We start from the raw sequence: 72,089 nt of genomic DNA, 5'->3' as shown, positions 1-72,089 counted from the left end.
AAGTTTGCATTAGTTAATTGATAACGCTCACATGAAAAAGATAACTCCACACAACAAACAAGTACTAAGAGTGATACAGTACATTTTACATTCACTAGAAATAGTTACAACGTTAAATATGCTAAACGGAATTATTAGATATTACAATATTACTGGATAACCCTGGTTACGATAATTAATAAATGCCAGGTAAATCACGCGTCCCTTTCTCTAATTTGTTTAACCCTCAAGTTGTAAGGTGGGACTCGCTGTGGGGTAAGCAGTTCAAGTTTAAATCAGTCTGTAGGAGCATAAATTGAAAGTTCCATAACTTTGACAACAGCCCACGAGATAGCCAAAACAGAAATTGCCCCCTAGCAAAGGTAATCCTGTAGTCAATGAAAGTATAACTAGGTCTGTTCTTGCTTTGACAACCAGGAAATTTGAGACCTTGGTAAATATGGAAAATTCGTTTTATTTTTGCGTATGCATCCAGGTTCCAGGATATATTAGCAAGACAACCTGTCTGCACCAGTGATTCTTTGGTGGGTGAAGGATGTATTCTTGGACTGGGGATCCTGGAGGTTCCACTCTTTCGCACCAGTTATGTCAGCACAATTTGGACAGAATTGTTTGAGCCAGTACAAAATATCAGGAAATTTTGTGAGTTATAGCCAAAGCAATCCATGTTTCAGTTTCTGCAATCTTTTAGATTATTCCAAGATCAGTTAGCCAAATCAGGCTCCATCCACAAAACTAATCATGCCCTCAGTTCAAAATTGCACATTGCTGCCAATTATTCTGGTTTAATAGTGATAGTTCTAATTCTTTTGAAGCAAGGGCACTAGTAGGTATATTTTTAAAGATTTCCATACCAAATTAGCAACAATACTGTGGCAGATGATGATTTTCTTAGGCCAGTATGTTGAGGAACCAACAAAGGAACATGTTATCCTAGATTTAGCATTATGTAGTGTGAAGGGGTTAATTCATACTCTTGTTGTGTTTTGGGAACAGTGACCATAACATGATAGAATTCTTCATTGGGATGAAAAGTGTGAAGTTTCACCTGAAACTAGGATCCTAAATACAAACAAAGTAAACTATATAGGTATGAAATGTGAGGTGGCTAAGATAGATTAGGAAACTTCATTTAAAGGCATGACAATGGATAGGCAATGGCTAATATTTGAGGGAAAAAATGTATACATTGCAACAGTTATAAATTCCTTTCTGGTACAAAAAGACAACAAAAAAGCAGCCCAACTATGATTTATAAATACTATAAATTATGGATCGCATTAAATCCAAAGAGGAGTCATATAAAGTTGCTAGAAAAGGTAGCAAGCCTAAGGATTGGGAGTTCAGGAGGATTAAGAGATTGATTCAGAGGGGAAAAGAGAGTATGAGAGTAAATTTGCAAGTAACATAAAAGTAGACTGCTTATACAGGTAAATAAAAAGAAAAAGGTTAGTGAAGGTAAATGTAGGTCCCTTACAGTCCATGATAACTCCAAGGGTGGAATCAGAGTGAGCAGGACAGCACCATGCAAAGGCCCATTGACCTTTTTCTGGTCTTGGGGCAAGCGCAGCCAAAAAATCCCACCCAGGAATCAGCTGTAAAGGATCAATGCTTTCTTGCACAACACAAGGTCAAGCAAATCCACAAGCCTATGGTAAACACAAACAGGTCCCAACCAGAACGATACAATAATGGACCCACTCAGTGGCCTGCTTTATACAGGGCTCAGTATATGAGCACCACTTGATGAGTTGATTACCAATCCCCATGGAGTTCAGATTCAGTGGGTTCTACAGGGAGGTCAATCAGTGATGCCCCATGCAAGGCCTGGGGTTATCACACAGTCCAAATTGGGAGAACTTATAATAGAGAACAAGAGCAATAAAACAACTATTTTGAATAAGGAAAATTACAGCATAGGAACAGGCCCTTTAGCCCTCCAAAATGTTGCTTTTACGTAGTCATTTACAGCCGATGAAGCAGTTTCAGTGTGTACTCTTGTAATTTAGGACTATTAATAATAAATTAGTTTTCTTAGTTGCAAAGAAAAATAAATGGTTGCATTCTGTTACACTTCCTGATTGCACTGTTTAATGGAAGATTAACCCAACTCATTCATTTTCAAGAGCACTTTGGATGTAATTTCATGGTTGTGTCCAAAGTGGAAGTTCTACCCAAGTGCTTTATTAACCTGATGTTGATTTGATTTTTTCCTTTTCTCAGTCCCTCGGCTGCTGGAGCTTGCTTGCTTCGTGAGTATTTAATGCTTCCATTTTTACCTGCTGTACCTCCTACTTCTGCAGCTAGTCACACAATCTGAATCTCATAACAGTATTAATTCTTCACATTGCCTCTTGTTTTATTACCTTTTCTGCCAATTAACTTTATAGTCTTTTTTATTTTCTCATACATTGTGTCTCCTTTTTCTGACCCTCTTCTGTCTTCCTGTTTGTTTTTCTGTGCTGTTCAGCTACAATTTCCACTTCATATGAAGGATTTATCTATTATCTTCAGCTATGTCGACCAAGTCTTTCCAACATATTTTGTTTTTGTTTCAGATCTTCAGCAAATAATTATTTCCACAGCACGCAAATTGTCAAGTGGTCAGTAGGAGTAGGCTGCATAAAATTGTAGAATAGAACTCATGAAATCTTGAGGTTGAAGAACAATTAGTACAAAGCCTACTAAAAAGTCAGAAAGAAAAGAAAACTTTAGCTAAGCAGTAGAGTTAAGGCAACATAACAGTGGAATATTTAAGATGGTTAGCAGGCAGAAAACATTTATAAAAACAGGATGGCACTGAATGAAATGAAAGCCACTAAAACAAGTACACGCCTGTATTAGATTTAAACTGGGCAGCATCCAAATAGAACAATATGAAAATTACATAGCACACGACCACAGGATCAAGAAACTTCTGAAAGGCTAGATGTGAATTAGATAGGTTTCCTTAATGAAAGAACAACTCAAAAGGTCATAAATGTAAATGATTTAGTGTTCAATGTAAGCCCAGACAGATCTACCCTATGCCTTAAAAAAACAGGAAAACTAATGATAAGGATATGTGATTAACTGTAATGTGCATATTAATTTGTGCAGCCAAAGTTATTTATGTTATACAAGAGAAACAGAAAATGCTGGAAAGTCTTAGCAGATCCGACAGCATCTGTAGAGAACATGCTATGCATTATGTTATGCATTGAATGTAAAGTTTACATTGCACCACACGATAGTAAGATGCAACTGATTCTAATTCATTCATATGAATCTTCAAGTGGAGCATCGTTTATCTAAACGTTAAATTAAAAGATGATGGCATATGCGAAGTAAACTTGAAAACTTATATTCACGGTAAATCTTGGATTTTATAGGAAAACCTAAGATTCTAAAGAAATTAACTCAGTCTAATAACAGCTGAAAAGCTATTCCAGTAGTCGGGGTAATTGTAGATTTAAATTATAATCTATGAAGTGTCTTGTGACACGACAAGGTTCCTGCGTGACAGTATTGTAAATTTTTAAAGACTTTGGGCTAAATTTTCTGGCCCTTCCCACCAACAAGATATTTTGCCCCTGCTTTAGGAGACCTTCCCCCCACCCCCCCAACCTACTCCACAGCAGGTTCCCTGGTGGCAGGTCAGGCAAGACACACAAAACGGTGTACACATTTATGGAACCAGGAGATCCTTCTGGCAGCCAATGGTGAACCACCTCCACGCTCAGAAAACACACAGTATTTGGGGTGTACAGAAAATCCACCCTATGTTTTAAAAATAAATTAAATTGAAACTGGCTCCTCAGGGCTTCCAGACAGTCTTGATGATTTAAACCATCCTGTCTCTCAAGAGGATAAAGAGGAGAGGTACTTTTTCTGATATTGACTCACTGTGTTTTCAGCCAGGAGATAAACAAAACTCTATCAACACTGTGATTGTAAAAATGCAAATTTGGCCACCTTACAAAATGACAGGTGGAAGAAAACTTCAAACTATTAACTAAATTATCATATCCATTATTTGTGACCACGACTTTAGATAGATGTGCATAATGAAGTGACCAACTTGGCTTCCTAATAAAGATGTGGAGAGTCTGCAGAAGGATCTAGATAGGCTGGGCGAATGGGCCAGGAAATGGCAAATGGAATTTAATGTTGGCAAGTGTGAGGTGGTCCACTTTGGTAGGAAGAATGGTAGGAAGGACTATTACTTACGTGGCGAAAAACTGCAGCAGGCGACGGTGCAGAGGGACCTCGGGGTCCTTGTGCATGAGTCGCAAAAACCCAGCCTGCAAGTGCAGCAGGTGGTCAGGAAGGCGAATGGGATGCTGGCCTTCATAGCGAGGGGGATTGAATATAAAAGTAGGGAGGTCTTGCTGCAGCTGTATAGGGCATTGGTGAGGCCGCAGCTGGAGTACTGTGTGCAGTTTTGGGCGCCGCACCTGCGCAAGGATATTTTGGCCCTGGAGGGAGTGCAGAGGAGGTTTACTAGGCTGATACCGGAGTTGAGGGGGTTGAGCTATGAGGAGAGGCTGAATAAACTAGGCTTGTACTCGTTAGAGTTTAGAAGAATGAGGGGAGATCTCATTGAGACGTATAAGATGATGAATGGGATGGATAGGATAGAGGTGGAAAGACTCTTCCCGCTCAAAAAAGACAGTAGGACTAGGGGGCACAGCCTCAAGATAAAGGGGGGGCGGTTCAGAACGGAGTTGAGGAGGAACTTCTTCACTCAAAGGGTGGTGAATCTCTGGAATTCTCTGCCCGTTGAAGTGGTGGAGGCTGCCTCGCTAAATATTTTTAAGAAGCGGGTTGATGGGTTTTTGATAAGAGAGGGGATTAAGGGTTATGGGGAGAGGGCGGGAAAGTGGAACTGAGCCACGACAGATCAGCCATGATCTTATTGAATGGCGGGGCAGGCTCGAAGGGCCAGATGGCCTACTCCTGCTCCTATTTCTTATGTTCTTATGTAACAGAAATTTCAAATTGCTTTTTAGAGACATCTTCAGAGTTCTAGACAGAATTTCATTAGTGAGAGAGAGGTAAAGCTATTAACCACTGCAGGGAATTATGCAGCAAGGTGACTACTACAAAATCTTGAAAGAGAAATTAAACCTTTCTCTATTTCAGCCTGTTCCAACTTCAAGCCTACCTGTGAAAACAATCTCTTAGCAGATCAACTCCAGGAACCATCGCAACTACTGAGAAATCTCTGCATTTTCAAGACCTTCACTTCAGCTAAAGTAATAACTTGATTATGAAACAACAGGCCTGCACTGAATTGAGGCTGAGTAAATTCCATTTTAGTAGTTGCTGTTTTAATTTCAACTGCATCTGGTTTTATGTGTTTGATAGTGTGGGGTGAGTTGTGTGAATGAAACCACATGTTAACCTTCAGAACAATTAGTGTGTGAGGAAAAAACTAACATACATTTTTAAATTACGAAAACGTGCTGCTGGGTTATTTAAATTGACTCGTTTGGCAGGACTTTCCTGTCCCACCTGCCACAGGAATTGTTGGGGGTGGGGGTGGACCATGCAAAGGTCCGTTGGCTTGACCTTGGGCAGGACTTTCCAGTCTTGGGGCAAGTGCAGCCAGAAAATCCTGCCAAATGTCTCCGAGAGTAAGAAAATACACACATCCATGTACAAAGACATTTGATCACAGGCCATATAAGCTAGCAACTTAAACATTGTCTGTAGCACATGGCATGAAAGAAGTGAAGAGCACCAAGCTATGAAGAACATTAACTAATGCTCTGATTATAGTGAAAAATAACAGCTATCAAATAGACAAAGGGTATGATCTTACCAGTCATTCACACCACATTCCCACTGCAGTGAGGTCTGAGAGTTTGGTGCCCAGTCAAATCCTTATTCACTGTAGGGGGATGGGGAAGATCTGCTGGCGTGAACAATGGTAACATTCATGCCAAAGGGTTAAAAGTGGGAAAAATATTAAGTAAAATAAATAAAGTTTATTTATTAGTCACAAATAAGGCTTAATTAACACTGCAATGAAGTTACTGTGAAATTCCGCTAGTCACCACAGCCCAGCGCCTGTTCAGGTCAATGCACCTAACCAGCATATTTTTCAGAATGTGGGAGGAAACCAGAACAGCCAGAGGAAACCCATGCAGACATAGGGAAAATGTGCAAACTCCAGACAGACAGTGACCCAAGCTGGGAATCAAACCCAGGTCCCTGGCACTATGAAGCAGCAGTGCTAACCACTGTACCACCGTGCCGCCCTAATAGCTGGAAATCATGCACAAAAATAGAAAAGGTTAGAAATGTTCTGTGAGTGTGCCACACAGTGACTGTGCCATTCCTTTAACCATTGCTATCTACTTTAATTTTCCTTTATCTTCACTGTTCTCCTACATTCTTCTTTATCAAATACTTTGCAATTCCCTTTCAAATTATAACATAATATTTGCTTCAATAGTCACCTATACTAAACTATTCTATACGCTGTTAATCTTTTTATGAAATAATGTAATCTAAATCACTCCTTCGTTCTTCAGATCTTGAGTACATGTCTTCAACTTGTTCACCAATGGAAACAACTTTTCACTATTTACTCTTTAAACATTTTTATAATTTAGGGTCTAATTTAATCTTTCCTACTCCAATGAAAAAGTAGCAAATTTTTCTAAGCATTTTTCTTTAATGTAATCTCTGATGCCTGGTTTTATTTTAATGAATCTTCATTCCATGGAATAATATTTCTTCACTGGGATGCAGAAAATACATTTGATAATCCAGCTGTTGTGCACCAATGTCTTATACAGATTCAATCTCACTTTCATACTACATGGATGTCAGTCTTGTCTCAGAATCAGACAGTTGTAGATTCCTACTCTAGAGGCACTTAAACTGACACTCCAGTGCAGTACAGGGGGAATGTGGTGCACTTGGAGATGGGATTTTTCAAATGAGACATTAAACTAAGTATGATAACTCTGCCTTCTTAGGATGTAAGGATTCAATGGCATTATTTTGAAATAAAATAGGAAATTCTCCCCAGTTTCCAAGAGATCATTGCTAATCCCTACATTTTTACAAGCTCCTGCTTTTAGTTCTATACCATCTACCATTTCTTTTGTTGACTAATGTTAGCATGCTTGCCTTCATAAATTGGGGTATATACAGTAAAATTGGCAAATTGTGTTGCAGCTGTACAGAACTTTAGTTAAGTCACATTTGGAATATTGGCACAATTTTGGTTGTTACACTACCAGAAGGATGTGGAGACTTTGGAGAGGGTACAGAAAATGTTTATCAGGATGTTGCCTGTTTTGGAGTGTGGACAGAGAAAGAATGACTACAACAATGATTTCAACAACAATAATGGCAATATTAGCTTTAAAAAGCAATGGTGACTGAGACTGAGCATGCAAGGATTTTTGGTGAAGATATAATTCAGAACAATTGCAGGCTGCAGAGTTACTGTGAGCCATGACCTGGACTGGGAGCTGTGGTCTGAAGCTTCCTGTGTTGACCAAATATGGAGAGTTGTTTAGCTGGAGCTAGACTTTATGGCATTGAGTTTTATGGGTTAAAGCGATGTGAGCTCATGCTATCTGAACCAAGCATTATGGAGTCACTATGGATTCCAGCTGCTGTTCAAGCAATATGATTGGTTTCTGGTTATATCATTTTCTTGGTGCCAGAAAACTTTCTGGAAAGTTGAAAAAAATTGTGGATAAAAGAACTGTTCCAGTCCTTCATCCCTAGCTATAATTCTGGAGATCAACCATCACAAGAAATGTGCCTTGAACAACATCAGAGAAGGACCATGGGGATAGATTCCACAGCAGGAATAGATCTTCATTCTAAACCAGGTGGTATCTATTTTCAGTTAAAGAATTAGAGTTAATCTTCAGTTAAAGAGCTGATGTTCAAAGAAGAGTTAAAGTTAAGAGTTAATGCTCGTTTAGAGTAAGAGTTCGGTAAAAGAGTTAATGTGTTGCAATTACTGCAAGTTTTGAGTTTGGTACTTAAAGTGTTAAATAAAAGGGCAGGTTGCTAAATGAAAGAGTTGACTCCTGTCCTTATTTGTCACATTAAACTCTAATGCTTGGAAAGGGTTTAAATTAGTAGCAGAGTAACAGGAGCTATGAGGAGAGATTGGACAAACTTGGTTCATTTTCACATGAACATTATAGAAGTTTACAAAATGATGAGAGGCATAAATAGAATGGGTAGTCAGAATATTTTTTCCTAGCATAGAAATGTCAATTACTGGGGACATATGTTTAAGGTAAAAGGGGGAAAGTTTAAAAGGAGATGTGAGAGAGAAGTTTTTTTTTGCTCAGAAGGTGGTAAGTGCTTGGATGGTGCTGCCAAAGGAGATAGTAGAAGCAGATACAATAGCAATGTTTGAGGCATCTTGACAGAAACATGAATAGGTAAGGAATAGAGGGATACAACTGTGGTCTTTGTTTTAGAAACATGTTGTATGTTAGCACAGGCTTAATGGACCAAAAGGGCCTGTTCTTGTGCTGTTCTTTAATTACACAAATAGAACACTCCCTTTAGCGGGAGGTACATGTCTTTGTCTTAAATACATCCTTGAACACCATTCACACTGAGTCTCACAACACCCACTTTCAAAAATCAAACCTTCTTGATTAGATTAATTTAATCTGACCCAATCTCCTGAAGAGCAGCCTTCAGGTCACCAAGTTAAAGTCCAACAAGTTTAGTTGAAATCATGAGCTTTTGGAGCTCTATTTCTTCATCACTTTAAGTTAGTTCTGAAGGTAGTGAGAATAGAACTGTGTAGTTGTAAAAATAATCCTTATCTGCATTTTTTAATATACAACATTTGAAGGTCAAATTGTTTTTACAGATGTTATCTGAAGGTAAGTTGAAAAGGACATTGGGGAATGAGCTAAATAGTTACTTGTGCAAAAATATTATTATTAATTAACTAAAGAGATGGTCCAATTTAGTGAAGTAGGAAATGCATTTAGGGAAGCCATCCGATAATGCATACCAACTGGTCATCTGAAATATTCCATCACTTTGTTCATGGGTAATTAAAGGGTAGATTGTGCCACTCCACAATCAAGCAGAAAATACGACACGGGAGCAGGGAATGGAGCAGTTAGATGAAGTGAGGAAATGTAACAGGATTTAATGGAACTGGGGGAGCCATGGGAAATCTGGGATGTGATTGCTGTTATCTAGCAAGTGAGAATGACAAGGTGTTGGGCCAGGAATGGAGGCTTTCTTCAAGTTAAGGCAAGAAAGAGGTTTATTAGGTTTCAGAAGACAATGTTCTGCCAAGGATGGGAGTGGTTCTGAAGTTTAAATGTTGGGCATCTTTTCACAACCTTGGGAAATCAATTAAGGAATTCAAAAAAAAAAAATCTATACCTTGAGTGATGGAATTGCTACCACGGAATAGTTGAATGAATATTATATTATTAAGGGGATATGGATAAGGATATGAGGGAGAAGGGATTTTTAGTGGGTTTTGCTGATAGACTTGTGAGGAAGTCTCAATTGTATATACATTATTTAAGTGACTTGTTTCTGTACTGTATATATGTGGGATTCCTGAGGAAATCTACCTTTTTTTCAAAGCCGTGTCCTTAATATAAAATATGGGCCTAGACAGTTTTTAAAAGTTAAGCTGTTAGATTTCATTATGAACGGTTTTTCTGATAACTATTTTGCTTACTGCTGGTTCTTAAATTCATATTTACTTACAGACTGGGTAACTTTCTGAACTGCTTGTAACATGCTTCTCTTTTTACTAACTGTGTAGTGTCACAAGAGATCTGGTAGTAATATATCTTAAAACTATACCAGTGAATGATAATACGATACATCAAAAAACACTCCTGAAACCTGGGAGCTTTTGAAGTGCAACTTAGAACTAATGAATACATTCCAATCAACAAAGTAGTGTCATCAACTAGCCATTAAACGCTAAGTGATCACAGGCTGTGTAGCTATTAGGCTTTGTGGTCGTCTAGAGGTAGACCATGTTAATCATAGCTTTACCTTGACAACAGATTAGTCATTTGCGTAATGCATTTCTATCAGTGTAAAATTTAGAAAAAAATTATGTATTCTTTAATGCCTTGGAAGATTCATTAGTATAATGTTGACAATACACATCTATTTAAAATCATTGAGGTATGAATCAGTATGTCGTCATAGCAATCCAACATTACAGAACACAAGAATTTCAGGCTGTGTTTGGGACCTGTTACCTGAACATGAATTGAACTCTCACTAACCACAGCCTCAACACCACCCTAAACAGCAATTACAATCTGATAATCTCATTAACCAATGAGACTTTCTGCCCTTTAAAGGAATACAGGTGCACCTTACCAAACGTTTTACATCATACAGTATAAGACACCCTCTAGATAAATGTGCTCTTTCCTATATACAGTAAGCAACACTATAGAAGATCCACTAGAAATATATTAAAAATGCCCTGCAGCTCACAATCTTAATAATGAGGTGCCTCTGAATCGTTATCTGAAATTGGCTGCATTTATGTAGCATTTCCAATGTAAAGAAATATACACTTCACAAATAGACCTAAGGTAAATGCACAATGAACCAAGAGGTGGCAGAGTGAGAAGGTTTGGTTTGATTTGATTTATTACTGTCACATGTATTACTACACAATGAAAAGTATTGTTTCTTGCATCTTATACAGAGAAAGCATACCATTCATAGAGAAGGAAAGGAGTGCAGAATGTAATGTTACTGTCATAGCTAGGGTTTAGAGAAAGATCAACATTGTGTGAGGTAAGTCCATTCAAAAGTCTGATGGCAGCAGGGAAGAAGCTGTTCTTGAGTCAGTTGGTATGTCATCTCAGGCTTTTGTATCATTTTCCTGAAGGAAGAAGGCGGAGGAGAGTATGTCTGGGGCGCATGGAGTCCTTAATTACGCTGGCTGCTTTTCCGAGGCAGCAGATAGTGTAGAGGTCACTGAAATCTTCAATGAATCAGGAAGAGGCAGAGCAAGAAGGTCACTGAAATCTTGGTCCATGAGAGAGATCTTGGGAAAATTTCCAAAAGGTAAAAGGAAGAAGTGGGGATATTTTCTGCATGGCTTTGAGGGAGGCACCTCAAAGCCATGCAACAATGTTGATACAAATGATGGGTTTGCGCGTGATAGCCGAGTCAGAGAAGCTGAGTGTTCAGGAAGGGATATAGGGCTGGAGGATCACAGAGATAGATAGAGTTGGCCAAGGTAATGGAGAAAAATACAAAAGGATGAAAATTTATAATTAATACTTGGAGAAAAGGAAAATATTGTAGGACTGGAAAGATGGGCAAATGGGAGATGACATGAGTTTTGAAAAAAATTGACTGAATAAGGGTGAAAGACCAACGATGAGATTTTGTGTTGTAGAAATTATAAAAGCATTTTTTTAAGGGTTTTAGTGGTGATCCATTTTGCAGCAGTCTGGATGAACCTTTATAAGATAAATTATTAATAGTAAAGGATATTGGGATTGCAGGTCTGATTCACAAAAGATTGGATGGAGAGAGAAATGGAAGTTACGAAAAAGGAACAGTGTTTGTAGTGGGCGCCAAAGACAAAGGCGGGAGCTGGAAACTGTGATTCATCCAAGAATAAAAGTGAACTGCCCCCTTCCCACCCCATCCCTGCTGTAAAGGTTGTGCCACCCTTTAAACATTATCGCAGCCCATCTAAGAAAATATATCCTGAAGATTTAAAATTTGTGTGGGAGGCAATGGGGAAACCATTTCAGACACTCATCTTTAGTACATGGCTCAAGAATCTCCTGTGTGAGACTCTGGGCAGAACACAATGGATGAATGAAATACTTCAGGGGCTTTTCGTCTTAATCTTGTTTTTATTGAAAAAAAAACGTAATAGACGTGTTTGAGTGAAGGAAGCTTGTTTGTAGGTCACCTTGATACCATAGAAACAGCAATAAATTCAGTCTGCAGTAACAAAACGGCTGCAGAATTATGTTGTGTGTTTCCCTGCAGCAATTAATAGCAAATGCGCTAGTGGTAATTTACCAAAAAACGCTGGACTCTGGGGTGGTTTCCACAGATTGGAAAACAGCAAATGGGATGCCACTCTTTAAAAAAGGAGGCAGACAAAAGATGGGTAACTGTAGGCTGATTAGCTTAACTTCTATAGTAGGGAAAATGCTTGAATCTGTCATCAAGGAAGAAATAGAGAGACATCTAGACATAAGTTGTCCCATTGGAAAGATGCAGCATGGGTTCATGAAGGCAAGGTCATGTTCAACTAATTTGGTGGAATTCTTTGAGAACATTACATGTGCAGTGGACAATGGGGAACCTGTGGATGTGGTGTATCTGGATTTCCAGAAGGTATTTGACAAGGTGCCACACCAAAGACTGCTACATAAGATAATGTTATGGGTAACGTATTAGCATGGATAGAGGATCGGTTATCTAACAGAAAACAAAGAGTGGGGGTAAATGGGTGTTTTTCTGATTGGTGATCAACGACTAGTTGTGTGCCTCAGGGATCAGAATTGGGACCACAATTGTTTGACTTACACAGATGATTGGAGTTGGGCACCAAGCATAGTGTCATAATTCGCAGATGACAGTAAGATAAGTGGCAGAGTAAAGTGTGCAGAGGATGCTAAAAGTGTGCAAAGGGATATAGATAGTCTAAGGGTGAGGGTCTGGCAGATGGAGTAGAGTGGTAAATGTGAGCTCATACATTTTGGTAGGAATAACAGCAAAATGGACTATTATTTAAATGGTAAAATATTGCAACATGCTGCTGTGAGAGGGACCTGGGTGTCCTTGTGCAAGAATCACAAGGAGTTGGTTTGCAGGTGCAGCAGATAATTAAGAAGGCAAATTTAAATTTTGTCCTTCATTGCTAGAGGGATGGAGTTTTAAAAACAGTGAGTTTAAGTTGCAGCTGTATAAGGTGCTGGTGAGGCCACACCTAAAGTATTGTGTACAGTTTTGGTCTCTTTACTTGAGAAAAGATATACTGGCACTGGAGGGCGTGCAGAGGAGATTCAATTGGTTGATTTTGGAGTTGAGAGGGTTGGCGTATGAGGAGACGGGCTATACTCATTGGAATTCAGAAGGCTGAGGGGCGATCTTTTAGGAACAGATAAGATTATGAAGGAAATAGATAAGATAGAAGCAGGGAAGTTGTTTCCACTGGAGGGTGAAACTAGAACTAGATGGCATGGCCTCAAAATAAGGAGAAGCAGATTTAGGACTGAGTTGTTGAGGAGGAACTTCTTCATGTAAAGGGTTATGAATCTGTGGAATTCCCTGTCCAGTGAAGCAGTTGAGGCTACCTCATTGAATGTTTTTAAGACAAGGATAGATTAATGTTTGAACAGTAAAGGAATTAAGGGTCATGGTGAGCAGGCAAGTAAGTGGAGTTAAGTCCATAAAAAGATCAATCATGATCTTATTGAATGGCGGACCAGACTCGGGGCAAAATGGCCTACTCCTGCTCCTAGTTTTTATGTTCTTATTAATTGGAACTGCAAGTTCACTACTATATTGAATACTATTGAGAGAAGCTCCTTTGTCCTGCACTGCTGATAGAAAGATTGTAAAAAGTTATTGATCTCATATAGCATAATTCTTTGGGAATAAATATTGACAGGACTTGCAATGCAGTCCCACCATATCTCTGACAGGAGTCCAGTGTAGAGAAAGTCAGATCCTGGACTTCCTGTTGGCCCTAGAATCTCCAAACAAGGCCATCATCACAGACATTGGTTAGGTTGGGAGCCCTCAGGCTAAGGGACTTGCAATGAAATCAACCTAGCACAGCACAGAGAAAGAGCAAGTGTATTGATTTGCCAATTGGCAGAAGAGGGGCCTCACCTGGGGCTTCAGACCAGGACATTACCTGAATGCATGAAGATACTTTCATACCCACGTTTTCCTCTGCCTGTTTCAAAATAGGGCAATTACTTCACTATGAAGATGATTCCAAAGGATTAGGCACCTCCCTTCAGGTGACTCATGACAAGATTACAGATTGTAGAAACCAGGAATTGTAATCAATTAAATTATTGACTTAGAAACAGCGCAAGTGGGGGTTTTGGAGTCAGATTATCCTTCTAGGATGTTATAGAGACACTGGTTTTGAAGATTCTACCTCTGAGAACACAATGTGTTGCTGAGATAGAAGTCCAAAGGAGTGAAAGAGGAAATTTGCTTTCTAAAAAAAAAAGCAGTTCAGGAGTAATAATAAAAATTGAGTTTAAAAGAATGCCGAATAAAAAAAATTACTGAAATGGAAATAAACCATTATGAATACTGATATTAGGCAGAGACATTGGGAAAACAAAGTTATGTTTTTGGATTGATATCAGTTATGGCCATCTTTTCACAATCTCCTTAAAAATCTGAATTATTTTGAATGAAGCCTTTGATGGGTGTGGGGGATGGACCTGAAAAGGAGGCCCTCCCCCATCCTTGCCAGTGAGTGGGCAGAGCTACTACTGCCTCTGTTGCATTCACTTCTGTTGTGATTATCCCTTTAAGGGCAAAAAAGCAGTGTAAGGGGCAGGTGGCTTGTATGACCAATCAGGATGAGTGCCTTCTTAGGCAAAGGGACACTTTGGGAGCTGGCCACAGCCGTGAGACTGCTGCACCTTTCTTATTCATAAATACCTTTTGTTTTCACAAATGGAGTCTCTAAAAGCGCATCTTTACAACTGCCAGACCCAATCCAATGATCAATTACTAATCAAGCCTGTCTCAAATGTGACCTGACTACAGAAGTAAATAGGATTAGGGTTGTGATGAATTGTGCATAGGACAACCAAGCTTTTAAACAGAGCCTGGGGCCTGTGTTTCACCCTGGAAGTTGCACTGTTAACAGGTGACTTGGTGTTTGATCTTTTAGTGCTGGCAGATGGAGAAAAGGTTGCCCTTAACCAAGGCCTTCCCCTACCAGGCTGTTGAGAACTGCAGTTGGAAGAGCTCCTCATCAGGGTCAATTGTCAGTAGCATCAGTAACACTTAAGTAATCAACGTGAAGACAATCATTTCAGACCTAAATATCAGTTGTAACAGTTCCCTACACAATAATTATATCCCACTTATCAAGTTCAACTGGCATTCTGTGACTCAGGAGCAACCACATGCAGACCTGGTTAACTTGTGGAGAATATCTGACTACCAAGAGGTACTTAGTGCATGCCCTACACAAGAATCAACTGGGATTATTGCTCTGAACCTTTAGGAGATCAGTGCCAAGTAGTTTGCTTACTAGAGGAGTTCTGTACTTGCAATTAGAGCACTGGTGGTGGCATGTTGCTGTTCACTTTGGGAGTCTGAGTTGCTGAGACAACGTACATTTTTACTTGCATGATGTTGTTTAGAGCTGTGGACAGTGGCAGCTTCAACTTTCCAACCAAGTTGACCAGGAATTTCTTCTGCTCTTACCACTTGCCATGCCTTGTATTGAAAGTGTTTGCAGGTTGACACTCAACCTGTTTGTTAAAGCACTGGCCAAGTATTATCCCTGATTATCTCTGCAGATGTCAGGCTAGCTAGTAAACCAAGCTGGAGTCAACAGTCTCCAATTGGCTTCAATATTAGGCAAATTTATTCTCAAGTGCTTTCTTGCAAGGATGTGGCCTTGGTATTACTAGAAAAGGACTGTTAGTTTTCCTAATCACTGATTGGAACCACAAGATATCAAATAATTTATTAACTTTGATTTATAATGATTATGAAGTTACTGATTCATTACTTTCAACTTGGGATGATAAAGATTGTATCCCCCATGATGTGGGAGAATGGGAGAGAATGCTTCTACATTGTTTTGATACCCGTGTGGTTTGTGCAGTGCCAGTGTATTTATAGGGGCATAAGAATGTAGGACTTTGGAAGTGGGGCAGGCCATTTGGCCCTCTGAACCTGCTCCGCCATTTGATAAAATCATGGTCCAACTGGTTATGGTCTCAACTCCACTTTCCTGTCTGCCTCCCATAACCCTTGACGGCTTTGTCAACTAAAAATCTATCTAACTCAGCCTTAAATAAATTCAATGGCCCAGCCTCCACTGTTCTTGGAGGAAGAGAATTCCAAATACCAACAACCTTCTGAGAGAAATCAATTCTCCTCATCTTTATCTTAAAGGAGAAATCTCTTATCCTTCAACCACTTCCCCTAGCTCTACTTTCCCCTACAAGAAGAAGCTTCCTCCAAGTATCCACCCTATCAAATCCCCTCGGGAACTTAATCAGGTTACCTCATTCTTCTAAACTCCAATGGGTATTTATTTTATGCACTTGTGGGATATTGGTGTCACTGGCTAGCTAGTGTTTATTGCCCATCCCTAGTTTCCCTTGGAGAGCAGTTAACAGTCAACCACATTGTTGTGGTTCTGGAGTCATACGTACGCCAGACCAGGTAAGGATAGCAGAAGATTTCCTTCCTTAAAGGACGTTAGTGAATCAGATGGGTCAATGGTCAATCATCAATGGTTTCATGGTCATCAGTAGATTATTAATTCTAGATATAGGCTCACCCTATTCAACCATTTTTCCACAGGATAAACCCATCATCCCAGGTATGAATTGAGTAAACCTTCTTTGAGCTGCTTCTAATGCAAGTTTATCCTTTTCCAAGTAAGAAAACCATAAATGTACACAGTAGTCCAGATATCTCACCAAGGCCCTACTCAGCTGTGGGAAGTCTGGTATATAATGGTCCTGACTGGTCAGCTACAATCACAGCCTAAAGCTTACTGACAATAAAAGCCAATAGGTTTATCCAACTGGCACTGAATATGGGTTAATCTGTCTTTTTCTATTTTTAAATCTCTAAACTCTAAGTCCTAAGCCCAAGCTGAGCATCTCTCAGATCAGTTAGCCCAGGTTTCAGCCAATGCATCTGGGTTGTGTTTAAGTTTACAATAAAGGCATAGCTGCTAATGCAGATGTTTACCTCTGGATCAGAAGCAAATATTACATACAAGTATTTTAAATTAGATTTAAAAATATCAACCGTGCTGAAGGTGAGAGTTGACCTAAACAATCAACATGTAAAGTCTTACAAAGCAGTATTTTTCGTGGGATAATTATAATATTCTGCTCTGTGTATGAAGGTATGTTAGACTAATATAAACACTACTGGGAAATAGTTTATTTTTTGAGTGCAGCTCTTTTGGAGGCACAGAAATGCTGGTGTAACTGTGAGGCTACTATTTATATATATATATATATATATACGGGTCCATGTGCATAAAAAGTTGAAGAAGGGGCCTGGGGGTCCATGTGCACAGAAGGTTGAAGTTGATAGGGCAGGATGAGAAAGCATTTAATAAGGCATCACCAAGTTCTATAATTGTCGCCAATATTCTATGTAAAAAGGCCTTTTGTCCTCTGTAATCTTATATTTATACTGAATAGATGGAAATATGTAGAAGATACAACATGGAAGCACATCATATAACCCAACCTGTCTGTATTTCCCCTCTGCACAAGCAGATAAATACTAACTACATTTACATGCCCGGTTTCGAATTCCTTTGCCTTGATGCACCATCCAATCTGATTGTTGATTTTTTTTTCCAATTGATTTCTGAATTCAACCAACCCAAATAAGCATGGAAAAATAATATTGATTGCAAGTCCACAATGAAAAATGGGTGCGTCAGAATTATTGTAACTTGTAGTTCATAGCTCAATATGGGATTTAGATGACTGTTACCTTTTGTCTTAGAAATGTTTGAATGATAGTTACAGGCAATTTATTTGAAAAAAAATTGCACATCACCTATTTTGAAGTTCATAAGTATACAAGCTTGTTATGAATTGAATTTAGCAATGCATGCCACACCAGGTCAACATCGATTTTTATCCCTTTTGAATGGTCTGGAAGCAATTGTAGAAGAGAGAGTTTTCTGTTATATCATGTGTTTCACAGCTATACACTCTAAACTGATCTTAGATACATCTTACCTTCCTCTTATGGGACTGAGGTCTATTATTGACAAGTCATAGTAAACTATGAAATGAAAATATTAAAGGGAAGTTAGCCACTGTTGAGATTTGCAAACTTTTTACTCAATGTGCCAGAGATCACAGATGATCATGCTAACTTTAAAAGGATGTAGGAAAATTACAATTGATTTGCATTGAACTATGAACTCAATATTGCAACAATTCTGATGCAACTATTTTTCATTGTAGACTTGCAATCAAAAGTCATTGTTTCATCCTGATTTGGGTGTGTTTAATATAGAAATCACTGAAGATTGCAGCAATGCTACACAGCAGATGTTATCTAAATGCAGAGTGATGATGAAAATATTTTGCAATCTTCAGTTTGTGGAAACAAATTTGATAGAAGTTTTTGTTAGCAAGTAAATTATGAGACTGTTTGTGTTCATTGTGGCTCATAGAATAAAAAGTATTGGCCAGATGCTGCGTGTTGTCAAAGGAAAGGCGACTTTAGAAAGTACTTCACACCTTTAGAAAGTACTTTCTAACGATGTAGAAAGAGCTTTACATCTTGAGCTTGAATTGCCTGCCAGGAAGTTTCCCTAGCTGTTAAAGAATCTGCTAAGTAACTTGTTTCCACATGTCACATAGCATGTTGACACTGCGCCAGGGACCTGGGTTCAATTCCAGCCCTGGGTTACTGTTTGAGGTTTGCACATTCTCCTGTGTCTAGGTTTCCTTCGGGTACTCCGGTTTCCTCCCATGGTCCAAAGATGTGTGGGTTAAGTTGATTGGCAATGCTAAATTGACCCTGGTGTCAGGGGATTAATAGGATAAATATGTGGGGTTACAGGAATAGGGCCTGGATGGGATTGTGGTTTGTGCAGACTTGATGGTCTTAATGGCTTCTTCTGCACTGTAGTGATTCTACGTCCGTCCTTGGCCTTCTGCAATGCTCCAGTGAAATCCCGTGCAAGCTGGAGGAGCAGCATCTCATCCTCTGGTTGGGCACATTGCAACCCTCAGGACTCGACATTGAACTCATGAACTTTAGATTTTGACCTTTTCTCCTCCATCTTGAATTCCCCCTTTTCATTTTTAAAAAATATTCCATACAATTATTGCCTAAATGTAAAACACCATTCCCCCCACCACTGCCATCCCCCAACTGCCTTGATACCAGGCCATCTGTCTTTTGTTCTTAAAGTTGCTACTTTTTGTTGCAGTTTCTACGTTTTCCCTCCTTTTAGCTCTGACAGAGTCTATGGAATCAAGACGTTAACTCTGTTTCTCTCCTGATAGATGCTGAGTTTTTCTAGTGTCCTCTGTTCCTGTAAAGTAACTTGTTATTAAAATTATGAGTGCTGACTGTTTGGGTCTCTTTAGAGAATAAATAAATGTTTATGGGCCGGTGCATTGGTCCAAAGACACTTGACAAAACCTTCAAAGCTAATTATTCATCATTTCAAAACCACAGGTTTTGAACTAATAAATAAAAGGAAAATTATTCATAATTATGGCTACAAGAAATAGAATTGGATTTCTTCTAATTAGATGAAGAATTGAATTTCTGCCTACTGATTCAACATCTTTTGGATGATGCAGATGTTTTCGAAGTTTTCTGATTCTGCTTTAGTTGTGTTAAAATATCACAGACTAACAACCAGAATTCCCATTGACAGATGGGATCAGAGAATCCTGCCGCTAGCAAACAATGCGCCATCTCTGCCATTGGGAAAGGTGCAGATGGGAGGCTGGAAAATCTTGCCCGACATACGTGAGAATCAAAAATCTGAGGCCTACATGTGAAGTGGGAAAAGCTCTGAGGAACATTTTGCCATAATGAGCTACCTAACATTTTGCTTAGTGTACTGTACAGGTCAAGAACATTAAAAAAATGTACAGTTTGAGGGGAAAAAAAAGCTGTGCCATTAAAAAAAATACAGGGGAAAGGGAGTGGGGGTGGGGATCAAGATGGGCTGGGAGGGGGTTGGGGCTAGGCCTGGACACATCCAAAGGGTGTTCGTAGGGCAGCAATGCAGGGGTTGTCCACTGGTTTCTGGAGTGAATCACACTCTCTGCAGTTCACAGGATGTGTGCGATTCACTTTGGAACTCCCGATTGAGAAAACCAGCGAGATTTACTCCAGTTTTTACACGAATTCGACACTTAGAATATTTTTGGGAGAATTGCTCCGGTAGTTTGCTTGGAATTGAAAGCAGCAGAGAAAGAACTCCAAAAAAGTGATAAAGAAAAGGAAGAATAGAACATGAACATAAACTAGCAAAAAACTCTCCTTTCCTTCTCTGAACAGTATGTCTTGTCTGTATAGCATGCAAGAAACAACACATTTCACTGTATATTAATATGTGACAATAATAAACCAAATCAAAAAACAAAAATTGGAGTGCACAAGCTTCTATAAGTATGTAAGGAAATGTTTGATCAATGTGTCCATTACAGGCAGAGTCTGGAGAATTTACTATGGAGGAATATAGAAATGGCGGAGAAGCTACATGATCTTTGTGTCTGTCTTCACTGAGGATTGGATGAATGGAACGTCAAATGTGACAATCACATGAGTTCCTGCAAGCTTTGAACAAATGTTTTCGGTCTCTAGGTATCACATTATTAAGGATGATAGATTCCCAATGTTTGACGCTGAACTGCAGCAAAGTGCTCTCCAGTAATGCGATAACATTGGGGTGCAGCTGCAGGCCATGAGAGGGTCTGATAGTGAATAGAGACATGGAAGTGAGTGTTTGCACTTCTCACCTGTTTCTCTACTACTCAGTCAGTATCTGACTTCCTGGCTGGAATATTACCGCCTATCCTCCTTGAGCGAAAATCCCGCCCATTAATGTCTTGCCTCTCAATGGCCAAGCAGGTTGAGACAAGCAGATGGAGCAGCATTTGTCAGGTTTCACAGACTCCAAAACCCAGATGATGTTGTCCAGGAACATCTAAACTGTCAGAGCAGCGAAGTGAGTATTCAGCTTCTGCTTAGGCTGTTGGCATTGCAAAATGTAGGAGTGCTAGAACAAGGAAAATTGAATATTGGGAGTCCAAAAGGATATACACCTAGGTGGTTTAGACATTGTTTTATTAACATAGAAACATAGAAGATAGGAGGAGGCCATTTGGCCCTTCGAGCCTGCTCTGCCATTACTTTACAATCATGGCTGATCATCCAACTCAATAGCCTAATCCTGCTTTTTCCCCACACCCTTTGATCCCATTCACCCCAAGTGATATCTCCAGCCATCTCTTGAATATATTCAATATTTTGGCATCAATTACTTCCTGTGGTAATGAATTCCACAGGCTCACCATTCTTTGGGTGAAGAAATGTCTCCTCACCTCCGTCCTAAAAGGTCTACCCTGAATTCTCAGACTGTGGCCCTCCCACCATTGGGAACTTCCTCCTTGCATTTACTCTGTCTAGAGCTATTAGAATTTTATAAATCTCGATGAGATCCCCTCTCATTCATCTGAACTCCAGTGAAAACAATCCTAACCAAGTCCATCTTTCCTCATACATCAGTCCCGCCATCCCTGGAATCAGTCTGGTAAACCTTTGCTGCACTCCCTCAAGAGCAACATCCTTCCTCAGAAAAGGAAACCAAAACTTCACACAATACTCTAGTTGTTGTTACATTTCTGTTTTTCTACTTGAAGTGTACAATTATTATTGATTTACACTGTTTTCCCATCTTGCACAAGACTGCTATGCTATTCCTTTTGTTTGCATGTACATTGAGATTGCTGTGTAACATGATCATAGTCAAATCTAAAGTTTTGTTGCCACTTCAGTTAGTGCCTGCTTTCCTTTGGCAGACATGGCATCAGTCATTTACTCTAACCTGCTAATAAAATTTAGACATGTTAAACTAGCAGTGGCTTGGAAGAACGCAGAACATGGAAGCTTGATGCCATTGCAATTTACCCAGAAATTATCCCATTCCCGAAACTGTTGGCAAGACAGCCTACAGCAAATGACACAGCTCAGTCAATGCTTCTGCTAAGAGCACAGAATACCTCCAACACGCCCAGATTGCATTCGCAGTGTATAATCTGCATCTTTAAATATTAATGGCAGCGCATGTACTAAATTCTAATTCTTGCCCCTGAAGGTTTTGCCATCCTGTGACTTCATCCTTCCCTTCTAATTCATGTGGGGCAATGGGAATCAAAAGAATGAAAATCCTTGTTACCCATAATAGGAATGTGGTAACAAGTTTAAAAAAAATCTCTGGGAAGTCTCACCCTGCAAAGAAAGGTGGGAAAAAAAACCTGTACAACTGCTAACATGCTGAAACATCAAAGAGCAATAGATCACCACGAGCTCCAAAAGTAGCATCTTTACTAAATTGAGTCTGGTTCGAGAGGCATTGAAGTATAGAATTACAACAGTGGTAAGGAGATTCACTTCACCATTCCAGGTTCTTTGAAGGAGCTATCCAATTAACCCCACTCATCTGGTTCTTTTTTTCCCCATAGCCCTGCAAATATTTCTTCTTCAGCTATCCGTTAAAGTCCCTCAAAGTTATTATTGAATCTGCTTCAACTACATTTTGAGGCAATGCAACATAGATCATAAAATTCATTGTGTAAAAATAACTTTCCACATGTTACAACTGCTTCTTTTGCCAATTATCTTAAATCTGTGTCCTTTGTTTAAAGAACTTTCTGTCATTGGAAAGGGTATCAACCCATCATGAGCACCACTATCAAATCTTCTCCACTCTAAAGAGAACAACCCTGGTTTCTCTGGCTGAGTGCTTATTTTATCTGGCTGAGATATTCACTGGAAGCAGCATTATTTGAAGTCCATGAAGTTAACTAATTCACTCGCTTAAATAAGTTTTCCACTTGGTTAAAGCCTGGTTTTTGGAATTGATGTTTTAAGAATAGGGCTGAGGCAGTGTGCCTGCCGTTAGTGACATTCCGCATGAATGGCAGAGCTTTGTAAACATGGGTCCTAATGATTGGAGCATGTCATGAACTTGTTGAACTGATAATTCAACTCATCATTATTGTTGCTCTGCACCCTTCCATGTGTAAAATGGCTGCCCTTTCCAGTCAGGCCATTTTAAAATAGTTCATTTTTTGAGATGTTTCTAATGGGCATGAGAAGGCACTAAATGAATCGAAGGATTTTTATTTCTCTACGTATCTGCAGAAAACTGTTCTTATTTTGAGTTTTTTTTTAGCACTGAGTGCAGTAAAGGGCCAAAAGGAATTAATTGACAGAGCATTAAAAGCTCATTAGCTTAATATGCTTCAAGTATAATTCTATTCCTCAGGAAGTTCCCCTTTGGGTTTTCAAAGTTGTCTGTTTGCATGATTGATTCCCAGTTTGTACTGAGTTGGTTATCTTACAGATGGAAAGAGCTAAGGTACAGCAATTAGACTCAGCAGTGCAGAGCTAGAATGTGCAAGTCAATTAATATCTTAGTTGGTTGAATTGTGAACAGTGAGAACAATTTGAGAAAACAAATCTATGCTCGCTAATTAAATTTCTGGCTCTATATAGGACTGAAACCAGCCTAAGTAAAGTCACATCATCCTACACATCTTCTATGCAGCATTTGACAAGATGCGCCACGATGGTACAGTGGTTAGCACTGTTGTGTCACAGCACCAGAGACCTGGGTTCGATTCCCAGCTTGGGTCACTGTCTGTGCGGAGTCTGCCCTTTCTCCCCATATCTGCGTGGGTTTCCTCCGGGAGCTCCAGTTTTCTCCCATAATCCAAAAGATGTGCTGGTTAAGTCTATTGACCATGCTAAATTCTCCCTCGGTGTACCCGAACAGGTGCCGGAGCGTGACAACTCGAGGATTTTCACAGTAACTTCATTGCGGTGTTAATATAAGCCTAATTATGACAGTAATAGATAAAATAAAATGCCATCTTTTTCATGTCTCTTTTCTGTACTGCTTTAGAAAAGTCATGTCTAAAGCAAAATTTGGGTTGTATGCTTAGATGGGTACTCAAGATTAGTCCATGACAAAGGAATCATCATTGACCGTATGTCTGGTAACCATATGGTAGCTACAGAACAGAGGCTGGTTATTCAGTGTTGAGTGACTCAAGAGTCTTGACTCATAGAATCACAAAATTGTAACAGCACAGATGGAGGCCATTGTGTCTGCACCAACTCTCCAAATGGTGTCATTCCCCTGTCTTTTCCCCATACCCCTGTAGATTGTTTCTATTCAAATAATCATCTAATGCCCTCTTGAATGCCTCAGTTGAACCTGCCTCCACCTTCTAGGCAGTGCATTCCAGACCTGAAACACACGTAAGAAAATGTTTTTCTCACATTACGTTTGCTTTTTTTTTTGTAAATCACTGGACTCGGTCTAGAACAAAGCAATCCACCTGATCAACACATCTACATCCTTAAAACTTCACTCTTTCACCAGTGAACCATGAAGGTAGGTACCATCTACAAGATGCATTACAGCAATATTTCAAGGCTTGCTCAATCTTACGCCACAAACCTGTGACCCTTGCCACCTAGAAGAATAACCAAAGGAGGCATATTGGGAATACTACTATCCCCAAATTCCCAGAATAGTGTGATTGGGAAACATGTTGACGCTGTCATCATTGCTGAGTGTCAAAACTTCACCACATCGATTGCAGCTATTTAAAACTGAGTGCCCTAGGGGTGGGAATACAGGTGTTTTTCCTGTGCTTTATTCGAATTGAGTGGGCTGAATCTCTGGAAATCTGCATCACAGGGAGGGGGAGGAGCAGAGATTGAACCCACTCAAGAGGCCAGCATCAGCGTGCTTAGCAGACCATGCACGTGCATCAATCTGCGGGTGAGGAGATCAGCAGATGCGCACTGCTCACCACCCACCCCATCCCACCACCCTACGTTGCCAGACTCCTAATCACTGGCCTCTTGGTTGCTTCCGTGACCCCTCTGCCCCCATGTCCAGTCCCAACTGCCCTCTCCCTCCCAATGTCACTGATTCCTAATGCAGAATGTACACCAGTTTCCCCCCTCACCACCTGTCCCCTCTGGCCACACGACCTTGGCAATGCCAGGGTGCCAGGCTGGGACTGCCTAAGGGGCACCCTCCCCTGCCCCAACCTCCCAGGCAGCCCTCAGTGGCCTCTGTCCCCTGAAATGGGGTGATTACGCCTGGTCCCCGTTGCTGGGGACCAACTTTAATCCCTGCTGGTGGGAACATCTCCCAGTGGGGCGGGAAACATTAGTGAGCCCAGGGGATACTGTCCCAGGCTTGCTAATGGTATTGAAATGTCGATTTCAATTTGGAATCAGCCTCGAGCTCATTTCCAGCCAGAGGCTGAATACGTTTAAAAAAAAATGACCTGGGAGAGTCGTGATCAGCTGGATGCCAATCTCCCAGCACAGCGGGCCAGGAGAATCGTGCTCAAGTTTTTGTGCCATAGGTTGTGGCAGTTCCATATCCTGTATCAGTTCTGGAAATGGATTTGGTCGATAAATTCCACAGTTTTGATTTTTGTTTTCAAGACACAAGGGTGCCTTGATTCCTCTCAACTATTTTAAATTTACAACTACAAAATTAAGAAAATTTATGGTCATGCTAACCTGCCATGTAAATAGATAATTAATTTAATCTATTCAACAGATCTGCTGTCCAGAAGTATTAAATAACTAAATATCTGTCTTGTAACTTTCAACTAACACATTCAACTTTCATGAATTCAAGTGCTGGCTACTTGGTTGATTCAGAACATTCAATCGTAGAAGCATTAAATTAAATAAGAACATTACTGCATCTCGTCAATAAATAATGAAGTTAATTTACATCACCCAGGTAGCCCACTGGCTGCAAATTAAATTAATTAATTAATTGTTTCTCCCATTTTGTTTCTTTATTATTTTGAGAATGTGGGATGACAGTAATACTGTCTGTTCAGCAGAAACCAGATTGATGAGCAGTTAAAATTGTCCAGGTGACTTAGCCAGACTGGAGCTGACCATTTTGGACTGGTTTAAACCATTGCAATCAACTCAGCAGGCAGCAAGGACACTAAACTACCTCTTGTGTATTACCTTCCATACTGAGGTTTTTTTGAGAATTATTTTAACATATATTTGAATCCACACCTCATTCCCCAATTATTTTTGTGCTTTGTTGTGTTTGGCTCCTGAGCCATTACCTGGCAATGTTTAACAAAGAATCTTGCATGTAATATGGAAAGATAATTATATGAGGATCTAGTATAACAATTTATCGATGTTAATTTGCTTCTGTCAGTGGTCTATTTTGAAGAGAAGAATGACTGGTGGGATTGAACGTAGGTCAATTTTGCCCAAATATCTACATGCCCCCATTTAAAAGTCTATTTCATTACATATGCTTGGCTGAGAGACAAGGCGATTAAGAGCATTAACTCAGCAGGGAATCTGATTTGACAAGTGAATTGTTAACTTTGCCTGACTGACATCTTCAAGTAATTATGAATTGTTCTCTCTGTGATTTCTTTTCTTTGTTTTCAAGAAGGAGTGAAATATATAAATTGTCCCCAAATTATTCTCCCCTGAATCTGGTTTCCAATGGGGGTACCATAAGCATGGACACAGGTCAAGGGAGGTGTAGGAAAAATACATTGTTAAGATGGCGGCGCGGGCTCGTTGGGCCAAAGGGCCTGTTTCCTGAGCTGTGTTGTTCTTTGTTCTTTTGTATACCTCTTGCGGCAAATGGGAATCAAAGGATATGGGGGGAAGGTGGGATCAGACTATTGAGTTGGATGATGCCATGATGATCATGACTGATGGAACAGGCTCAAAGTCCAAACAGCCCATTCCTGCTCTTATTTTCTATGTTTCAATCATAGCTAATCCTCGATCTCAATGCCATATTCCCACTTTCTCCCTATAATCCTTGATGCCATTAAAATCTAAAAGAAACTATCTCTTTCTTGAATACATTTAGTGACTTGGCCTCCACAGCTTTCTGTAGTAGAGAATTCCATAGGTTCACCATCATCTGATTGATGAAATATTTTCTCAGTTCAATCCTAAATGGTCTACCCCATATCTTGGTTCAAGATTCTCCAACCAGGGAATCCCAGCCCTGCATCTAGTACGTCCAGCCCTGTTAGAATTTCATACATTTCAGTCAGATCCTCTCTCATCCATCTAAACTCTAGTGAACACAGGCTCATTCAAACCAATCTCTCCTCGTAGGGCAGTCCTGCCAATCTTGATTTTAACTTAGAGAACTTCCGCTGCACTCCCTCTGTGGCAAGTATATCATTCTTTAGGTAGGGAGACCAAAATTGCATTCAATACTCCATGTGTGATCACTATAGCTACAGTACGACATCTCTAGCTCTGATCGCAAATCATCTTACAATGAAGGCCAACATACCATTTGCCATTCTAATTGCTTGCTGCATCTGCCTCTCCACTTTCATTGACAGATATATAAGGACATCCAGATCCTTTTGTACTTCCACACTTCCTGATTAATCACCATTTAATAATACTCTTTTTTTCATATTCAAATGTATAACTTCACATTTAGCCATATACTTCCAAAGAGAATTTTGCTTGAACTAATCATGACCAAGAAAAAAGAATCATGCATTTATATAGCACTTTTCAGGATCTCAGGATATCCCAAAAGACTTTGCAGCAAATGAAATAATTGTGAAGTCCAGTCACTGTAGTAATCTGGGAAATGTGGCAGCCAATTTACATACAGCTAGCTCCCACAAACAATAAGGAAATAAAATACCAGACCATCTATCCTGGGTTTGATTTAAGAATAATTGACAGTCAGCATGTTGGCAGAGCTCTTCATCAAATAGCACCACCAGATCTTTACATTCGCCCGAAGTCTTGCTTTCTGCCTCATTTGAAAGATATTAGATAGAAACTTTTTGGGAGAATTTTAAGTGTCATAACAGCGAGGCTAAAGGAGTTGGTGCCTGTCTCTCAGATGTGTGCCTGAGTGGGGAAAGGAGAGGAAGGGTTGGTGAGGGAGAGGGGGGAGGGGGGAGAGTTGGGGGGGGGGGGGGGGGCGCGGTGGTAAACACACCAGTGAGCCTTTTGGTGCTTGGGTACATTTTGCAAGGGCACCTCAATGTTGAAGTGCATTGGGAAACCCACTTCCTCCCTCCTTCTCCTCCCTTTCCCCCACCTTTTAATCAGTGGCCTCTTCCCACACCCCAACCCTCACACGGGCTGGCAACATTGGGCTTTCTCGATGGGTCCTGCTGATGACCCACAACACCCTTCCGCCCCCCCCCCCGCCCCCCCCCGCCCCCGCCCCCCCAAATTAGGACTGCCCTCAAGGTTCACCCCTTCATGACCTCCCAATCAGACCTCCCTGCCTAGCCCACCCCCGCCCCCCCCAACTCCCGCTGGCATTGCTGGGATGTCTGGTGGCCACAGGTGGACACTGCCAGTGTTCCATGTCAGTCTTGCCAGATGGACACTGACCTGACCACCTGGAGGCTTCAAGCCCCAAGCCGCCCCTTCATGACTATCGCACCAAGCCTCTGCTAACGGAGACCAGTACTGATTCTCATCATTATAGCACCGCACCCGAAGGCTGGTGAATTCCATGTGGTGGGATTTGAAAGGCTTATGCATATTTAAATCCTACTTTAAATATGCTAATTGGATTTGCGCCCTTTCTGGACTCAATTCAGAGACTCACAAACTGTTTGCTGCCGGGTGTGAAATGGGTTTTTAGGCTTGCACACTATTATCCGGGACCAGCATGATCTACTAATGGTGCATCAGGTCAGAGAATTGCTCACAACTTCCTCCGTATTGCAGCAAATTGCTAGCCTCAGATTTTTGCGCAGAGATAAAGGTTCTATCAGTGTGCCAATGTTAACATGATGAAACCTAATGCAAAATGTGCATATCAATTAATAAGATTTATAAATGGAATTTCATTTAATCAGGACAAAGTATGACAAATATTTTGCTTAGGTTTCTGCTTTGTCTACATGCTATTACTACATAATCACCTCAGTTATTTGCAAAAATGATAGCTTAATGAAGAGGGTCAATGGATGCCTTGCATAGACAAATATAAGTCCCTTACAGTTTTGATTTAGTTTGATTTGATTTATTATTGTCACATTTGATTTGATTTATTATTGTCACATGTATTAACATACAGTGAGAAGTATTGTTTCTTGCGCACTATACAGACAAAACATACTGTTCATAGAGAAGGAAAAAGAGTGCAGAATGTAGTGTTACAGTCACAGCTAGGGTATAGAGAAAGATCAACTTAATGTAAGGTAATTCCATTCAAAAGTTGGACAGCAGCAGGGAAGAAACTGTTCTTGAATCGGTTGATATGTAACCTCAGACGTTTGTATCTTTTTCTGGTGGAACAGAGAATGTCCGGGGTGCATGGAGTCCTTAATTATGTTGTCAACTTTACCAAGGCAGTGGAAGTGTAAACAGAGTCAATGGATGGAAGGCTGGTTTGCATGATGGATTGGGCTACACTCACAACCTTTTGTAGTCCCTTGCAGTCTCGGGCAGAACAGGAGCCATAGCAAGCTGTAATACAACCAGAAATAATGCTTTCTATGGTGCATCCGTAAAAGTTGATGAGAGTTGTAACTGACATGCGAAATTTCCTTAGTCCTCTGAGAAAGTAGAGGCATTGGTGGGCTTTCTTAACTGTAGTGTTGGCATGTATTGGAATACAGTGAAAAGAATTGTTTCTTGTGTGCTATACAGACAAAGCACACCATGCGTAGAGAAGAAAAGGAGAGAGTGCAGAATGTAATGTTACAGTCATAACTAGGATGTAGAGAAAGATCAACTTAATGCAAGGTAGGTCCATTCAAAAGTCTGATGGCAGTAGGGAAGAAGCTGTTTTTGAATTGGTTGTGTCCTCAGACTTTTATATCTTCTTCCTAATGGAAGAAGGTGGAAGAGATTATGTCTGAGGTGCGTGGGGTCCTTGATTATGTTGGCTGCTTTTCTGAGCCAGCGGGAAGCATAGTCAGAGTCAATGAATGGAGCTGGTTCATGTGATGGACTGGGCTTTGCTCGTGATCCATTGTAGTCTTGGACAGAACTGGAGCCATATAAACTGTGAAACAATGAGAAAGAATGCTTTCTATGGTGCATCTGTAAAAGTTGGTGAGAGTCGTAGCTAATATGCCACATTTCCTTAGTTTCCTGAAAAAGTAAAGGCGTTGGTGGGCTTTCTTAACTATAGCATCTGCATGTAGGAACAAGGACAGGTTGTTGATGATCTGGGCACAAAAAAAACTTGAAGCTCTTGACCATTTCTACTTTGTCCCCATTGATGTAGACAGGGGCACATCCTCCACTACTCTGCCTGAAGCCAATGATTATCTCCTTTGTTTTGTTGACGTTGAGGCAGGATTATTGTCATCACAACAGTTCACCAGATTCTCCATCTCTTCCCTATACTCCATCCACAGTGGTATCATCAGCAAATAAAATCAGAAAACTTGGAATGTCAGAAACAGGGTAATTTATAATGGGTAACAAAAGTGGTTGACCAGTTAAGTACATACTCTGGTTCTGTTTTCACAAAGGAAGATGCAAATAACATGGCAGAAATGTTGGGAACACAAGGTTCAGTGAGGATGAGAAAGTGAAGGAAATCAGTATTAGTAGCGTTATTGGAATTGATGGGGATTGAAGGTCAGTAAATCCCCAGGACCTGATAATCTACATCCAAGAGCATATAAGGAAGTGACTCTAGAAGTAGTGGTGAATTGGTGGTCATCTTTCAAGGTTTTATAGACTCTGGAACAGTTCCTACAGATTGGATGGAAGCTAATGCAACACCAATATAGGAAGAATTATAGAACAGTCACCCTGACATCAGTAATGGGGGAAATGTTCTAGAGTCCATTATCAAAGATTTTACAGCAGGGCACTTGGTAAACTGTGGTAGAATCAGACAGATACAGCTTGGATTATGAAAGGAAAATTGTGCTTGACAAATTTACTAGAATTATTTGAACATGTAACTTGTAGATTTGAGTGGGGAAGCCAGTGAATGTGGTTTAGTGGGACTTTCAGAAGGCTTTTGACAAAGTCCTACAGGGGATTGGAGGTTGTGTTTTAAGATGGACAGAAAACACACAAGATAGGAATAAATGGATCATTTTCCAAATGGCAAGCAGTGGCTAATGGGATACTGCACAGATTAGCTGGATCCCTAGCACCATTCGCAAAATACAATGATTTAGATGAGGGATACAATGATCTGGAGGGAGTGGGGGGGGTGTGGAGAAATTCACAATGAGACTAGAGTGTCTTCATACACCAGTTGCTGAAGGTAAGCATGCAAGTGCAGTATGTGGTAAAGGCAAATCATGTTGGCTGTCACAGCAAGAGGATTTGACTGCAGGAGCAAGGATGTCTTCCTCCAATTATACAGGGCCTCGGTGAAGTGACACCTGGAATATTGTGCAGTTTTGGTTTTGCTATAGAGGGTGTGCAGAGAAGTTAGATTCCTCAGATGGTGGGACTGATGTATAAGGAGAGATCGAGTTGGTTGTTATGGATGGATGGAGTATCTCAGAACAAGAATGCTTCCAATGGTGGGGTGTCAAAAATCAGGAATCATACTCTTATGGATAAGTAAACCTTTTAGGACAGAGATAAGGAGAAATTTACTTAGTTTAGCCTGTAGAATTCACTACCACAGAAAGCAGTCAAGGCCAAAACATTATAGGTTCAAGCATTTAGATATAGTACTTGGCGTAAAGAAGATCAACAGGTATAGAGGATGGTAGGATCAGGCCAAGTTGGATGATTGGACATGACCATATGAATGAATAATGGAGCATTCTTGAAGGGACAAATGGCCTACTTCTGTTCCTATCCAGCCACCACAAAACACAAACAGGGAAATCTAGTAGAATTGATGACTAACTGTAGAAGATGTCATCAGCATCTTGAACCACTCCAGCAAGTTGACAGGTTTCGTCCTCCAGCATTTGAATCCAAATACCTACTATACAGCCTGCCCACTAAAGAATAGCAGATCCTTTAGGACTTTAGATCCTTTGGGACTTTAACTTTACTCATGTTGATTGGAATTGCTATAGCTCTAGCTCGTTAGAGGGGTCAGTTTTTGTTCAAAGTGTGCAGGAAGGTTTTTTGACTCAGTATGTAGATAGGCTGACTAGAAGTGAGGCTATATTGGATTTGGTGCTGGGTAACGAGCCAGACCAGGTGCTAGACTTGGAAGTTGGTGTGCATTTTGGGGATAGTGACCACAATTCGATTACGTTCACCTTAGTGATGGAAAGGGATAGGCATGAACCTCGGGTCAGTAGTTTCAGCTGGAGGAAGGGTAATTATGAGGCTATTAGGAGAGAATTAGGAAGCATTGGTTGGACTAGGAGATTACAGGGACTGGGAACGTCCGAGATGTGGAGATTTTTCAAGGAGCAGCTACTGCGGGTCTGTGATAGGTATATCCCTGTCAGGCAAGGAGGATTTGGTAGGCCCAGGGAACCGTGGTGCACTAAAAAAGTTGATTCGTTGGTTAGGAAGAAAAAGGAGGCTTATGTTCGGATGAGGCTTGAGGGCTCAGGTAGTGCATTAGAACGTTTTAGGTTGGCTAGGAGGGAGTTGAAGAGGGAGTTAAGAAGGGCTAAAAGAGGACATGAGATGACTTTGGCTGATAGGATTAAGGAGAACCCTAAGGCGTTTTACAGGTATGTCAAGAACAGAAGGTTGGTTAGGGCAAGATTAGGGCCAGTTACAGACAGTAGAGGGAAGTTGTGTGTGGAACCAGAGGAGATTGGAGAGGCGTTGAACCAATATTTCTCTTCGGTGTTCACGCAAGGGGACATGAATGTAGCTGAGGAGGACACTGGGGTGCAGGGGTGTAAAATAGATAGTATTGCAGTTGATACGGGGGATGTGCTGGATATTTTAGAGGGTTTGAAAATAGATAAGTCCCCTGGTCCGGATGGGATTTACCCTAGGATTCTCTGGGAGGCAAGAGAGGTGATTGCGGAGCCTCTGGCTCTGATCTTCAGGTCGTCGTTGGTCTCTGGTATAGTACCGGAAGATTGGAGGACAGCAAATGTTGTCCCATTGTTTAAGAAGGGGAGCAGAGACTTCCCTGGGAATTATAGACCGGTGAGTCTTACTTCTGTGGTGGGTAAGGTTTTGGAAAGGATTATTAGAGACAGGATTTATAGTTATTTGGAGAGTAATGAATTGATTAGAGACAGTCAGCATGGTTTTGTAGCGGGTAGGTCGTGCCTTACTAACCTTATCGAGTTCTTTGAGAAAGTGACCAAAGAGGTGGATAGGGGTAAGGCAGTTGACGTGGTGTATATGGATTTTAGTAAGGCGTTTGATAAGGTTCACCATGGAAGGCTTCTGCAGAAAATGCAGATGTATGGGATTGGGGGTGATCTAGGTAATTGGCTAGCAGATAGGAGACAGAGGGTGGTGGTTGATGGTAAATATTCGTCATGGAGTTTGGTTACGAGTGGTGTGCCTCAGGGATCTGTTTTGGGGCCACTGCTGTTTGTAATTTTTATTAATGATCTGGATGAGGGTATAGTTGGGTGGATTAGTAAGTTTGCTGATGACACCAAAGTCGGAGGTGTGGTAGATTGTGAGGAAGGGTGTCATAGTTTGCAGGGTGACTTAGAAAGGTTGCAGAGCTGGGCCGCGAGGTGGCGGATGGAGTTTAATGTGGAGAAGTGTGAGGTAATTCATTTCGGTAGGAATAACAGATGTGTTGAGTATAGGGCTAACGGGAGGACTTTGAATAGCGTGGAGGAGCAGAGGGATCTAGGTGTATATGTACATAGATCCCTGAAAGTTAGGAATCAAGTAGATAAGGTTGTTAAGAAGGCATACAGTGTCTTGGCGTTTATTGGTAGGGGGATTGAATTTAGGAGTCGCAGCATCATGATGCAACTGTACACAACTCTGGTGCGGCCGCACTTGGAGTATTGTGTGCAGTTCTGGTCCCTGCATTACAGGAAGGATGTAGAGGCTTTGGAGAGGGTGCAGAGGACGTTTACCAGGATGTTGCCTGGTATGGAGGGGAGATCCTATGAGGAGAGACTGAGAGATGTGAGGTTGTTTTCGCTGGAAAGAAGGCGGCTAAGAGGGGACCTTATTGAAACATATATGATTAGAGGTTTAGACAGGGTGGATAGTGATAGCCTTTTTCCTAGGATGGAGAAAGCTACCACGAGGGGGCATGGCTTTAAATTAAGGGGGGGGTAGTTATAGGACTGATGTCAGGGGTAGGTTCTTTACCCAGAGGGTGGTGAGGGACTGGAATGCCCTGCCAGCTGCAGTTGTAAATGCACCTAGTTTGGGGGCGTTTGAGATCTGTGGATAGGTTTATGGACAAAATGGGATTGGTTTAGATTAGTGGGTTAGTGTTTTTTTTAAAAAAGCTGGTCGGCGCAACATCGTGGGCTGAAGGGCCTGTTCTGTGCTGTAATGTTCTATGTTCAGCAATTTGATGCAACCCACTGTGCAAGAAAGTCATCTTCACTGCATTTGCCACTAATCACAAAGCAGTTAAATCAAAAGACAGTTGGAGACAGTGAAATTAAGTTTTTTTTAAAAAAAAAATCACTTCTGCATCTAAGAGTATGAGTGCCCAATTTTAAAATCCTAGTGGGTGGTGTTTTGAATGAATTCAAAGTCTTACCTTTTGGTTTAAACAGTTTGTGCTTGTTTTAGGAATAAAACATTAATGCAATGAGCATTTTTGGTAATGTAGTAAAAATGGATATTTTGTGTGTCAAGCTTGGTGAACTAAAATTAAATGTATAGAGTAAGTACAAACTGCTTGGGGTCACAAGCAGAGAGTCAAAAATAGCTCACTGGAAGTCCACTCTTGTCTCAATATTAGTAGTTTAAGACAAACAGTACAGTAAGTCAGCAAAATTTTTATTTACTAAATCTTATGGCTTACAACTCTTATTGCATTGGTTAAAAGACAATTCCATGAATGAGTAAATTGTAGAATTATTGCTCTTTAATACTCAATATAATTTTTTAAACTAGAACTGCTTTACAGTTAACATCACTAAAAAACAATTTATTAAACTTGAACAATATAGTCAGTGCTACAGATTAATCCTTCACTAAATTACAGGCTGCCTTCATATCTTCTATTTTCAACAAGATGAAATGATTGCTTCAGATTTTGTTAAATTGCAAGGCTCATGAGGATCCAGGAACACGATAACAATCCAGTGGTTGCTTAAAACCAATCTGGATGCCCCAATTTTTACCAACTTGTGCTTAAAAGATGTTGTCTGCCTGGTTGTCCACTCTGACTGAGTAGTGGTGGGTGGGAGGGGTTGGGAGTCAGGGGAAATTTACTGCTACTCAGGCTAGACAGGGACAGTTCAGGAAGGCAAGCTGATGACTGTACTCCAATCCTTACTCGAAATTTTTTCGAATCTCCCTGCATTTCAAAGGCTGGGGAGGTCGGTAATTGTTTTGCATGGGGTCATTTGGTCCAAACTCCAAACAGCGGAACTTTGCTATCTGGAAAATAAAGCACAAGTAATAATTGCCACTACTTTTCACTAAATTGATAAAAGCAACAATGTGATATCATCCAAATACTTGCAAATTTTGCTGCATGTAATTAAATGCACTGTACTATTTTATGGTACTATCATGTGCAGGTTTTTACACTGATGTGGGAAAACTCCTTGTGCAAATATTTCACTGATCTTACTTTCTGTACAAGTAGTGAGTGAGTCATTGAATAACCACACCTTAATTCCACCCTTATGAATTTCATTAAGCCCTTGGGGTGAAAATATTCAAGTCCTTGTGGAATTTTAGGTTCTGCGTTTGATTTCAACCTGGACAAAGTTGAGATTCCAGACAAGATCTCGTTTTTTCTCCACTGTTCATTTAATCAGGATCTCACTGAGAGGAAGCCTTGCTATCTTGACAATTGTGAGCATGCTCTTGTATATTTTTGTTTCACTTCCTCTGAAGTCATGAAGCAACTGACTGCTTTGTTAATGAATCATGTTAAATCAAACTTTTAAGTTTAGTATTTTAAAATGGTGTGACAATGGAATACATACGAAGATTCATGAGTTTGCACTTCCAGTGATTAATACATATTGGAGTTTTTAAAATATGCATTTACATCATTTCTACATGTGCCATCTCCAATTTGGACATTGGATTAAGGCAGGCATCTTAAATACCAGAGTGTACATTTACTTATCTATAAATTAAAAAACCTTTGTTTGGGAACCAACTTACATCTATGTACCCAGCTCCACCACCAACCCCTTACCTGCAACTTCACCTGAAGACCATGACTGATCAACTCTCCATGTGTACCACAACTCCTGAATGTTTACATCTCTAATGCCATCCAGCTTAAGCTTACAGCTCTCATGTTCGACCCTTGATAACACAGTTCCCTCTGCTGGCTCCACCCAACTTCAAACTCAATGAACCAATGTATAACACCTCAAAACCATTGTGGCTGGGTTTGGTGAAAGGTTTGATAAAGTGGGCATAGATTTTCCATCTTTCAGGGCCTGATTTCTTCTACAGAATAGATACTACATAGGGCCATTCCTTTCATCACTCAGCAAAACTGCGTCGTGCTTCTCAATTTGCCACTAGATAAACAGTAGAATAATTGTTATTGGGATACCATTGTCCCTGGTTTACCATTCACATATGTACTGAAAATATTTATCACTGATATGTCTGAAGATCTGGCAGTGTTCCCACCACTAAGCTCTGGCTGAAGGTTACTCCCTTCAACCTCAAACCAAAAGAAAGGAAACAGAATACACAGCCAATGGCTGTACAAATCCCCAGTGAGATAGATTTAGCCCAAATTCCATTTTAAATCATGTAGAGTTTTTATAAATTCATTTATGCCCATTCATTTCCAAATTTCAACTGGTGTTCATTGGATGAGGAAATATGTCTGGGACTTCTGTAAACAATGGTCTTCAGGAAAGACATTATTTCTGCACACATGGTACAAACCATTATCCAATCAAACTGCTATCATGATCAAGGAGCTCGTGCTTTTTGTCCAGTTTAAATTGACATTTTGTTCACAAGTCTGTTATAGACATTATGCTAGCTCAGTTCACACCAGAATCAAACTCATTTCTAATCAGAACTGAGCGTATTGGCAGATATGTTAAAGGGGCTGATGGCATTTTGGGTTCAGATTACTGTGCCAGTACAAATTAATTCTCCTCTACTAGCATAATTTATTTTACAGAATTGAATTGGCAATTTAGCTTGTTTTGGTATAATCAGATACTACTATAAATAGCATACACAACCTCCAGTGAACCCAACTAAAAGCAAAACAATTGAGCATTTTAACAAAACTGTGCTGCATTTATCAGATTGTGCGAATACTTTGAATACAGCTCCCTCCAACGCAATAAAACATCTCCAGACACTTATTTGCAAGTATTTAGAATTGTTTCAATTATCTACAAAACGTTTAAGTAAATGGAAGCATTCTATTCGGATAACTGCCATTTTTATGAAGTGATCATTGACCTGACCTCTTACTAAATGAATAATTGCTGTTTCAATTATAAATCAGTTTCATGATCACGTTTGGGACTTCACTAGATAGATTCACAAGCTGGGACTGTTCTCCTTTAGCAACAAGGAATTTGAAGGAGACAGTTAAAATGATGAGGGGGGTCTGGGTAGGGTAGACAAGGAGAAACTAGCCCCACTGGTGGAAGCATTGAGAACTACAGAGCACAGATTTAAGAATTAACAGAAACAATGGCCAACTGAGGAAAACCTTTTTTTCTTTTTCGTCTGCCCAAAAACAGTAAGTGATTAAGATCTGGAATGCATTGCCTGTGTTTTGTGTTCAATCATGGCATTCAAAAAGGAATGGGATCATTATCCAAAATCATAGAAATGTGCAGGGCCACATGAAAAAGACAGAACAGTGACAAGGTGAATTGCTCTTGCAAAGGCCCAGCTCAGCATGAAAAGCCAAATGGCCTTCTGCACTGTAATCATTTACCTGATCTGGGCCAATGCTGACAGGCTCCTTAAGCAAAAGCCAGATTACACTCTCACACAGAGGAGGAGTGGTCAAGGATCCTAGGTAGGTCCAATACTGGAGACAGGAAGGCAACAGCGAGCAAGGGGAAAAGTCTTTAAAATCACTTTTAGCACCCTATAAATAGAAAAGAACACTGATTAGACCTTCAGTAATGAACATTTCACAATCAGTTGAAATAAATACCAAGCAAAGTCAGGTATTAGGTGACAAAGTTTATAGGTAACAAACTGACTACATATTTGAAAGTGATGCATGTGCCACATATCTATGGACCACAGCTAGACATTTTGGGAATGAAACTGGTCTTGAGAGCAACAAAATTAGTGAATCAACAACCATTTCACTCTACACAGGCAAGGTGCAAAAGGAACAGTTTGCATGTTCTATGATAGCATCAAAAAACCAATTTCAGCTAACTTGTCTTTGCAAGTTATTTATAATTTCAAGTATTATATATCTGCTATACTTCCCATTAAAATGTTGCTTCCAACATAATTGTCAGTATTTATATCTAGAATACAAACCACTTGTTTCAGCTCATCACAATGTATAACATACTTGTCTCCATGCAGATGCTGTAATGTTAACACTGGCAGGAAGTATACATCAAAATACACGTGACAAGTTTGCATAGTTCCCAGTATCTGTGGATAAAAAATTTATAACTGAACACTGGAATGACTTGGCAGGTCTGGCAGCATTTATGGAGGGGAGTGCAATGAGAGAAGAATTTCGTTGACTGGTGAGCAAAGTAAACAGCCTTTTTACACATTGAGGAAAAGGTGGGTGTAAAATAGCCTGCCAAGTCTTCATTTCCCATGCACAAGAACAACTGTTGTTATTCAGCTGTATTGAAAGACACAGATAGTTGCAGTCGCACACAAGATTTAGGTTGAACAGTTTTGCAAAATATATAGGAGAGGATCCCCCTCCCCCACCGATGCAGCACATTGTTTGCCAACCTGCAGTGGGGATGCACTGTTGTCAGGATAAGATCCCACCAGCATGAATAGCCCAAGAATTCCAGCCATAATGTAAAAATCAGATTACTCCTCTACCATCATGGCACATAACAGTATAGACTTAGCAGCATAGCAACTCATTAAGCCTCCTTTGACAGCATTTCCCAAACACAACTTCAACTATCTAGAAGGGCAGCAGATGCACAGGAATACCACCACCTAGAAGTTTCTTGCCAAGTCACACACCATCCTAACTTGAAACTCTATCACTGTTGCTGGGTTAAAGTTCTGGAACCCCTTTCTGAATAACAGTGGGCATACTTACACCAGATGGACAGCAAAGGTTCAAGGAAGCTCATCACCAACTTAAAGGTCAATTAGAGATAGGCAACAAATGTTAGTAATGCAATTGATGCCAATACTCCAAGAACAAACAAAAAAGCTTGAACCTTTTAGCAGTAACCATTGACAGAAACCATGTTTAGTTATATTAGGAGTAAATATTTGAGATTTGTTTGTCCACTATTTTAAACAAGTGGCTATGGCATACAGAATTTCCCAAAATTAACATGTTATTATGACAAAAAAATGCAATGTAAAGTTGCAATTTAAATACATATCACTGTTTATACCTATATACACATTTTTATAGAATTCATTGTACCTTGGATTTAAGGCAATCCAGAGAACAGACAATCTTCTGCAGAGCTGGATTTGAATCACATACCTGAAAGTCAGAAGATACCAATTGACAGTTCATATTATGAATCCTGTGATTCAGATTTGCATTTTTGGGCATACACAGAAGTTATCCCACTAGAGCAGCAAAAAGCCATAAAATGTTAGGTTCAACTTTTGCATTTTACAGTGAATGTGCGCTCCACTTCCTTTTTCCATTTTAGTTACTCAGTAATCAGAATTCTAGCAACCAAAAACAAATTAAAGCTGGTTATCAGTATGGAGTTCAACTAAAGGTTAATCACATGATGATGATGATGCTCTGAGGAATGCTCATGACTGAATCAGGTGTTCATCAGTTTTAGACAAAGATGAAAAGAACTATCATAGTGCAAATAGTACACTTGATATTTACTTGCAAGTAGTGAACTGTGTAATTCTAAACACATTAGAAATCTATATAATCTTGCACAGTTCTAGGTAATGGTTATCCCTGCAACAATTTTTTTTAGAATCATGGAAATAAGGCTAACTTTGAAACCTAGCTGCCTTAATTCCATTCATAGAATGTGGGTGTCACTGACAGGGTAGGTAGTTAATGCCCTTTAGGAAACTAGTTACAAGATTTCTGCTGTGATACATGCAATCAGGAGGAGTACAAGAGCAGGCAAAAAGTTGAAATGTTAATCAAGCAGTCTTTGTTCTGGATGGAGTCAGTCAAGTTTTTGGAGTGCAATTACCACTGCACATATCTAGACAAGTCCCTTAACTTCTACAAGATGCAAGTCAGGAGAGTGAAATGACCAGATCCCCACAGAAAGCCTCAGACTTTGTCCTATAGCCACAGCAAGTGTGGTCGGTTCAGTTCTTTCTGGTTATTGATGCATGCTTTGGTAGAGAGGTCACAATGTCACATGGAGGTATTAAGTCTACTTTAAGTGGTCACTGCCCAGCACGTATTACCTGCCACCTAATCAAGTCTGGCTTGACTATTGTCAAGGTATGGCCACATTTCATTGTCTGAATTATTGCGAATTAGGTGAATAGCCTCATGTCTGATTTCATAATGGAGGAAATCAGAATGAGGCAGCTACTTGCACAACCTAGGATGTGGTCTTAAATTCTTGTAGTGCTTTGGGGCTGAAATGATGATTGTTAGAGATCAACTGTCTTGTTTTTAGAAACTCCATGGTCACCTGTGACAGCCAAAGTGGTTTCTAATGTTACACTGATCTAATTTCTGATGTCCACATTAATAATAAATTCCCAAGAATGTGATGCAGGGCAAGCTGGGAGCCTTTCGATCAATACAATGAAAATATAATACAAATTGTGACAAATATCATCTAATCACTGAACTGAAGGCATATGTTAAATGCTGGTCATTGTTGTCTAATACATAAAATATTTAAATATTGTTATACTGACTATTGAATTGAATCTAGTAGTTGTTAGATTTCATATTCAAAGTTGTAAATAGTTTAGTGTGGATTTCACCTGATAAATTTTCAAACAGGATTTATTGCTACGTTCTCATTTAGGTGAAATGTTTAAATTTTTGTCCACAATACAGGGTAAATCTGGTTGGACTGTTAAAGAAAGTTTGGATTAGTGTGTTGATTGCAATTGTTAAACTGGTAAATGAACTAAAAAGATGGAGTAAAATGAAGGCAAGATCCTGAAATTCATTGTGGATCTGACAAATTCCAAGCAGCAAAATATCAAATTCAAGACCCAATTTGAACCTGTCCAGGTGTCATTCTCAGTTAGCTTCAACATTGTCACTGGGCAAAACGTAATGGGCTCAGGAATTGGTGTACATAATGCAGGCCAACATCAGACTTCAGGTAAATCCTCACACCAAGACTCTCCTGGCCTAGTCCAATGGTTCATGTTCAAGTTCTCATAGCACACAAGACCAGGATTTCTCCAGTGGTGGCAGTGGTTAGCATTGCCACCTCAACACCAGGGACCTGGGTTTGATTCTTGGCTGGAGTCACTGTCTGTGGGGAGTTTGCACATTCTCCATGTCTGTGTGGGTTTCCTCCGGGTGCTCTGGTTTCCTCCCATAGTCCAAAGATGTGCAGGGTAGATGGATTAGCCATGTTAAATTGTCTGTTAGTGTCAGGAGGACTAGCTAGGGTAAACACATAGGGTTATGGGGATAGGGCCTGGGTGGGTTTGGAGTCAGTGCAGTCTTGATGCAAGTTTGGATTAGCCTCCTTCAGCACAGCAAGGATTCTATGACATCCTAGCTAAATTCTTCCCATCTATTGCTAAACTTTTAGGTTTCAGCTGGAATTGCATGTTTAATTCAAGGGCCCTCACTTTAGGAAGAATGACAAGGTCTCAGGCAGCATGTAGCAGCAATTTACTAGCGTGGTATTCAATTATGCAGAGCAACTGGAGAATTTAGTATAGTCTTAGTTACAGACAGTTACCAAGAGATTCAAAAAGCAAGGAAGGTTTTAAGAAGAAGCCATTTGCAGTGGAAGAAGGATCAGTAAACAGAAGGTAGAACCAAGTGACTGGCAAGATCAGAGGAAACATTTTGAAAAAATTAGCAGAAACTGCACGAAGTAGTAAAAGCAGAGTTAATAGTAAAAGGAGAATTGAATTTAATAAAAAATCTGAAGTGTTACAGGTAAAGACCAGGGTAGTGGGTGGGGATAATTAGACACCTCTACTAAAGAACTAAGTTTAAGTTTTGTTTATTTTAGTATCACAAGTAGACTTACCATAACACTGCAATGCAGTTAGTGAAAATCCCCCAGTTGCCACAAACTAGTGCCTGTTTGGGCACACTGAGGGAGAATTTAGCATGGCCAATGCAAACTAATTACTACATTGTCTTTCAGTTGGAGGAAACCCATGCAGACATGGGAACAACATGTAGTCTCTGCACAGACAGTGACCCAAGCCAGGAATTGAACCTGGGTCCCTGGCACTGTGAAGCAGCAGTGCTAACCATTGTGCCACTGATTTTTTTATAGTTATATGAAATAACACCACAAGTGACTGAATAATCTCATTACTGACATCTGTGTACAGTTGCTCTAAGGTTCAGTAATTGCACAATTCAGCTAAGAGAGAAGGTGCAAAATAATTTTTAGCAATTATCCAGTTTGTGTATCTTAGTGTTCTGTTATAAAGCAACAATATAACTAATGTTGTTGAATGTGTAAATACAAAAGGTGGGCATATTACTATTGTCTTTGCACCCTCAAGTGCATTTAAAATAAATGCCCATGCAATTTCAGAAATGTCTGATGGTTGGAAGGCAATAAGTATTAAAAAAAGTTGAATTTTCCCAGTTATTGGTGTGATGTGTGCTACAGAAGTCTGCCAGTAAATGCTTTTGTAGAGACTAAGTATTTGAGAGCATAACATATTTTGCTCAATGTCTTTGCAAAATACTGCCTATTTTTTGTATCCCTAGTTAGTCTGTTTGTATATACTAATACATGCAAAGATGTTGTGGAGTTCAGGGACTTGGCATCTCTATCATTGGAGAGCTAGGGTGAAACTGAAATAATAGGGGTAAATGTGGGTGAATGCTTTAAAACAGTATTGGCTGGTCATTAAAAAGGCACCCTTAATATTCAATTAAGCCTATGCAACTTTATCAGCAGAGCACATTAACCACTGTCACAAATCTAATTCTACTCATGTTTGTATGCAATAGCATGTGAATGATTTTTTTTTTACAGCAAAGAGAGAATTATATGTTATAAAAGCCAGATCAAATAAACCTTCATACCTTGAGCAAGACACCAATGACAGCCAAACCATCAGGTGCTTTAAGAGCCTCAGCAAAGTCACTATACTTTTCTGCATTCCAATGCACCAGGTGAAGCTAGAAACAACATCACAGGCTTAGTCAAAACAATTGTTTTAATCTTAGAGCATACCAAAATAATTAACAGAATTCTGGGTCATGTCACAGATCTCAATAAGAACATATGCTTGATCGAATCAAAGTCACTAGTTTCTACCACAGCATGGCTGTTAGCAGGCAATGACTAAACTAATTTCAGATTTGGCAGACCAATGTTGAAAATAACCACCTTGTTGTACAGAAATCATAAAAGGTGCATGCTCCACTATTTTGATCTTTAATTTGAGAATAAGACAAATACAGAAACCAAAGATGGGTCTACAGCAAGATGGTTGAACATGGACAATAAAAAGTCTACCAAATTTCTGCCTTCATGTCTTGGTCTGCTGATACCTTCTTTATTATTGTCTGTCATATTCTAACATTTGCAGTATTTTTGCTTTTAGCAAGTTTTAGAAAGACCTTAGATTTCTGCAGTAAGAAACATGTCAAAGAGATATGAACCAATCTATTTCTTCAAATTAAGACTTTGGGAGTTGCGTATTGAATGCGTCCACACTGAAGGTGCATTTAACTCAATGAATAATTTGGGAAACTTGAGAAGTGAAATACCAATTGAAGTTCAGATCTCAATGTTTGCTGCAAACTCAGTTACTCAATTCAATGTGAATACTCAGACTAGTATCATATGATAAACAATTTTAGAACAGTTCTATAGCCACCAACAAATTGATATTATTTCACGTACAGCTTCTCCAAGATCCAGAGAAGTGTAAACATTTCAGGTCTGTGATCTTTCAGCTCAAGTCTGAAACATTAACTATGATAGTGATCACAATTCAGTTATGTTTACTTTAGCAATGGAAAGGGATAGGTGTTTACTGCAGGGCAAGAGTTATAGCTGGGGGAAAAGAAATTATGATGTAATTAGATGAGATTTAGGATGTATAGGATTGGAAGAAAACTGCAGGGGATGGGCACAATTGAAATGTGGAGCTTGTTCAAGCAACAGCTACTGCGTGTCCTTGATAAGTATGTACCTGTCAGGCAGGCAGGAAGTGGTCAAGCAAGGGAACCGTGGTTTACTAAAGTTGAATCTCTTGTGAAGAGGAAGAAGGAGACTTATGTAAAGATGAGACATGAAGGCTCAGTTAGGGCATTTGAGAGTTACAAGTTAGTCAGGAAGGACCTAAAGAGAGCTAAGAAGAGACAGGAGGGGACATGAGAAGTCTTTGGCAGGTAGGATCAAGGAAACCCTAAAGCTTTCTATAGGTATGTCAGAAATAAAAGAATGACTAGAGTAAAATTAGGGCCAGTCAAGGACAGTTGTGCATCGAGTCTGAAGAGATAGGAGAGGCGCTAAGTAAATGTTTTTTGTAGTATTCACATAGGAAAAAGACAATGTTGTCAAGGAGAATACAGAGATACAGGCTGTTAGACTAGACAGGATTGAGGTTCATAAGGAGGTGGTGTTAGCAATTCTGGAAAGTGAGAAAACAAGATCAGTCCCCTGGGCTGGATGGGATTTATTCTAGGGAGGAAATTGCAGAGCCTTTGGCTTTGACCTTTAGATTGTCATTGTCTACAGGAGTAGTGCCAGAAGACTGGAGGATAGCAAATGTTGTCCCCTTGTTCAAGGAGGGGAGTAGAAACAAGCCTGGTAATTATAGACCAGTGAGCCTTACTTCTGTTGTGGGCAAAGTTTTGGAAAGGATTATAAGAGACAGGATTTATAATCACCTAGAAAGGAATAATTTGATTAGGGATAGTCAACATGGTTTTGTTAAGGGTAGATCATGCCTCACAACACTTGAGTTCTTTGAGAAGGTGACCAAAGAGGTGGACGAGGGTAAAGTAGTTGATGTGGTGTATATGGATTTCAGTAAAGTGTTTGATAAGGTTCCCCACAGTAAGCTATTGCAGAAGATATGGAGGAATGGGATTGAGGGTGATTTAGCGGTTTGGATCAGAAATTGGCTACCTGCAAGAAGGCAAGAGTGATGATTGATGGGAAATGTTCATCCTGGAGTTCAGTATAGGATGGATGTCAGAGTTCTTTACTCAGGAGGATAGTAAGGGCGTGGAATGCCCTGCCTACAGCAGTTGTGGACTCACCAACTTTAAAAGCATTCAAATGGTCAGTGGATAGGCATATGGATAATATTGGAATAGTTTAGGTTAGAGGATCATTAGATTGGTTCCACTGGTTGGCACAACATTGAGGCTGAAGGGCCTGTACTGCGCTGTAATGTTCTATGTTCACTGTCAAGCAGCCATATTTTGTCCATTTTCTCTACCCAAGTACACAACTCACCTGTGCCCAGTCCCCCATCAGTACAGGTAGAACATCTCAGCCATCAAGAGATACCATGGAGGGGAGGGGGGGATTTTTCCCAGCCATGCACACTTCTAGACCAGAGGTCAACGGACCTTTGTATGGTCTGTTAATTTTTCTGTCCCGTGCACCAAAATTACAAAAACAGGCAGGATGGGAAAATTCCACCCCTTTGTACCACTGCTGACATCACACTGCAACAGATGGTACCAAGAATGAAAATAAAGTTTTGTAATCATAACTGTTTCATTATGGTTCTGCTTTATTGCTGAACCAGATATTTCTTTCTACCAATTTCTCAGCAATTTGGCTGCTGACCGGAGGAGTGACCTTTTTCATGACATTTATGTAAAATCATGAATTGGCACATAATGAGGGTTGAAAGGGATTGTTCTGGACTGCTTTGTTTGAAGTGTGTGGCTTTCACAGGTGATTGTGCGAACTCCACATTCTCCCAGTACTTGTGTGGGTGTCCTCAAGTACTTTGGTTTCCTCCTACCCACAGTCCAAAGACACACCGGTTAGGTAAACTGGCCGTGCTAAATTCCCCCCTAATAGCCAAAGATAGGGGGATTAATGGGATAAATACATGAGGTTACAGTGAAATTGCCTGGGTAAGATACTATGTTAGAGAGTCAGTGCAGACTTGATGGGCTAAACGGCCTCCTTCCATAATTGGTCCTCAGATTCAGCTGGAGAGCATGTATGCTCTTGTTCTGACTGGTGTCATTATGGGCAAGGATAATACAATTGCCTACCCTGACAAACAAGATATCAAGAGAAAACATTCACATTTAAAAATTGCCTGAAGAGTCATATGAACTCAAAATGTCAATTCAGTTCCTTCCAGCCAGATCTGACTTTTTCCAGCTTTTTTTTATTATAGCAGATTGCAAATAGAACATAGAACATAACAGCGCAGAACAGGCCCTTCGGCCCACGATGTTGCGCCGACCAGTTAAAAAACAAAAACAACAACAATGACCCACTAACCTAAACCAATCCCTTTTCGTCCATAAACCTGTCCACAGACCTCTTAAACGCCCCCAAACTAGGCGCATTTACAACTGCAGCAGGCAGGGCATTCCAATCCCTCACCACCCTCTGGGTAAAGAACCTACCCCTGACATCTGTCCTATAACTACCCCCCCTTAGTTTAAAGCCATGCCCCCTCGTGCTAGATTTTTCCATCAGAGGAAAAAGGCTATCACTATCAAATGTCTGCCACCACTGGATATAACACCAAGTTATGAGACACTGTGTTCCAGTATGTTCAAGAATCTTCACACAATGTAAGCAGAAGCAAAAGTCAATATGTTGGAGCCAGCTACACAAGCTGCTGCCAATTTCCGAGCATTCTAACTTTTGCAAACTGATGTGCTCCTACATATTAGGATTAGCAAGCTGAATTTTTTTCTCCCTCCAGGATGCTGCCTGTCCAGATTCCATTATTTTGTTTTATTGTTAAACAACCCAAAAGCTCAATCCCTCAGTTTACACTTTAAAATCTTAAATGCATCGCAATAGTACAAAGATTGAAATGGATGCTAAATCTAGGCTGGATTTAGCATTCCAATGCAATAAAAATGGATATATCCTAATATAGATAATGGTAAAACTCAGCCAATATTGGCTCAGTATTTGCTCCAGCATTTAGGAAAATGTTTCCTAATAAGAATATTCCTTGGCTGTGATTAGATATTTATGGGCCTAGGCACCAAGAACAATAGCCCTGGCACCATGAATGTAGCTACATGTGGACTGAAGTGGTTCAGGAAGGCAGCTTGCCACAACCTTTGAGAGAAATTAGAGATAAGCAATAAACTTAAGCCAGTGATACCTGCATCCCATGATGTGACCTTTTCACCATTGCCTTCTGCTAAAACATATGCATAGAACATAGAACACTACAGCACAAACAGGCCCTTCAGCCCACTAGTTGCACTGATCACTTGTATACCTACTAATCCATGGACCTATCTATATGCACTTGGGATGGGATTCTCAAAATAAAATTTGACTACTATGAAACAAAATTTTGATTTTTGAACACTAAAACGTGCCTCACCCAGATATATTGTCTTGTCCAAACCTTGTTTGCTTACCTCTGCAGCACAAGGTTTTCCATCAATTATATGTTCACTGCCATGAGTATCACAGGCTCCCCAATGGAAGTGGAACTGACGTAGCCTGTATTTTCCACAAAGGGGGCCACCTGTCAGCACTATCACACAAATGAAGCAGCATCAGTGTTAACATTGCAATGCAATATACCTCTAATTTGCTTTAAATTATGGATGAATTTGCTCAGTAACAGTCATAAGAAGATTGATAAACAATTCACACTGATGAAATTATACAGCTGATCGTAGATTGTCATATTATCAATCCCTGCAAATGTTTTGATTGTGGAAATATTGAACAGCTGCGCACCTTTTCTTCAACTAATAAATTCAAAGCCACTTCTAGTCCAACCTCATTATATTGGGAGCAAAAAAAAAGGTAAGCAGGAAAAGCTCACATGTTCCACCAATTTGTATAGTAGGAGAAATCAATACTTTGTCATTATCCACCAAGACACTTCAAAGAGCAAAAGGCAAACTAAGGCATGCAAAAACCAACACTGAAAAAGTGCAACAGTAGCTGTAAATGGAGATCGCCAACTAGAATTAGAGAAATCTAATGGCTTCCTTTATGTAGCTGCCATTCTTCTCGCTAGTCCCCTCTTCCCTTGCTCCACGTTCTCTACCTCTTCCCCAATGGTGGGAAAACACAGATGGTTGAGCCGAGACAGAAATCAGGGGACTATTGATTAGTCAGTGCAGCAGGAGAATGGTACTGGAGAGAATCCAATCCAAGGAAATTAGAGGGTTGGGCTTGTCCACAGCAACTTGCAGTGTCCTACATTAGTGGGACATGGGCATCCCTGGTTGGCCAGCATTTGTGATCCATCTCAAGATGCCCCTGAATTGAGTGGCTTGCTAGGCCATTTCATTGGACACTTGAGTGGTTGACATTAGATTTCTCTAATTCTAGTTGGAGATCTCCATTTACAGCTACTGTCTACTGTTTCACTTTTTCAGTGTTGGTTTTTGCATGCCTTAGTTTGCCTTTTGCTCTTTGAGGTGTCTTGGTGGATAATGACAAAGTATCGATTTCTCCTACTATACAAATTGGTGGAATGGGTGAGCATTACTGTGGCTCTGGAGGCACACATAGGCCACACCAAGCAAGGACAGCAGGTTTCCTTCCTCTAAAGGACATTGGTGAACCAGATGAGTTTTTCCTGACGATTGACAATTGTTTCATGATCAGTAGATTCTGAATTGCAGAATTTAAAAAAATTTCAAATTCCACCATCTGCTGTGGTGGAATTTGAACCCAAGTGCCTCAGAACCTTAGTGGAGTTTCTGGATTAATAGTCTAGTGATAATGCCACTTGATCATCACCTCCCCTGTTGAGTGTTGAACTCCCACTCACCTGATGAAGGAGCAGCAAGCACTCCGAAAGCTAGTGGCATGTGCTACAAATAAACCTGTTGGACTTTAACCTGATGTTGAGATACTTCTTAGTGAGAAACAATCCAAATCTGCAGAAGGCATACTGTGTTTGAGTGTGAGCGAAGGGCAGGTGGGGGGAAATATCTGTAACTTCACATATACAAAAGCTAAGACATTTAGGATTTAAAAGGTAAAAAGCAGAACAGAAGATCAAGTTGATCTTGTTCTTACACTGCTTTTTCAATGATCCAAAAATTTACAATAAAATTTTAGTTTCGAGTCCAAAACCGACCCAAATTTTCTGCTGTGTTATGTATTACTCCAGATTCCATTCCCCCCCCCCCAAAAAAAAACCCACCGGACACTAGACCAATGAAAGCCCAGAATTGGAAAGAAAAAGGTTATTTGTTCCTTACAGGATGTACAATTTTTCCTAAGAAATTTAAAGGGGGGAGGGGTGGTGTAAAGGGAGGTTTTATAACGTTAAGTTGAAAGCACAAAAATTGGGTATAAATTACCTTAAAATGTATCAACATTTCTTTGAGTACAATGATTGTCACTTTAAAATGTTACAATTTAGTCAAGCAGCCAATTTTGAAAAAAGGCCCCTTTCAATTGGTCGCAATTACATATGGGTCAAATCAGATTACACAACCCTGTCACTCAATCCAGCCCTTAAAACTAATCTGCCCCTTTCACTCCTGCAGCTCCTTTGGCTACGCGAATGACAGCCTTCCCTCACCCATAGCCCAGCACTGGCTGGCTCTTTGCATTTCGACCTGGTGAGTCGGGGTCGGGCGGGGGGGTGGAAGGACTCTTGTCCAAATCTGTATTAATAAAACGCAACAGCTACACTGATTAAAAACTTTACCGCTCCCGCCCAAACCAGCATTTTATCAGGAATAAAATAAGGATAAAAAAGGTCCTTATCATTTTCAACAAATGAATTAAGGATTGCCCTTTGCTCGGAAGGTGGAACTTTTGAGTGCAGTATTTTCCCAGTCACTTCATTGCCGTGTTAATGCAAGCCTACTTGTGATACTAATAAAAAAAATTTTCAACATACACCAGTGCAATTCTTGTTGCGAAATAGCAAAGTGTGTGTGTGTGTGCGCGCATGTTATTACTGCCCTAACTCGCTTACTGCAAAAGCGCAGCAGCTCAGAATCTGCCTGCTGTTATTCACTGGGGTACGGCGGCGGGGGGCGCGGGGTAGAGAATGAACACAACATCACTTTACTAACCTGATCGGTCCGAGCAATCGTCGAAATCTACCTGCAGGGAGGTGCCGGTGTTGCAGATACATTTGGAGCTGGCCGGGTCATAGCTCAGATCAAGTGGCTTCAGGTTGCTGTCGAACTTGGCTTCCTGGCTCTTGATCTCGATCGGTGACTGGCGGGTCCCCTCCTTGGCGAGGGGGTACCCCAATTCGTGCCAGTGGTCTGGACCTGCAGCAGGAAGGAGAGACAGTGAAGAAACGGTCACTTAAAACCTCTGCTTAAAGTCACTGACTCTCTCTCTCTCTGTCTGCACCTCATCAGGGAAGCTGGAGCTCAGGGGAGGCGGGCAGAGAGGCAGTTCACAGCTTTCTGCAGACAAGAAAGCTGATACTCTGCTGGCAAACCCAACGCCAAGGATTGTTAAGAACACCAAGCAGCAGCCTGCATGAATCTACTGAAGTTTTTTTTAAGAACTGCAGCAGGAGGGAAAGGCTGCCTTGTAGAGAGAATGCATTCATCTGGCAACGATCTGCAGAAATTGCCCCTTTTTTTAAAAAAAATAAATCCTTTCCCGCTGAACAGTGTGAATTTCTAAAGCTGCTTAAAACAACCCAAGCAAAGAGAAACAGAAAGAGAGGGAGCGTGTATAACTTTCAAGAGGAAAAACATCCAGCCCGCAAAGGAATCGCATTTCCACTTAGACTGCAACGTGAGACTTTGCTGCTGGAGAGAGAGTGTCAGAGCCCCGGGGGCAAAGGGAGGAGGGGGCTGCAAGTCCAGCAATGTCCAGACCTGGGGAGGGGGCTTCTCCCAGCCCAGCCCCCCCCCGAAAGCCTCACCGTTTTTGGGTCCGTATCCCCATGAACATCCCGACATCGCCGCAAGCTTCCCTAATCCCCGGCTCAGGCTCACACAACACAACCCCTAGGCTGTCCCGCCCCAGTGACAGAAGCCGATATCTTGTCGGGAGGATTGGCTCCGGACCAGCTTTTATAGGTTGCTCGGTTCCACATCATTGGATCAGCCGTCTTTGCTGCTCCTCTATGTCACCAATAGTAAAGCCAAAAAAAAATGAGAGTGATGTGGTACAGGAGGGGCCGGGGAGGAGGGAGAGCGGGAGGGAATGATGCTGAGAGCTGTGCATTTTTTATTTTTATATAATCTTTATTCCCTTGGCTGGCTGGCAGAGGGTTTGTGGCAAAAGCGGTGGGTCTCAGCCTGGGTATATCTGAGGGGGGGGTCAATACCTAGATATATCTGAGGGGGGGTCATACTTGGGTATATCTGGGGGGAGGGGGTCTATGTCTGGGTATATCTGAGGGGGGGGGGTCTACGTGTGGGTATATCGGAGGGGGTCCATACCTGGGTATATCTGAGGGGGTCTATGCTTGGGTATATTTGAAGGAGGGAGGTCCATGTCTGGGTATATCTGAGAGGGGGGTCAATGCCTGGGTATATCTGTGGGGGTCCATGTCTGGGTATATCTGGGGGGGGGGGGAGTTGGGAGGTGGAGATCCATGCCTGGGGGTTGGGAGTGGTGTTGAAGTGTATTCACATTGAGTTGACAGCTCCGTGTATCTTCCCATTGCCCAGCAGCAACACCGCGATTATCTGACTGCAGCAACTTATCTCAGACACGGACCATGGCAACAGTACATTTTCCTATATTCGTGGGGACTAGATATCTTAACTGTTTACATGTGCAGCCCGAAATGCATTTTCGACTTCACCTTACACTCATTTCAGAAAAGTTTCTTTGGAGATGTTCTAGCATTCCCTGTTTATTGTTATTAATATTGCAGCACAGAGAGCTTTGGGCGATTTTGTTTATGGTCAGATAATTTGTGGCTATGAATCCTTAATAGTTGATGATACAATCTTATCCTCAACCACACACATTTGATTTCAACTGTGTGTACCTGCAAAATGTTGTGAATGGTGTATGCAGGATATCATTCTGTATTGGAGAGTGCAACTTCAGATGCACTGGGCATCACAGTGTTCACAATGCAAGCCTCAGTCTGGACTGAGCTGCTGAACCAATGGATCCTAAAGAGCATTGCGACCTCACCATTTTCATTTCACTTTACTACGAGTTCAACAATCCGCATTCTGCGGTTTTTGAGTGTTTGATAAGTGTTACTGGGCGAATTCTGTGATATTGAATAGAGGTGAGTGTAGATTGTCCTTTCGAGATGGGGTTTCCTAAGCTCACCAAATCATTTACTGATCCTCCTTTATTATGTGGAAAAAAATAATTGAAATACATTGCCGTCCGGTATGATATCTCAATTGAACGCCATTACTTTGCTGCCATCTAGGGGGAAGTGTCAAAGGGATGATGAAGATTTGAGGCTCACTCAGTATTAACTGCCTCATAACGCAACAACCTAACACACTGACCATGGGAAGGAATGACCCAACAAATATGACCATTAGTCGAGATTAATTTCCACCCTTTTCACCTGCATAACTACATAAATACTGAATGTATCAATGTACTCTCCAAGCACCCTGCAATCAAAATGTACAATCATTTCTGTGGACAATAAACAACCCCATATGGCTGATGTGTACACAGTATTGTGTACCTAAAACGCATTTGACAAATTTCAGTGTGAAAGGCCTCAGTTAAGCTTCAGAGTTTCAGGGTAAATATTGAGAATGGATAAGAAACTGGCAGAAAAGTGGATCATGTCTAGGTCAAGGAAAGCTTTGGGCAGTGTGCCTTCAGGGTCATTGTTGGGATTCCTGTTTCCAATTTATGTAAATGGGTTGGATTTAAAAGCTCATTTCCAATTAATGAACTTAGAAAAATCGGTGAAAATTAAGGAGGAAGCTTGGAAATTACAGAATGGGTGGGGGTCAACAAAATATGTACGTGGTCAGAACTATCACAGACAACACTTAATATTGCCAAATGTAAAACAGGAAAGAAAATTTGAAGAATAGTCTTGAAATATGTAAGGAAGAAGGCGTGGGAGACCTAGGGAACTTAATAGCTGCAATGTTCAACATTCCCAATTGCAGAGCATTGTGTGTGTCACTTCAGTTTTACATGGTACAAATACAAGATGAGCGGTGAAATTACGTTTGACATTTGTCAAATCATTAGGATAAAGTAGCTTTAGGCACTGTATTCCCACAACTGATTTTACTGCTATAATATAAAGGAGACAAACTCTGCTCTCATGGATTAGCAGAATTACTGAAATAAATGTATTTTTCTATTATTCTCCAAAGAGGATTCAGGACCACTTGTGCCATATTGCAAAATAAAGAGGGAAGACCAACACTTGGAGATTGCAGGTTTCTACCTGAACACCAATCTCTGTCATACCAATGTCTTCCAGAAGGTAGCGGGTCAAACGCCAATTACTTTAAAGAACAATAGACTATAAGCTGTAGGAGCAGAAGTAGGCCATTTGGCCTATCGTGTCTGTTCCACTATTCATTGAGATCATGACAGATCTGACATGATGATCCCCAACTCCACTTTCCTGCCTTATCCCAGTAACCCTTGATTTCCTTACTGATTAAAAATCTGTCTATCTGAGCCTTGAATATACTTAATGACTCAGTCTCTTCAGCCCTCTGCGATAAAGAATTCCTCTAATTCACTACCCACTAAGAGAAGAAGTTCGTCATCTGTGTCTTAAATGGGTGACCCCTTACTTTAAGATTATGTCCTCAGGTCCTAGACTCTGAGAACTCCATATGTCTCAATACGGTGTTGCTCAGTCTTCTAAACTCCAATGAACACAGGCCCAACCTACTTAACCTCTCAGAAAAAAACACTCCATGCCTGGGATTTATGGTTGAAAAACAAATTATTTGTTCAACCCATTATAAAGTTTGGAAATGTAATGATTACCAAATTGCCAATAAGATTGGAAATTTGATTGCAGTTGAGGTCAGTTCAGTGAATGCATTAAAGGCATGTGTTACAGGGTGCTGCTTGGGCTGAAGAGATGCATTTATGGGAAAGCTAGTCAAGCATCTGGGGAATAAGGAGGTTACCATGGTAGATTTAGATGAAGAAAGACGATAGTAGGTTCAAGTGGAGCACAAACACTGGAGTGGTTGGTCTGAATGGCCTGTGTCTGTGCTGTATATTTGTTGTAATACCACGTAATAATGATGCTGCTTAATTGCACCATTTAAGAAGTTCAACTGGTGTCAAACAGTAGGTGTATTAGAACTCAAACAGAGAGAGAGAGAAAGAGCTGCACACTGACTGAGGTGACAAGGTCCAGTACATTATCAAGCGATCAGGACAGACTAGGATTTGACAATGTGACCCACTGAACCCAGAGAGGAGAGCCACATTGAGCTTTGCTTTTTGGCGTTGCTGACCCAGGGAAGCACCTGTTGACAGTTGGTGAACTAGCTTTTGTTACATTTATTGTATCAGTGAGATACTGAGTGTACTCAGTGTAACAAGCTTTTCATCCATTTGATACAAAGCACCTGGCACAAGGGGGGAGGTCCTGTAACCTATTATACACTGTAGAATAGCTTCAGGGGAGCAGTGGGGGAGTAAAACTTGCAAAAGCATATTAAGTAAAAATAATGAATTAAAGTGAGTAAATAGTAATCATTCATTAAACAATCATTTGAAAAGATTTTCTTTTTGGCTGGAATATATTAATAAGCATTGCAAAATCTGAGGCTGTGATGTTTGTGACACGCATGGGGTTCTGCCTGGACGCCTGTGCTACCCACTTGAATGATGTATGCAGAGATTGCAATCCTTGGGCAGAATTTACACAGCTGGGCCTGCTCCGCAACATCTGGTAGGGAGAAGATTTGCTGGAGCATAGGTTGCAGACTGAAACTGGTACTGCAGATTGAGTGACCATCAACTGATAGGGTTGGAAGGTGGAAGAATTGAAAGGGTATCATTTGTGGAGCTGGACTTGTAAATTAATCTGTTTTGATACCCAGGATGTGGACAAAAAAGGGTGGCACAGGAAGATAATCATGGGTGATCACAAGGCAATGAGAAACAAGTAGTTATGTATTTGGGAAACTACGTAGTAAGAAAAAGTAATAATTGTGGAGTATTCTATAGTCAGGACAGTAGATAGTTATATTTGTTTTTTCTTAGCCCAGCACTGGTGAAAGGGAGAGGCATTCCCACAGTGATGGTAAATGGGAGGAACTGGACACACACAATTTCCAAATCTTCTGAATTACATGATCCCCGAGGCCGGATAGTAAATTGCTTCCCAAGTGCTAAGGATCAGGACGTGGCAGAGCAAATACAAAGAGTTCTGAAATAGGAAAGCCAAAATCCAAAGGTCAAGGTTCATGTAAGAATCGATGAGAAAATTGGCATAGGTTCAACAAAGGGATTTCAAAATGAATTCAGTTCTAGATTAAGGAGCAGAATTTCTAGCATAGTAATTTCTGGGTTACTCCCAGTGCAAGATGCTAGATTAGACAGAAATAGCGGAGTTAGGATTCATAATATTTTGGTGTTAAGGAATGAGGCAAGAGGGAGTGGTTTCAGATTCCTGGGGTTTTGAGACCACTCTTTTGGAACAAGGGAGGCCTGTATAGGTGTGAAAAATAGGACATGGGAAAGATTTAAACTTGTTAGGGTGGGGACAGTTGCCCAGATAAGAGGTCTGTATTCAAGTGCGTGCAGCCAATAATAGATTTTAAAAATGAGTTGGAAGCACACATTTAGCTTAAAGGATACAATGCAATAGCCATTACAGAGATCTGGCTACAAGCTGAGCATGACTGGGAGCTAAATATTCCAGGATATATGAGGAGGAAAGGAAGAATGGGCAAGGAGAAACAACAACAATATTAGTGAAATACACAATTACAACAAGACACAGTGAAAAGGAAAGGTTCCATTCATAGTGACCAGACAGTACACAAAGATCCTGACTGACCTCAGTGTCCACATGCAACCGCTTAAACATTCACCAAATTAGATCCATCTGAATTAAATAACTATGGGTACAGGTAATGGACATTTCACCTGAGAATGTTACTGTAGTAGTTGCTTAAGTAAAGATATCAGGTAAATATATTGCAAAAACAATGTAGTTTTAATGGGAGATTTTCATTTTCACACAGACTGAAAGTTGAACAGCTCAAGTAGTAAAGACAATAAATTAAAGAAATACTTTGAGGGTAATTTTCTGGAACAATGGACAGGATTTTATCGACCTTGCCATCAACTGTGAAGACCAGAGAGGGAGGTTAAATCCAAAAAGTTCCTTGGGTGGCCTTCCTGCCACCCTCCTTCCTGCAGCAACACGTGGCCTGTTTACTATTTTACAGGTGGTGAATGAGGCCTAGGGCAGCCTTCATCTCAATGAAGGATCTCAAGTGGCCAATTATTAGTCACCAAATGGTCACTTCATGCCCAGCCTCAATACTAAGGCTGGCATGAGCAGTTTAGGCACGAGATGGAACTCAGCAAGTCACCTTGCTCAGGTCTTAGGTGGGAAGGGGAGAGTTGCACCCCCCCTCAAGTGCCCCCTTTCTACATCAAGAACACCTTTCTCCCATGGCTTTTTCCTCCCCTTCGCTTAGCATCTTTGTCAAGATAACCCCCATCCACCTGGTCATCCCACTTGGGCCTCATTGGGGATTATTAGTAATCCCAGTCTTGCCTACTCTGGCTGTCAGCTCTCTGTTGTGGATCTTCCACCCATCTGAGAGACATTAATTTGCTGCGAGGCTACTATGATTGGTGTGGGGTGCACTCCCCACAAACTCCTCAGCTGCCAGGATGGGAAACCTAGCCATCTGAAAATCCTGCCCAATACATTCCAATTATAACCTTGATACAAACATGACTAAAAACCTGAATTCCAGAGCTGAGGTGAGAGTGACTGCTCTTGTCATCAAGGCAGCATTTGACTGAGTGTGGTTCAAGGAGCCCCAGCAGAAATGGAGTCAATGGGAATCAGGGTTGAATACTCTCCACTGGTTAGAGTTGCACCTAGCACAAACAAAGGTAGTTGAAAGTCAATAACTTCAGCCAAAGGATATCGCTGCAGGAGTTCCTCAGGGTAGTTTTATAGCCTCAACCATCTTCAATGGGATAAACAAGCCATACTGAATTTGGTGATAACTAATAATCAGAGTTGGTTCACAATCAGATGTTAAGAGAATGTCGCTGAAGTAGGGACTAGATGACTGAGAGTTCCTAACCATTTTAAGCCAAAAATATCAGGTAGATTATCCACATTGGCCACTTCCTGAGGTCACTACCATCACAATGCCAATCTTCAGCCAATTCAATTAACTTCACATGAAATCAAGAAATAACTGAATGTACCGGATACAGCAAAGGCTATCGCTGGTATTCTACTGCCCAGCCTGCCACAGGATCAGAGCGGGCGAGGGGCAGACAATGGAAATGTCCATTGACCTTGGACGGGAATTTCTGGTCTCACTTGAGTGAGGCCGTAAAATCCCACCCAAAGGGTCTGGACAATGTTCCAGCTCTAGCTTTCGTGCTCTATACATAGCTGCACCTCTAAACAAGCTGTTCAAGTATATCTATAACACTGGCATCTATCTGACAAAGTGAAAAATTGCCCAAGTATATCCTGTCCACAAAAAGCAGTGCATTTCCAATCCAATCAATTATCACCCGTCAGTTTACACTCAATCATCATAAAAGTGAGGAAGATGCCATTAGCAGTGCTATGAAGCAGCAATTCCACAGCAATAACCTGCTCGCTGATGCTTATTTAGTTTCTGCCAGCTCTAAAAATCATTATAACCTCAATACAAACATGGACTAAAAGCCTGAATTCCAGAGCTGAGGTGAGAGTGACTGCTCTTGACATCAAGGCAGCATTTGACTGAGTGTGGTTCAAGGGGCCCCAGCAGAAATGGAGTCAATGGGAATCAGAGCGAATATTCTCCACTGGCTAGAGTTGCACCTAGCACAAACAAAGGTTGTTGGAAGTCAATAACGAAGGATATCGCTGCAGGAGTTCCTCAGGGTAGTTTTACAGTCTCTACCATTTTCAGTTCACCTACTCTCCATCACAAGGTCAGAGGTAGGGATGTCCATTGATGATTACGCAATGTTCAGTTCCATGAGCAATTTTGTGCATGTGGCAACATCAGTAAGTGGAAATACCATTCACTACGCACACAAGTGCTAGGCAATAGCCATCTCCAACAAAAGAGAATCAATCTATTGACCAGCCCTGGATATTTCCATTGCTGAGTCTCCCACCAACAACACTTGATGGTCACCATTGGCAAGAAGCTTTACAGGATTAGCTATATAAATACTGTGACTACAAGAGCAGATCAAAGACTGGGAATTCTGTGGCAAGTGACTCATCTGCTGCCTCAAAACCATGCCAGCCACAAAGCACAAGTCAGCAATGAGAGAATATTCTCCATTTGACTGGGCAAGTGCAGCTCCAACAATACACAAGCAGCTTGACACCATCCAGATTAAATTCAACACCCTGTACATTTACTCCTTCCACAATGTGCTGCACTGTGTATTATCGAGAAAGTAGTTCACTACCATCTTCTCAAGAACAAAGAGAGGGGCAATAAATACTAACTTTATCAGTGACACCCATATTCTGTGAATGAATGAACAAATAAAAAGAATGATTGAATTTGATATTAGATGGGAAAGGGCATGTTATCAGTATATGATTTAAAAATAAGCAGAGCAAACGTTGAAGGCATGAGAAATAAACTGACTGTAGTAAACTAAGCTGTTCATTTGTGGATGGGGACAGACAAAGGAAGAAATTGGCCCTATGCCAGAAGTATTACATTTATGGCTGCTCTACAGAAATGAAGGCCTAGCACTTTTTTCAGATGATTATTTAATTTCTTAATTTGAGGCTAGGTCAAATATTCCTATTAATTTCACACATGACAAGAAGCAGCATTTGTTTTCGTACAACCCAGAAATGTATTCCCATTATACACCACATTTGGCATCAGTACAATGTGACCTAGCACACTGTATTGAATTACATTGCTTATTTTGCAAAAGCTAAATTGTTGTTTCATCAGTAAAATTGAACAACAGCTGCTATACAACTATCTTTAGGAATGCGCAGCTGGCTTTTAAAACTTAAAAGTAAAACTAATCTTAAGGTGCCCACTGTGCACCCATTCTTGATATAGGCCATCGTATCACCTCTTTTGATCTTTCAAAGTCTTCTTAGCAAGCAGTCAGAAGAATATGCGATGCTCCCTGAATCCTTGAGGTAAATGCCTTTACGACATTTCCTGAGGAGCAAATGTGTTTCTTCCAGCTCAAAAGAGAAACCCAGTAATCACCATTCTAAACCCTATGTTTTGTCGACTTGCAAAATAACATCTGAACCCCGCCACCTGCATCAAATGCCAGACCGCACCCCAAGCATTGGGTTGTACGAAAACCCCACCATTGGAGTCTCCACCTTTTGGACCACCTCAACTACAGTCAGACCCCTCCTCCCGTCTCAGTTGCTGTTGGACTCTGCAATTGAGACCCCTGACCACTATCAGGTCTCCCTACAACTGGGATTTCCTAACCATCATTGAACCATTCAGAACCACGATCAGTTTAGAACCCTGCCCCTTCCTCCCCACTCTGGTGTTTGGAGCTCAAATGTGGGCTCCAAATCCCACATTTGGGATGCTAGCCAGCCCCCTGCCACCCCGTCCCCCCCACACCATCTACAATCCAGACATCTCCATGATCTCTCTCACTCATTCCCTCAGTGCATCTACTTGCCCCCGCATGCTTTGGATTAAAGGATTTTCAACCTGTGAATCAGCGCCTATGGATTAGAATGCTACAGAAAAAAAAACTTAAAGGAGCTCTGCATTTAAATTCCTCAGGACGTCTATGAAACGAGTTCTTCTGGGTTTCCCAACTTCACACCAAGGTTACCTCCCCAGCACAGAGCTCACCTTCAGGCTAAAATCTAAGAAAAGTTTCAGATCGATGAGCTTTCACCAGAACTGGAAAAAGTTAGAGATGTAACAGGTTTTAAGCAATCAGAGGCAGGAGAAGGGGGAGGGGGAAAGAACAAAAAGGAAAGTCTATGATAGGGTGAAAAGCAAGGGAGATTAAATGACAAGAATGATGACGATGCAAGGGATGTAAGGAAACAAGAGACGGGGCCAAAGATGTAAATTGTAATAATAGAATCATTACAATAGCCACTATCCAAAAGAAGGTTATGATCAGAAATTGTTGAATGCACTGTTGGGTGCACAAGGCTTCAGAGTGTCTAATCGAAAGATAAGAGAGGGAGAGTTTTCCTGTCCCACCCACCACAGTAATCGTAGTGGCAGACTATGCAAAGGTCCAATGACTTTGGGTGAGATTTTCCAGTTTTGGGGCAAGCGTGGCTGGAAAATTCCATCCAAGATGAGACATTGTTCTTAAACTGGGCAGCACGGTAGCACAATGGTTAGCACTGCTGCTTCACAGCTCCAGGGTCCTGGGTTTGATTCCCGGCTTGGGTCACTGTCTGTGTGGAATTTGTATGTTCTCCTTGTCTCTGCGTGGGTTTCCTCCGGGGGCTCCGGTTTCCTCCCACAGTCCAAAGGTGCATGGGTTAGGTTGATTGGCCATGCTAAGAAATTGCCCTTTAGTGTCTAGGGATGCGTAGGTTAGAGGGATTACTGGGTATAATATGGGGGTAGGGCCTGGATGGGATTGTGTTTGGTGCAGACTCAATGGACTGCAGGGCCTCTTTCTGCAATGTAGGGTTTCTAAACGTAGGTTGAGCTTTGATAGAACAATGTAGAAAGCCAAGGACAGATTGGGAATTAAATTGAGAATTAAAATGACTGGCAACTGGAAGTTCAAGATCATGCTTTTGGACTGAATGGAGGTATTCTGCATCAAATCTGTATTTGGTTCCTCCCAGTGCAGAGAAGGTCATATTGTGAGTGGCAAATTCAAAATTGAAAGAAGTAACATAGATCACTTGGAGTGTATGTTTGGGGCCCTGAACAGTGGGAAGATGGAGAGGTGGGGAGGGAAGCTAAGTATTGCCTCTCCTATACTTGCATAGAAGGTGCTGAGGGAAGGTGATTGAAAATGGATGAGGGTCTGGTTGAGGGAACGGTCCACACAGAATGGGGAGGAGAGAGGAAAACGTGTTCGCTGGTTGCATTATGCTGGAGTGGTGAAAATAGCGGAGGATGAGTTTTGAGTGTGAAGGCTGCTGGGTAGAAGGTGAAGACAAGCACAACTCTATGGTAGTTCTGCAAGACTGGGGAAGGAAGTCGAAGCAAGAGCATGGGAAATGGAATGCACACAGTCAAGAGCCTTGATAACCATGGTGGAGGGGAATCTTCATTTGGGGAAAAACAACTTGGTGGCACAGTGGTTAGCACTGCTGCCTCATGGCGCCCAGAATCCAGATTCGCCTCCCAGCTTGGGTCACTGTCTGCGCAGACTCTGCACATTCCCTCTGTGTCTGCATGTGGGTTTCCTCCGGGTGCTCTGGTTTCCTCCCACAGTCTGAAAGACGAGGTGGTAAGGTGCATTGACCTGAACAGACACCGTAGTGTGGCAACAAGGGGATTTTCACAGTAATTTCATTGCAGCGTTAATGTAAGCCTTGCTTATGATTAATAAACAAACTTTAAAAACACATTGGAAGAACTGATATGAATGTGGGCATCATCTGAACTGATGCAATGGAGATAAGAAAACTTGGAGAATGGCAATCCTACCAGGAAGCAGGATGGTGGGACATAGCAAGGTAGTATGTGGGAGTGTTTGCTTATACTAGGTCAGTCTGTTCCCAAAAATGGAGGTAGAGAAATTGAAGGAGGAAAGGAAAAAGCCAAAGATGAATCATGCATTGGCGAGGGAAGTGTAGAAATGGGAAATAAAATTGATGAAATTTTCCAGTTCAGGATGAAAGTAGGAAATAGTACTCAGAGAGTTTAGGGATGAGATTTGAATGTTCTACATGTCCCACAGAAAGGAAGTATAGCTAAAACCCTTTTATTTGGAAGAAGTAAAGGAGAAGTTGTTCAGTGTGAGATAAAGTTCAGCAAGGTGGAGGAGGATTGTGGTTATGGGGTGGTTAAAAATACTGAAATTGACAGCCCTTTGGAAACTGGCTCTAACCTGTTAACCTCCCCATTTAACCGCAGTGCCACAGGCTGTATACAAGGACTCCCCCTCTGAGGAGACAGGTTGTTAATTTCAAGATGGTAACTGCACATTAGAAGTGATAATAACATGGGTTTGGGGATTTAATTGCAGGTTCACAGATTTCCTGAGCTTCCTGGAGCAAGGCAAAAACACAGTAACAATTGTTGGGGGGTGTGGATGGGTGTGGGGGGGGGCGGGGGTAAGAAGTTATAGGCAAAATTTTCCATATGCACTGAAACCTCACTGCTCCTTTCTTACCTCATTGTGTGAACGGCTTTTGGTCACAGTACTTGTTCTGAAAGGCTACTTCCACTACTTTGGGGATTGTAAATCTGATGTCCATTTTGTAGCTGTGATCTATCAGATTAGCCACTTATGCTGATTAGTTTGGACCTCAGATGAGGACCAAGATGACCAGCAATGTCAACAATACCCAGGAAGAGCACCAGCAGAAGTGAGAGCAGTCTTCACAGACCTGCCACTCCGTAGGACGGAGGGGAAGAGCAGTGAAGTACAGCTCACAGGACGCAATACCCTCAAAATAGGGTATCCAGGCAAAGGATTCGCTTTCTGAACTAGTCAATCACTAGTATCTCACGAGATTAGTATCTCACATTACGGGATTGCAGACACTTGCAGCCTGCTGGAACAAAACCACTTTATTAATGGCTGTCAAATTCACCAACTTGAAGCTGCAGTTAAAGCCAAAAATTCATGTTGATAGCATTTTACAAAAGCAATTACCTTACTGAAATTAGCAACCAATCTCTCCCAAGGGTATTCACTGTCGTCCTCAACGTCTTTGCTTCTGGGTTCTTCCGGGGTCCTGCCAGGGACATTTGCAGGATCTTGCAGTCAACAATGCACAAATACGTTGCACAGGGGATTGATGTTTGCCAGGACAGACAATTACGCTCACTTGTCACCAATGATGCCTGTTCAGAATAAGTGGGCGCTCAGATTTCCAGTTCTTGATGGTTTCCCACAAGGGGCAGCTCATCATTTATTTGGTTTTTTTCTATTCTTTCACGGGAAGTGAGGAATGGCTAGCTAGGCCAGTATTTATGGCCCTTCCCTAATTATCATAGAATCCCTACAGTGCAGAAGTCTGCACCGACTCTCTGACAGAGTGTCTTATCCAGGCCCTCTCCTTGCCCTATCCCTGTAACCCTGCAATTTACCATTGCCAATTCACCTAGCTTACACATCTTTAGACACTAAGGGGCAATTTAACATGGCCAATCCACCTAAACAGTGCATCTTTGGACTGTGCAGCCAGATAGGTGGGTGACTGCTAGAAGAGGCAGGCAGTCAGTGCAGGTATCCCCTGTGGTCCTCCCCCTCTCTAACAAGTTTTGGATACCGTTGGGGGAGATGACCTATCAGGGACAACAGCAGCAGCAGCCAGAGCAATGGCACCATGGCTAGCTCTGTTGTTAAGCAGGGAGGGACAAAGAGTACAAGAGTAATAGTTATAGAGGATTCTATAGTTAGGGGTGCAGATAGGCGCTTCTGTGGCAGTGAAAGAGACTCTAGGATGCTATGTTGCCTCCCTGGTGCCAGAGTCCAGGATGTCTCTGAACGGGCAGAAAGCATTCTGAAGGGAGAGGGTGAACAGCCAGAGGTCGTGGTACATATTGCTACTAATGACAGAGGCAGGAAGAGCGATGAGGTCCTGCAGCAGCAGTTTAGAGAGTTAGGTAGAAAGTTAAAAAGCAGGACCTCTACGGTTGTAATCTCAGGATTATTCCCTGTGCCACATGCCAGTGAGGCTAGGAATAGGAAGGTAGTACAGCTCAACACATGGGCTAAACAGCTGGTGTAGGAGGGAGAGTTTTAGATATCTGGATCATTGGGGTCTCTTCAGGGGCAAGTGGGACCTGTACAAAAATTGGGGTTGCATATAAACCGGAAAGGCATAAATATTCTGGCAGGGAGGTTTGCAAGTGTCATATGGGAGGATTTAAATTAATTTGGCAAGGGGGTGGGAACTAAAGCAAAGTTGAATTAACTGAAGGGAAACAGAGAGTAGGGCCAGTAAGACTCAGAGAAAGAACAGGCAGGGTATAGTTGCTAATCATAGACGGTCTGGTGGACTGAAGTGCATTTGTTTCAATGCAAGAAGTGTAGCAGGTAAGGCAGATGAACTTTGAGCTTGGATTAGTTCTTAGAAATATGACATTGCTCTTACAGAGACTTAGTGAAGGGAAGGACAGGATTGACAGCTTCACATTCCAGGATACAAATGTTTCAGGTGTGATAAAAGGAGATGTAAAAGGGATAGAGGAATTGCACTACTGGTTAAAGAGAATATGACAGCTCTATTCCAAGTGGATACCTCAGAAAGCTCATACAGCGAGGCAATATGGGTAGAGCTCAGGAATAGGAAAGGTGTAATCATAATGTTGGGAGTTTACTGTAGGCCACCCAACAGCCAATGCAAGATAGAAGAACAGATACGTAGGCAGATTTTGGCAAGGGTTAAAAGTAAAAGGGTTGTTGTGGTGGGAGATTTTAACTTCCCCTATATTGACTGGGACTCACTTAGTGCTAGGAGGGGGCAGAGTTTGTAAGAAGCATCCAGGAGTATGTAGAGTCTCCAACTAGGGAAGGGGCCATACTGGACCTGGTATTGGGAATGAGCCCGGCCAGGTGGTCAATGTTTCAGTAGGGGAGCAGTTCGGAAACAGCGACCACAATTCAGTAAGCTTTAAGGTACTGATGGATAAAGGTAAGTGTAGTCCTCAAGTTAAGGTGCTAAACCGGGTGAAGGCTAATTACAATAATATTAGGCAAGAACTGAAGAATGTAGATTGGGGGCAGATATTCGAGGGCAAATCAACATCTGGCATGTGAAAGGTTTTCAAGTGTAAGTTGATAGGGATTCAGGACTGGCACATTCCTGTAAGGATGAAGGATAAGTATAGCAAGTTTTGGGAACCTTAATAATGAGAGATATTGTGAGCCTAGTCAGAGAGAGAAAGGAAGCATTTGTCAAGGCTAGGAGATTAGGAACACATGAAGCAAGTGTGGAATACAAGGAATGTAAAAACTAACTTTAGCAAAGAGTAAGGAGGGCTAAAAGGGGTCATGAAAATTCATTGGCCAGCAGGATTAAGGAAAATCCCAAGGCTTTTTATAAATAGATAAAGAGCAAGAGGGTAGCCAGAGAGAGGGTTAGCCCACTCAAGGACAGGGGAGGGAATCTCTGCATGGAGCCAGAGGAAATGGATGAGGCATTAAATGAATACTTTGTGTCATTATTAACCAAAGAGAAGGACTCGATGGATGATGAGTCTGAGAAAGGATGTGTAGACAGTTTGAGTTGTGTTGAGATCAAAAAGAAGGAGGTATTGGGGTTCTTGAGAAACATTAAGGTAGACAAGTACCCAGGGTCTGACGGGATATACCCCAAAATACTGAGAGAGGTAAGGGAGAAAATTGCTGGGGCCTTGAGAGAAATCCTCGTATCCTCACTGGCTACAGGGGAGGTCCCAAAAAATTGGAGAATAGCCAATGTTATTCCTTTTGTTTAGGAAGGGTAGCAAGAATAATCCAAGTAATTAAAAATTGGCAAGTCATGCTGCAGCTTTATAGAACCTTAGTTAGGTCTAGAATATACTGTTCAATTCTGGTCTCCACACTATCAGAAGGATGTGGAGACTTTAGAGAGGGTACAGACAACATTTACCAGGATATTGCCTGGTATGGAGGGCATTAGCTATGAGGAGAGGTTGGAGAAACTTGGTTTGTCCTCACTGGAATGATGGAGGTTGAGGAGCGACCTGATAGAAGTCTACAAGATTATGAGGGGCATGGACAGAATGGATAGTCAGAAGCTTTTTCCCAGAGTGGAAGAGTCAATTACTAGGGGACATAGGTTTAAGGTACGGGGGCAAGATTTAAAGGAGATGTACAAGGCAAGTTTTTTTACACAGAAGGTGATGGTACCTGGAACTCACTGCCAGGGGAGGTAGTGGAAACAGATACAATAGTGAGTTTTAAAGGGCACCTGGACAAATACATGAATAGGATGGGAACAGAGGGATATAGTCCCCGGAAGGGTACGGGAATTTAGTTCAGATGGGCAGTATGGTCAGTGCAAGTTTGGAGGGCCAAAGGGCCTGTTTCTGTGCTCTAATTTTCTTTGTTCTTTGTGTAAGGAAATGCAGAACTGGATTATATCCATGCAGACATGGGGAAAATGTGCAAACTCCATAGAAACACCCAAGGCCGGAATTGAACTGGGGTCCCTGGTGCTGTGGTAATGCTAACCACTGTGCCACCCAATTGTCCTTGGGAAGTGGTGTTGAGCTGCCTTCTTGAACCACTACAGTCCTTGTGTGTAGGTAGGGATAGAGTTCCAGGATTTTGATCCAACAAAATTGAAGGAATGACAACACAGTTCCAAGTCAGGATAGTGTGTGACTTGGAGGGGAACTTGCAGGTAGTGATATTTCCATGCATCTGTGGCCCTTTTTCTCCTAGGTAGTATAGGTTGCAAGTTTGAAAGATGCTGTTGAAGGAGTTTTAGCAAGTTGCTGCAGTACATCTTTTTGATGGAAAACACTGCAGCTACTTTGCTTTGGTGATAGAAGGAGTGGATGTGAAGGTGGTGGATAGGGTGCCAATTAAGCAGGCTATTTTGTCCTGGATAGTATCGAGCTTCTTGAGTATTGATGGAGCTACATTCATCTGGGCTTTGTAGATGGTGGATACATAATAATCTGGGTAATCACCTTGCCCTGCTCCAGATTCCTAAAAGTGCTCAATAAATGCAAGAGTTTCCATTCCATCAATATGCAGCTGGTGTACAAGCACAAATAGATATTTAGAAAGTTGTGCGGAAGATTCTCATGCATCTGCCAAGATGCCTTTGTCCTCTAGAATAGTTAAGGGGTGCTTGGCTTTGCACAACATTATAACAGCGAGGTTTCAATCTTCAGCAGGACCTCAACAAAATACAGAGTCTCTTCAGAGGCATATAATGCTGCCAATCTTGCAATTTGTTGCTTGGGATTCCCTTATTATGGAGAGATTCAGTTATGTTTCATCAGTGCACCCCTCTGGCAGCACATGCTAAACCCACTTGTCGCCAACACAAAGCAGTCCTACAATCAACAAGGCATCATCTAAATAGTCATCTTTTGCTCTGAGTGAAGGCTTATCATACCATGGGAAAATGGTGGAAAGAAATAACATTTAAGTGGCTCAAAAATAAATCAGAAACTTAACAATCTAACATTGTGTAACACACACATGTGCATAGAGTATTACAGCACAGCAAAAAGCCTTCAGCCCATCTTATTTGCGCCAGCTATCGAGGACTTATTTATTGTAATACCTACTGCACCTGATATTCTCAGTCAGTCTCCCATCCAAGCATAATCAGGTTTGAGACTGCTTAACTTCCAAGATCAGACATGATCAGGCAGTTTCAGGTTAGTATGGCCATAGACTTACACAATTAAAAAGCCTTTATCCTTCTTCTTCAAAGTACCTTTATGTAGAGCAGCCTCTGTGGCTTCCACAGAGATAGAGGTGCTGAGAAGCACATGGCCAATATTCTCTGAACATTGGAGTCAGTGAAGGCCCTGGCAAAGACTGCCCCACCTGCATCCGTGTAGGAGCAGCCTCAGAAATCTGAGCATGTAGTGGCATGTGGGGTACTGACTGAGGGGTGGAGGTGTATTTGGTGAGAACTGCAAACATTTTGAATCAAGCCATCACTTCCATCCCTCTTTCACCCTCACTTTAATGCTATCAGTGACTTGGAGACTATTTTGCTACAGATCTATGGGGGCTAAGAGATAGAGTCTATTAATCCCATTTAAGGTGGTTCATAGTGTACATGTTATTAGTGAGAGCCTGGATGCTCTTGTTTGATTGCCACTCTTGATGCTTCACACAGGGTGCTACAGACATCTTAAAGAATCATCATGGATACATACAACTTATTTGTTGATTGCCCCCCAAAGTTTAACATCTGCGTCCAGCTGAGCAGAGATTGAAGCTTCCTGTGCCCTCCGACCCAAACTCTCCACTACCACCACTGGCTCAACTATCTGCTGTGCCCACTTGTGATGTGTGATTGCCAGGTTAAAAACTCAACTACCTGCCTTAACAATCCCACACAGTATGAGTATCTGAGTTGATGCATAGCCTGTGTCAATCCTGTGACAATACACCCAGTGTGTGTGAGATCTGTGAGGAGTCATCACCATCCTACTCAACCACCTGCTGTGAGATGCTCAGTGGGCTTGTGGGAGATGAAGGATGTAAATTATACTGCCAAGTTAAGAATGTTTTAAATGATATTATGCACATGCTTGTATTTCACTGTCTGCTGACACAACAGGCACCAGAGTGTGGCAACTAGGGGATTTTCAGTTACTTCATTGCTGTGTTAATGTAAGCTACTTGTGACTAATAAATACATGTTACTTTTCAAGGCAATTTGAGCAAGTGTCAGATGCCATGTAATTATGTGTATTTAGTTCTGATGAACAGGCACATCATGATTCCACTAATCTCCAGTGCTTCCTTGTTTGCTGATGTTATTTGCAAGATTGATGAAGGACACGCTTTAGTTCTCTGCCTCTCCCTGCTAATCAGTGCTCTTTTCTTCTACAAGGAGAGTTAGAACAGACCTATGAATGAGAGTAATGGAATTTGTTGAACAACTGGATGAGGGTGATTGAGGGTGTGGCATTGCATTTAAGTGAGGGTGAGTTTTCAGTGGCGGCTGATTGGATGGGAATGTGAAGAATTGCATAGACAGAGAGGAATTAGTGCAAGAGAAGTCAGTCTGAGGAGTGATGTGCTTAAGGAGGGTTGAGAAGGCAGAGTGAGAGGGTTAGAGTGAGTGGACTATCCAATACTCGTCACCTTTCCTAAATTCAGGAAACTGGCACCACAGTCCTGCTGCTCACCTCCTGAACAACCTCTAGTCACATCTTCATGGCTTCACTGGCAGACTTCTTCCTCCAGTCATTATGGAAACTCCCAGCATGGGGCTCTTACAATACAAATATCACATCCAGAAGGCATCATTAAGATGCAGACTTGGAATGCTAGAACACCCTTCTGACAGTTCTTTTCTTTGTTCTTTCCCTTCCAGAATCCTCAAACAACTCTCATCTTGTTCCTTTAAGTGCTGGAATTAAAATCAACTTATGTGGATCATCATTGTGCCCACTGAACTGAACTGATCAGGAAATCTGGAAATCAGATACAAATACAGTGACTGGGTCATGAAGCCATCGACTGATGTGCTGCAATTCCAGCTGTCCAGTGCCCCATTGGACTGTTCTTCTTTACCACCAGCCATCAGCCTATCAGCTATTTGTGGAACTGGGGAAGGAGGTAGAAGCAGGCTGGACAAAATTGGTGGACAATGAGGTTGAAAGTTATAGAGGAATGGTTTCTAGAGGAGATAAGGGCAGTTTCAGTTGGATGGCTTGATGTTGCGGGCCATGGCCCAGGAGGAGATAGGAGGAGGTATCAAAGAGTTAATAACAACAAACTCAGAGGATAATCTTAGAATCATACAATGCAGAAGAAGTGGCAGAGTGGTTAGCACTGCTGCCTCACAGTGCCAGGGACCCATCAGGTCACTGTCTGTGTGAAGTTTGCACTTTCTCCCCGTATCTGCATGGGTTTCCTCCAGTTTCCCCCACAGTCCAAAGATGTGTGGGCTATGTTGATTAGCCATGCTAAATTGCCCCTTAGTGTAGGGGGATTAGCAGGGTAAATGTGTGGGGTTTTGGGAATGGGGTCTGGATGGGATTGTGGCCAGTACGAACTCAATAGGCCAAATGGCCTTCTTCTGTGTTGTAGAGATTCTGTGAAGTCCTTTGGCACAACGAGTCTGCGTTGGCACACAGAAAGCATCTGACTTCCCAACTGGATAAGTCCAATTTCACACTGAAACACCATCAAATTAATTTAAGGAACCTTGAGCAAGATAACAGGGAGAGAAAATAGATTACCTCTGAATGTCTGGGATAAATTGTATTCTGTTATTGAAACTATAAGAATTGGAACATGAACTTCTGCTCTAATGAGAAGTAAATAACAGTCATCTAGATCTGACAGATCATTATTATAAACAAATTCCATTAGTTAAGGAGTTATCAAAAAAAATGTTAGCCTGGGTCAATATTGGTGACTGTCAGTATTTTAAATATAAAAGGTAATCATATTAACTAAATAAATAAGTTTTGTTTCAGGGAATATTATGATATTATGAGAAGTGTTTCTGAACCAGGATTTCAGCTAAGAGCTGGATTCACTGGGGTAGGAATGCATTCGCTTAGCCTAGCCATGCTATGTCGGTTATGTTGATTCCAGGGTGCATGCAAATAAAATACTTACACAACGTTCTTCAATGGCATCAGTACAGATATAGTTTGTTGCCCACTGCATTGCCTGTCTTTGGGGAATTGATGTAATCTGTGATGTGTTGCTGCATGAACAATTAGATTTAATATTATATACATATGACTATTAAATATCCTTGACATTAGAATTCACATGTATGGTAAACTCTTGCCAAACATCTTGCTAAAGGCACCACGGGACAAGGTAACCATCTGCAGGGAGAAGATGCCTCTTTCTCCTCAGATAAACTTGCTGGAGCAAACTTTCCATAGTCCTGTCAGGAAAGTGAGGCTCCTGACCATTTTGTTAAGATGTGTCAGCAAAGCTTCTAAAAACTGTTCTCTTTCTTTAACAGAAAAAGTTTTAAATCATGCGTTTTCCTATTAAGTGAGTTGCCAATCTTGGAAACAACTTGTAATTGTAATATGGTAATTGAGATGAACACAGTAAGAAGTCTTACAACACCAGGTTAAACACCCAGTCCAATGCCGGCATCTCCACAATTAAGATGAACCCAGGGAGTTAATTTGGACAATGGATCTTTCTGCTGAAACTTAAGTCTTCTGTGATATGTGTGTGTAAAATATGACCGATTAAAATTCTTCCTTGAACTGTGACCCAACCGCTACCCGCTCACCACCATCCTTGCTCACCTGACCGAACCTGTTCTCATATTGAACAATTTCTCTTCAGACACTCACTTTTCCCCAGTACATTGATGACTGTGTTGGTGATTTTTTTACTACTCATTCCTCACACCAGAAGCTTCATCAATTTGTTTCCAATTTCTACTGTTCTCTCGCTCTCACATAACCCTAGTCAATGGTTTTTGAATAACACTTATTAACATTTAATTGGCTGGAAATCTAAGGAATTTTGGACAAGGATAGCCTGTGCAACCATTGTTGCTGCAGCTACATTATTTGGAACCCAAGGATAGTGGACATCAGGACCTGAGGTTTTGTTGGATTTTGGTCTCTTATTTTCTCCAGTACCTTTTCTTTGCTGATATTAACTACCTTAATTTCCTTA

General features: G+C 41.2%; 1 protein-coding gene across 1 annotated transcript; it reads right to left on the bottom strand.

Annotated features, from left to right (window-relative positions):
- Positions 1–34,834: 34,834 nt before the first annotated feature.
- Positions 34,835–51,515, bottom strand: LOC145346718 (carbonic anhydrase 13-like). The gene is made up of 7 exons (XM_080194349.1): positions 51,382–51,515; positions 50,567–50,770; positions 47,927–48,045; positions 43,409–43,504; positions 39,635–39,697; positions 37,967–38,122; positions 34,835–35,457 (listed from the first exon to the last, which is right to left on the bottom strand). The coding sequence occupies exons 1-7, from the start codon at positions 51,416–51,418 to the stop codon at positions 35,350–35,352; spliced, it is 783 nt and encodes a 260-aa protein (XP_080050475.1). The 5' UTR covers positions 51,419–51,515; the 3' UTR covers positions 34,835–35,349.
- Between the last annotated feature and the right edge of the window lie 20,574 nt (positions 51,516–72,089).

The sequence above is a fragment of the Carcharhinus amblyrhynchos genome, chromosome 8, assembly GCF_965287045.1.
Source record: "Carcharhinus amblyrhynchos chromosome 8, sCarAmb.v2.hapA, whole genome shotgun sequence".
In the NCBI taxonomy this organism is placed as follows: Eukaryota; Metazoa; Chordata; class Chondrichthyes; order Carcharhiniformes; family Carcharhinidae; genus Carcharhinus; species Carcharhinus amblyrhynchos.
The sequence above is the reverse complement of the archived record's forward strand: the minus strand, read 5'-3'. Positions and strand labels throughout refer to the sequence as shown.

Coding starts and splice junctions, on each gene's coding strand:
- LOC145346718 (XM_080194349.1), bottom strand. CDS start 51,418: ATGTCGGGATGTTCATGGGGATACGGACCCAAAAACG. Junction 50,771..51,381: donor GGGATACGGACCCAAAAACG/GTGAGGCTTTCG, acceptor TTCCTGCTGCAG/GTCCAGACCACTGGCACGAA. Junction 43,505..47,926: donor GAAAACCTTGTGCTGCAGAG/GTAAGCAAACAA, acceptor TGTTGTTTCTAG/CTTCACCTGGTGCATTGGAA.